This window comes from Magnolia sinica, chromosome 18, assembly GCF_029962835.1.
Source record: "Magnolia sinica isolate HGM2019 chromosome 18, MsV1, whole genome shotgun sequence".
Lineage (NCBI taxonomy): Eukaryota > Viridiplantae > Streptophyta > Magnoliopsida > Magnoliales > Magnoliaceae > Magnolia > Magnolia sinica.
In genome coordinates, this window is record NC_080590.1 from 9399673 (window position 1) to 9471761 (window position 72089).

Consider the following 72089-nt stretch of genomic DNA (forward strand, 5'->3'; position numbering starts at 1 on the left):
ACTTGGACAAACTCATTCGATCCTGAGACAAGTCAGAACACACCTAAGTTGGGGCTAAAGTGGCCCGACTCACCCATATCGCAGTGACTTATGGACCACAAGAGGTTCTGTTGGTGTCTGACCTTTCCTCATACAGGCCCATTCATATTGTTAAATGGGTGGTCTCGGGCCTGACGTAAAGGGCTAAACATTCTGGGCTTGGGTCTGACTTTCAAAGAAAAATCAACCAATGATCCACTTGCAACTTACAAGCATGCCCCAAAGATGAGGGTGCGGGTAGGGCTGAAAGTCGGGCAGGTTGAGTCGGGTTGGTGCTCCCTAGCCCAACCCAAGATGCCTATACCTCAACCCTAACCCAACCCTACCCAACCTCAGGTTAGGAATTCTCAACCCAAGCGGGATCAGTCAGGTTGGTCAGGTAGATATATGCTAATATTTTCGTTATTACAAATAAACTATTATACTTCAATACACGTCTAACTTTTTGTACCTATGATTTTATTAATTATATATGTAGTTATTTATTATAAATAACTTCATTTTTTCTAAACAAACAAACTAAGATATAGGACAACTACTCCTTTAAAAGTCATGTTGCGCAGCACGTAATCTATTTGAGAGAGAGAAGTTTGGCGTATCTTGTTAGCTTGAATCATCGAAAATGACTTGGACCAATGAAACCTAACGGCACTGGAATTTCATGTGCCTTCAACAAAGACGATCCGCACTCAATTATAATTTATAAGTAACTTATATATCGATCGGGTTCGGGTTCGGGTTGGGTTGGGCAACCCGAGCCCGACCCAAGTTTTATTAGGTTCGTATTTGTATAGCCCAAGCTGAGACCAAACCCGATACATCCTACCCTAGCCCAACCCAATGTTGGGTCAGTCACAGGTCGGTCAAATTGAACCTGCCCGACTTTCAACCCTAGGTGCGGGTGCCAGCCTGTTTTGTAGCCAAAGGTAGAAATCCTTTGGACCCAATGATTAGTAGACTAATAGCTCACTTAGGCACATCACAAAACCCAAACTTGGGACAATGGAGGAGATCCAATGTAGTGGAGAAAATCTATACCTTGCATTTCAAGTTGAAAACCATAACTAAAAGAGTCCTACTAATAGATGTATTCCCCACCTGAGATACCCTAAGTTCATAGATAGCAAAACCCTACAATATAGCACTGTGTATTGGGTGGGAGACTAGTGAATTTCAGAAAATCCTATTTACATTGGATTTTCAACATAATCTTTTAAATTGATTTTTCAAAAACCAACATCTGCTTTCTTGTCTTGAATCTTATAAGATCTTCGATTATTAGTGATTTTTAAAACTTAGTTTCCTTTCCATATTGCAAAGCACAAGGTCCACTTGAGTCATATCAATTGCGACAATTGCCTTTGTCATATGATTGATGTGTGAACTGTTTTTAGTGATCTCATTGTTTGTGTCAAATGCATGTTTTACTAAAATTTGAAATTTTCATGCTTCATCTTAATTTTCAACTTTTACATAATAAGTATACCCTTTGTTTTCTTAATCTTTGAATACTTTTATGTTGTCACCTTTACCTTTGGATTTCGGATATAGAATTTTTATAATTCCATCACAAAGTAATATTTTAAGGTATGGTGTTTTATCAAAATAGTGGCACAAAAGATAATTTATTGCTTCCTCTATATATGTAAAGCTTTCTAAGTTGATATGGTCAAAATTTAAGAAATTTGAATATACAAATTTAAACTTAGTAAAATACACTTTTGAAATTTCAAGATTGTGTAACCACTTATATCGTCAAAACTTTCTTCAATCAACTTCTTTAATCCTTCACTATTCTCCATTTTTCCATTGTTAGAAAAGAAAATGAGAATTTTCAACAAGATCATACTTTTTCATGGTCTCAAAATCTCTAGGTATATTTCTTTCTTTCTCCATTTCTATGACACTAGAAGTAACACGGGATCCTTCACTTTAATCTCATTTAGTTCATTGAAATTCATCCAATTCAAAATGACCAATCCATATATAGCCATTTGTGGAACACCACTTTTCAAAGAAAATTCTTTAAGTTTATTCTAAATCTAAGATGGACAAAGTAAATTCTCTCTACATGAGTCCAAACTTATTGAGACATGATTGTTAAAAAAAAAACTAATTTTGCTTTCTCATGTTTCCTTTTTTAAATCATCCTTATTGGTTAATTATCCATTGGCAGCTTGATATTGTTTCCACCGATTACTTTTCAATGGCTATAACCTTAGTGATAGGTGCTTACTTTGGCTCTCAAGTCATGCAGCTTACTAGTCTTAGCTCCTCTAACTCTATGGTGAGAACATCTTTAACATTATTAGATGTAACAACCTTTAGTATCTGTTTAATTTATAACATCAATTGTTATTAAATTTGAACTTTCAAGTTCTTGTTTTACTGATCTATAAGTCTAAAAGCCTAACCACAACAAAACCAAGAGAGTTGTGCACACATGCCAAATTCTCACAAAACACTTTCTTTCACAACACTTCTTTTAACCTTTGTCTCTTTCACATTGATAACCTTCCTCACCATGATTGTGATACTAAAGGTCCTATGGACTCGACGAATGCATGGAATGCTTAATGGCATGCTTTGTAAGTTATAAAACACAAGATGAAAACTACTATATAAAATCAAAACTTAGAACTATGGGAAAGATCCACATAGAGTAAAAATCTATACCTTAGAATTCATGTTAAAACCTTGTGTGTGTGCGTATACATACATACATACGACCTCATGGGAAGTGAAGCCTGTTGAACATCAACACACGAGGCCGTGTGTGTGTGTGTGTAGAGAGAGAGCCGGTCTCCTGCACACACTACCGTAGAGAAGTTATACGTGAGCCTTCATATAAGCCGTGAGATGACGAGAACGGTTGGGATTCAGCCTCGTAGAGAGAGAGAGAGAGAGAGAGAGAGAGAGTCTTCAAAAAAATGACTTGCCAAGTTGAGTAGCGAGACTTGAAGTAAAGTCACCAAGTTCTGTGGGCACACCTTGATTTATTTGTTATATCCACACCATCCATCCATTTTTAGAGATCATTTTAGGACATGAGAAAAAGAATGAGCAAATCAAAAGCTGGAGTGGACCCCACCATAGAAAACAATTGGGAGAGAGACGCCTACCGTTGAAACTTTTCTAAGGTACACTGTGATATTTATTTAAGATCCAACCAGTTCATAAGTTAACATAGACATTAAAGAAGGGAAAACACTAATATCAACTTGATCAAAAACTTTTGTGGCCCTTAAAAGTTTTTAATGGTGAGCCTCACTCTCTCCACTGTTTTCTGTGGTGGGGTCCACTCAAGCTTTGGATCTGATTCATTCTTTGGCTCATGCCATAAAATGATCTCTAAAAATGGATGGACGGTGTGGATACAACACATACATCATGGTGAGGCCCACATAATTAGGTGACGTCACTTTAGTAACAAGTCTCGCTACTCAACATGTCAGTAGCTAATCTACATCCCATGCTGAGGCTCCTATCTTTGCATGCTAGATTTGGACACGATTGCATCCTATCCCCTAGACGGGCAGGGCTCTGTGGGGCCCGCAGTGATGTAAGTGTCTTATCCACGCCGTTCATAGTTTTTCTCATATCATTTTAAAGTATAAGAAAAACACTGAGGTGGGTACGAGGCTTAAGTGGACCACAAAGTGGGTATTGAACGTCCACCATTAAAAACTTCTTGGGAGCTGGAGAAGTTTCAAATCAAGCTGATATTTGTATTTTCACTTCATCCACGTCTACATGACCTTATGAATAGTTTGGATGGTTTTAAAAAAAAAAAAAACATCACGGTGGCCCTTAGAAAGGTTTCAACTGTGGGTGTCATTATCACTGTAGCTTCCTTTGGTGTGGTCCACTGGAGCTATGTACCTGCTTCACTTTTCTGATCATACCTTTAAATGATCTGAGAAAAGCGATGAACGACGTGGATAAAACACTTACATCACAGTGAGCCCCACAGAGCCTTGTTCGTCACCGTCCGGCCGAGGGTAGGACGCAATCTGCATCCGCTGGAATTGCACGTTGTCCGCATTCTAACTGGTGTATGTATGCCGATCATACCTCTCTCTCTGTCTCTCTCTCCATCTTTCGACCGCATCACAGAGGAAGAGATCAATAGGGGTAGCGACATCAGGGGCCCTTCCACCAGCCGCAGTGATTGAGGGAGTGGTGAATTACCTTCGACTGGAAGGTATTCTTACATTCATCTGCCCATCATCTTCTTCTTCTTCTTCTTCTTCACATTCTAACAAGGGATTTGAAATTAACAATCCCTAATTGAAAATTTTTGAAATTAAAAATGACTAATTAAGGATTTGTAAATTTTCAAAATTTTCCAATTAGGGATTATCAATTTCAATCCCTAATTTAGATTTCTAAAATTGCAATCCTAATTGGTGTGACTGATTTTCACGTGAGTAGTTAATTATGTTCATTTTTAAATAACACCAACATCAAAGTAAATATCAATTCAAAATTCCTTTAGAATTTTAAACCCAATCACACCAATCATTCTTACATATTATGAAAGCATTCGTGAGCTCCTCACTCTGTCATGAATTTTCGCAAAATTGATTATGAATGTTAAAAAGTATTAATATCATGATTTTATTTACCTTCCTAATTATGATGGTTAGTTGACCCATTGTGATTGATAATACCCAAAAATCATTGTTATACCAATTACAATTACACTCATGACCCATTTAGGAGCTTGTATTTTGAATGAAACGGATTCCAACTAACTAATTAAGGTGTCCAAATCATCAGTTATGTTTGGTAATTAAAGCTCAAAACTAAAGTACTGTTTCAAACGTAATTGTCCAGTATGGAAAAAATTGTAAGTGTTTAATTTATTCTATTCATTTATATTTAATTGGTTCTTTAATTTGTTTGTTAAATTATTATATCATTATTTTCTTTATTCTTTAAATTAATTTACTTGCAAAATAAGATCTTCCACATACCAAGAACCATCAATGAATGTAGTTAATATGCGTGAAGAACCATCAAATGATAAGGTTGATATGCATAAAGAACTATCAGATTATGATGTTGATATCCATGAAGAACCATTAGATGATGAGGTGGAGATGTTAGGTCATGATACACCACAATCTTAGTACTGACAAGTCCTTTATGCTGACCTATACTACCTTCACCCACTAGTGCAGGATGTCCTATTTTTAATTGATGTAGTTACGAGTCCTTCATGTGATTTATTAGAAATGTAATAAAATCGCTTGTTGACAAAACAAATAAAATCATCCCTTATTTTCACGAGGGCTTGTTTAATTCTGGACCTGATGATGATGTGCATGGTGTCCTTTTGCTCCAGTTTGTACAGATAAAATAGTTAGCTCTCTCAGTAAATTCAATCATCTCTTCATCTTTACCTTTCAGTTTTATATGTTTTTTATTCCGATTGTTGTTCTAGGGCCGTCTATACCATCAGATTAAAGAAGTTTATGGGCTGCAAAAGATCATAGAGGAACATCTGTCACAATTACATTGGACTGCAATAGAAATTCTTCCGTTTCCAATATCGAAATTTATCTTGAACAGAGTAATTCAGGCCTTCACCAGGACAAGCATGGCTTATACCTCAAACTTAGGTATGTTTCTCTTAGTTCCTCCTTCAAATGCAAGTACAAGTAGAAAGGCTAACATCGGTCCTTTTATGTCAACTAGAAAGTTCTACACAAGAAAAACGAAGTTTCATATCATAATGTGGTTTACGTGTACAGTCACTCATCACAGATGATGCTAACACAGTAAAAAGAAAAAACAAATGCAAACAATCCATGTCCCGTGAAGGGTTTTGTTGTACCTACAATTCTGTCATGTGTGCAGGATATCCAAGCAGTGGATCAAGTAGGCCCCATTATATGGCCTGATCCAAAATCAGGTCAGTCAACTTATTAGGTCCAGTGGGCCACACATTTATGAATGTGAGCTGTTGGCAAATTTTTAAAATCATCCATTGTTTTTGTATATGTGTGGTCTGATGGGGTTTTTCTCCTTAGTTCAGAGGAGAGGTTGTGCAGCGTGGATGTCCTAAATCTTACTGGACCGTGCTGCTCGACCGATCAAAGGGGCCTGCTCGACCGGTCGAGGGTCGCTCGACTCAAAGTCCAGCAAGCCATGATTTTTTACCTTGACCAATCGAGGGCCTAGCTCAACTAGTCGAGGCCCTGGCTCAACTAGACGAGGGTTATGCAAATTCAGTCCAGATTTGGTGCGGACTGCGTAAATTTGAGGCGATTTTCACAGAGGTGCGAAAAAGAGTTTCATAAACTATAAATAAGGGTCCTTAGGGATATTCTAGGGCATGCTAAGGCTTCGTAAAGTAATTCTAGAGAAAAAGAAAAAAAGAAGAAGAAAAAAAGAGAGGAAGCTTGTGGAAGGGAAGATTCTGCTCATAGAGTTGATCCTACGCAGTCGACGACTCAGCACTTCTACGTCCTCGTGATCAGTGAGATCTCTCCATTTTCTTTATTCTCTTATTGTTCATCCACCCCTGCGTGAGTGAAGAAGGTTTGATCTAAGCGGTGTATGCTTATGATCGGTTGTAACGTTCTACTTCATAGTGAATTGTTGCTCTGGACGAGGTCGCGTGATTTTTACCTCTTTGAGAGTTTTTTACGTAAAATCTCGTGTCGTGTGGTTTGTGCTTTAATTTATTTCATTACTTTATTATATCCCATAATTCCGATATTTCTAGGAGGCAAGATCCTAAAGTTTTTGTGCAATGCTCCCAACAAAGTGGTATCAGAGCGTTCAGGTTGGTTGAACGGAGTGAGATTAGTCCTGAATTATGGAAGGTGGCTCATCAAGGATTATCAGTCCCAATGGTTCTAACTGAACCATATGGAAGGCTAAGATGAAGGACTTGCTTTATTGCAAGAACTTGTATGCTCCAATTCTAGGCATATTAGCAAAGACAAAGGATATGTCAGATGATGATTGGAATAAGTTAGACCGGAAGGCAGTAGGGTTTATTAGACAATGGTTAGACGATTTTATATTCTACCATGTGTCTATGGAAACCTCAGCCGCTAGCCTATGACTGAAATTGCAAGATTTGTATGAGAGGAAGACAGCTGGCAATAAGATTTTTCTAATAAGACGACTTGTGAATTTCAAGTTCAAATATGGTAGTTTTATGACTGAGCACATAAATGAGGTCAACAACATATTGAACTAGCTCTCCGCTATGAAGATGGTCCTGGACGATGAATTACAGGTTTTGCTATTGTTTAGCTCATTGCCTGACAATTGTGAGACATTGGTGGTGTCTCTGAGTAACTCCACGTCAGACGGAAAGGGGTCCATGGAACAGGTAACTAGTTGTCTCTTCAATGAGAAAACAAGGAGGAAGTCTCAGGGGTCTACTCAACAAGAGTCCCTTGTAACACAAGAACAGAGGAGAGGAAAGAACAAAAAGGGCGAGAAGGCCCGAGATAAATTAAGAGGCAAGTCGAGTGTTAGGAAAGATGTTGAATGCTGAAATTGTGACAAGAATGACCATTATAAGCATAAATGTCGTAAGAAGAAGAATGATAAGAAAGGAAAAGGAAAAGAGAAGGAAGATAAATCAAACTCCACTGCGGTCGCTTCAGATGGCAATGTCATATTATTCTTTCAGCAGATCACTACGTTTGTCTCACTGCTACGAGTCAGGACATCGACTGGGTAATAGACTCAGGAACCTCGTTTCATGCGACTCCATGCAGGAATTTCTTTACAAGTAATAAGTCAGGTGACTTTGGGACCGTGAAGATGGAAAATTCTGGTGTATCGAAGATCGTAGAGGTCGGTGATATTTGTGTGAAGACCGATGTGGGTTGCACATTGGTTCTCAGAGATGTAAGGCACATTCCAGACCTTCATCTCAACTTGATGTTGACGAGAAGGTTGGATGATGATGGCTATGAAAGTCGATTTGTTGGTGGGCGCTGGAAGCTCATCAAGAGTTCGTTGATCGTAGCTAAAAGGAAGAAGTATTGCATCCTTTACAAGGCAAGTATTAATGTGTGTAATGGTGGGTTGAACGCAGCGGATGATTCAGCTACTCACATGTGGCACAGGCGTCTATGCCACGTGAGTGAAAAGAGGCTTTAGTTACTAGCAAAGAAGCGGCTCCTTCCAAACGTGACATGTATACCTCTCAAAACCTGTATTGACTGTTTATCAGGGAAATAACATAGAGTTTCATTTGTTAAATCTACTTCTCATGTTAATAAATTGTATGCATTAAATTTAGTTTATTCTGATGTTTATGGTCCTATGAAGACAAAAACCTTGGGTGAGGCATTGTATCTTGTCACTTTTATAGATGATGCATCTAGGAAGGTTTGAGTTGATGCTTTAAAATCCAAGGATGAGGTCTTTTGTGTGTTTAAAATGTTTATGCTATGGTCGAGAGAGAGACAAGTAGATCATTAAAGTGCATCCACCCTGACAATGGTGGTGAATACATTGGTGACTTCCATGAGTAATGTAAGTTCCTGGGTATATGGCATGAACAGATGGTTCCCAAGACCCCCCAGCATAATACTGTGGCTGAGAGAATGAATCGCACAATTGTAAAGAGAATCAGATGCATGTTATCTCATGCAAAGTTTTCCAAGATGTTCTGGAGAGAAGTGATGCACACGGCAGTGTATTTGATAAACAGGTCTCCATCAGCCCCGTTGAATGAAGAAGTACCTGAGAAGGTATGGACTGGACAAGACTCATCATACAATCATCTCAGGGTGTTTGGATGCAGGGCATCCGTTCACATACCAAAGGACGAGTGGTCCAAGCTCGATACGAAGATCAGGCAATATGTGTTCTGGGGGTATGGTGATGAAAAGTTCAGTTACAGATTGTGGGATCCGACCGAGAAGAAGCTCGTCAGGAGTAGATATGTGGTTTTCTTTGAAGAACAATGTATATAAGACATTTGTAAGCCAGAGAAGACCCAGCCTAGTTCATGTGAGCTAGAGGACATGGATCCGGTTATTCCTCTTGTGGTGCCTGATGATGGGGGAGTACAGTAAGGACAGAGGACGAGAGAGATCCTACAAAAGATGGACTGGGGGAGCAATCCCCACTTGATCCACCTGTTGAGTCACAGGTGAGGATGTCATCTAGAGACAAACATCCGTTCAAGAAGTACTCGCCGCATGAGTATATTATGTTTATTGATGGGGGAGAGCCAGAAGATTAAATTTTGATGTCCTAGCTGACGAGCATATGGGGAAGTGGTTAAAAGCTATGCAAGAGGAGATAGAATCCTTGTATAAGAATTACATTTATGATATGGTGAAATTGCCTAAAGGCAAGAAAGCTTTGAAAAACAAGTAGGTGTTTAGAAAGAAGGTTGAGCAGAAAAATTCACAAACGAAGTTCAAGGCCAGACTTGTAGTGAAAGGGTTTGGTTAGAGGAAAGGTATAGACTTGGAGGAGAAATTCTCACTAGTGGTGAAGATGACATCCATACGGGTGTTGCTTGAGTTGGCGGTTAGCATGGATCTAGAGATAGAGCAGTTACATGTTAAAACTGTCTTTCTCCATAGTAACCTAGAAGAAGAGATCTACATGCACCAAGCAGAGGGGTTCAAAGTCAAGGGCAAAGAACATATGGTGTGTAGGCTGAGGAAGAGTTTGTATGGGCTAAAACAAGCTTCAAGGTAATGATACAAGAAGTTCGACTCGTTCATGTTAAAGCATGGATATGACAGAACAGAGTCGGACCACTGTGTGTTCACGTATAAGTTCTCAGATGGTGATTTCTTAGTTCTGCTATTATACGTTGATGACATGCTCATCATAGGTAAAGACATCAAGAAGATTGATAGGCTAAAACAAGAGTTAGGCAAGTCGTTTGCGATGAAAGACTTGGTCCCAGCTAAACAGATCTTAGGAATGAAAATAATCCATGACAGAAGCAGCAGAAAGTTTTAGTTGTCACAAGAGCGGTATATTGAGAAAGTCTTAAAGCGGTTCAATATGAATGCAGCGAAGCCGGTTAGTACTCCACTGGATGGTCACTTCAAATTGAGCGACAAACAATGTCCAAAGACGAAGGCAAAGGTGGATGAGATGAGGAAGATACCCTATGCATTAGTGGGAGGAAATTTGATGTATGTTATGCTATGTATGTGCCCAGATATAGCATATGCGGTTAGTGCTGTCAGCCGGTATCTTGTCAATCCTATCAAATAACATTGGGCAGCGATGAAGTGGATAACGCAGTATCTAAGAGGCTCATCCAGATTGAGCCTATTCTATGGTGACGAAACACCTACGTTAGAAGGCTACACAGATGCAGATATGACAGGTGACATAGGCTCCAGGAAGTCTACATCGGGGTTCATGTTCACATTTGCATGATGAAAGGTCTCTTGGCAAAGCAAGCTACAGAAGGTCGTAGCATTGTCGACGACAGAGGCCGAGTACATTGCAGTCACATAAGCATGTAAAGAGATGCTTTAGATGAAGAAGTTTCTACATGAACTTAGCCTGAAGTAGGAGAAACCCGTGGTCTATTGCGATAGTCAAAGTGCTATACACTTGAGCAAGAATCCAAGTCAGCACTCTAATTCAAAACACATGGAGATTCGGTATCACTAGATCAGGGATACTTTGGAACATAAGGTGTTACAGCTCTAGAAGGTCCACACGGACGAAAAGCTCGACTAGTCGAGGGCTACGCAGATTCAATTCAGATTTGGTGCGGAGTGCGTAAATTTGAGGCGGTTTTCATAGAGGTGCGGAAAGAAGTTTCCTAAACTATAAATAGGGGTCCCTAGGGCTATTCTAGGGCATGCTAAGGCTTCCTAAAGTGATTCTAAAGGAAGAGAGAGAGAGAGAGAGAGAGAGAAAGCTTGTGGAAGGAAAGATTCTGCTCGTAGAAGTGATCTACTGCGTAGTCGACATCTCAGCATTTCTACGTCCTCGTAATCGGTGAGATCTCTCTGTTTTCTTTATTCTCTTATTGTTCATCCACTCCTGCATGAGCGAAGAAGGTTTGATCCAAGCAATGTGTGCTTGTGATCGGTTGTAAAGTTCTATTTCATAGTGAATTGTTGCCCTGGACGAGGTCCTGTGGTTTTTACCTCTTTGAGGGTTTTCCACGTAAAATCTCTTGTGTTGTGTGGTTTGTGTTTTAATTTATTTCATTGTTTTATTATATCTCATAATTATGGTGTCTTTGGGAGGCGAGATCCTAAGGTTTTTGTGCAACGCTCCCAACATGGCCCACCTTATGAGTTGAACAATTTGATTTAGGGCCCAAGTCATCTACATGGTAGGCCAATCTGATGAGTTTATCCTTTTATTTTTAATAATTTCTTTGTTGTAATTGGAGGTTGTGCATGCTTGCTCATGCAGGATTGGGGGAGGGGGGCAATAAGAAATGGATATGGATAAACAATGCTCCCAGCACATATGTCATGAGAAGTGCAAGTTATGTTTTTCTTTGAAGAAATGACAATTATTTTTTTATGATTTTTTATTTTATTTTTATTTTTATGGTTGACTAAAACAAAAGAAACTTCATATCTGAGTTGCAATCCAATTGAATAGTGCATCCAAACACAACCTAAAGGTTTCAACGATAGGCATCTCTCTCTATTGTTTTCTGTGGTGGGGTCCACTCCAGCTTTCGATATGCTCATTCTTTTTCTCATGTCCTAAAATGATCTCTAAAAATCAATGGACGGTATGGATACAACAAATACATCAAGTTGGGCCCACAGAACTTGGTGACATCACTTCAAGTCTAGCTACTCAACTTGGCAGTAACTACTCCACATCCTTCAGCACGAGTGTAGGAGAGAGTAATTTTTTTTAAGACTCTCCCTCTCAATGCGGCTGAATCCCAGTCATTTTGGTCATCTCATGGCTTATATGAAGGCTCGCATATAAACTCCTTACGGTACTGTGCGCAGGAGACCGGCTCTCTCTCTCTCTCTCTCTCTCTCTCTCTCTCTCTCTCTCTCTCTCTCTCTCTCTATATATATATATATATATATATATATATATATATATATATATATGGGAAACGGTTCTATGCGGTCAACCTCATGGGAACTCCCATGAGGTCGAGTTGCCACCATGATGTGGGTCGAACATCTACAACGTGCATCTGATGGGTCCCCTTTAAATTATGGGATATCCCAAAAATCAGTCGTATACGGAACTCAAGTGGGCCATACCATCTAAAATCACGTGAAGACATGAATAAAACATATAAAATCACTTAGTGGGGCCCACTTGAAATTTGGATGCGTGTGAAACTTGGTCTGACCCCTCATCCAAGTAGGACACACATAATGGATGTGCTGGATTTGTGAACCACATATTGTTGGCCCAACAAAATAATTATGAATATTGTAATGGGAGCGTAACCCCTCTCAACTTTTGTATGTGGTGTGGCCCACACAAGTCATGGATTGACTTGATATTTAAGCCCGAGGCCCACCATGGAATGGTGCATCTGACTGATGGGATAGATGTTCGACACGTATCATGGTGGGGCCCACACAGCTCAACCTTATGGGAAGTTCCCATGAGGTCGACCGCATAGTAGGGGTGTACACGAATCGAGCTAGCTCGGTTAGCTCGTTCGACTCGAAAAAGCTCGATTCAACTTGGTTTGAAGCTGAGTTCAAGCCGAGTCGAATTGATTTTTTGAGCTCGAAAATGAGTTCAAACCGAGTTCAAGCTGCCCCGGCTTGACTCGACTCAGATAGAACCCAACTCGAATCAAACTCGGATCAAACTAGTTCAGTGACTCAGTTACTTTGATATTGATGTTTCTCACCAGGTGTTTGATGAAATGACTCAACGAAGTGTGGTTGGTGGCAAGGAAGGTATGTATATAAAACAAATACCCTTTTTTATTGATTTTTATGTTGCTTAGAAGGTTTTTGATAAAATACCTATAAAACCACTGCTGCTGTTTTACATACAATGAGATTTTGAAGGTGTGGTCCATGTGTTTGTGAAAATGCTAGACTTTTTTTTTAGCTCAAGGTCCAACTTGGAACGGTGCATCTGACTGGTGGGGTAGATGTTCGACACGCATTATGGTGGGCCCACACAGCTCAAGGTCGACCGCATAAAACCATTTCCATATATATATATATATATATATATATATATATATATATATATATATATATATATATATATATATGGAAATGGTTCTATGCAGTCGACCTCATGGGAACTTCCCATGAGGTCGAGTTATGTGGGCCCCACCATGATGTGTGTTGAACATCAACACTGTGCATTTGATTGGTCCCCCTTAGGTTATGGGATATCCCAAAAATCAGCCATATATGGAATTTAGGTGGGGCATACTATCGAAAACCATGTGAAGACATGCCTAAAACATATAAAAAAAACTTAGTAGGACCCACTTGAGTTTTGGATGAAACTGAAACTTAGTTTGACCTCTCATCCAAGTGGGACACACACATTGGATGAGCTGGATTTGTGAACCATATCTTAATGGGCTCAATAGATAATTATGAATGTTTTAATGAGAAAGTAACTCCTCTCAACTATTGTATGTGGTGTGGCCCACCCAAGTCGTGGATTGACTTTACTTTTAAGCCCATGGCCTACAATGGAATGGTGCATTTGGTTGATGGGGTAGATGTTCAACACACATCATGGTGGGGCCCACACAACTCAACCTCATGTGAAGTTCACATGAGGTTGACCTCATAGTACCATTTCATATATATATGGGAAAAGGTACTATGCGCTCGACCGCACGATAAGCTCCCGTGAGGTCGAGCTGTGTGGGCCCCACTATGATGCATGTCGACCATCAACACCGTGCATTTGATGGGTCCCCTCTAAATTATGGGATATCCCAAAAATCAGCTGTATACGGAACTCAGGTGGGCCATACCATCTAAAATCATGTGAAGACATGCCAAAAACATATAAAAGCACTTGGTGGGGCCCGCCTGAGTTTTGAATGCTATTGAAACTTGGTCTGAACCCTCATCCAAGTGGGACACACATAATGGTGCATCTGACTGATGGGGTAGATGTTCGAAACGCATCACGTGGGGCCCACACAACTCGACCTCATGGGACGGTCTTGTGAGGTCGAGCGCATAGTACCTTTTCCCTATATATATATAGACACGCCCGTATATATAGGGTTTAGGGTTTATGGTGGACACTCAAAGCTCCTGCTTGTTCCGAGCTAGAGACGGGTGGGGTATGATGTAATCCTCGTTTTATGATGTATGAGTTTGCGTACGAACTGGGTTCAAGCAGGGGCTCTATGGACCTTGAATTTTATTTGCCCTATCTATTCATTTTTTCCATATTATTTTAGGGTATGAAGTCAAAGATATTTACCTATAAGACTCAAGTGGATCACACTAGAAGAAGCGGCGGTGATAACGACACCCATTGTTGAAACCTTCTTATAAAAGAAATAGTGAAAATAAATGCATACCATTGAAACCTTACGATGGATCTTATAATATTTTATTTGCCATCCAACCTATTCACAAGGTCACATTGATGTGGACAGCTTTATCAAAACTTCTATTGCTCCCAATAAAAATTTAATGGTTAGCATTAAATTCCCTCTGAATTTCACTTGTGTCGTGAATTTGCCTTCATATCCTAAATTTACATGGAAAAATGGATGAATGGTTTAGATAAAACTCTACTTCCCGGTGGGCCCTATAAATCCTTTGCTTGGACTTAATTCATTCAGGACATAGATTGGCTCGCGATCCAAAGCTCTGTGGCCTCACCATAATGTATGTGTCCTATCCAAGCCATCCATGCATTTTGCAGCTCATTTCATGGGACAAGCTCACAAATGAGAAAGATTTAAAGCTCAAGCAAACCATATGATAGGAAACAATAGGGATTGAATGCTTACCATTTGACTACAAAAGTTTGGAATCAAGCATTTTTTACCTGCATTCAAGTCCATGTGACGTTATGAACAGAAGTGATGACAAATAAGTATTACTATGGGCCCTAGGAAAGTGCAGACATTATCATGGTGTTTCCGTGGTGTGGTCCACCCGAGCTTTAGATGTGTCTCGTTCTTGAACTCATGCCTCAGAATGAGCTGGAAAAATTGGTTGAACGGCGTGGATAAAACATACGGGGCACAGACCTCTACACCAGCTATGTGGCTGGTGCCGAAACGGATTGGCTACTCCCCCTGCCACCAGCCAATGGCTGGTGTTTGGTGCTCTGTGGGCCCCACCATGATGTTTGTGTTTCATCCATGCCGTCCATCTAATTTTCTAGATTATTTTATGGTATTAGAATAAAAATGAGTTACATCCCAATCTCAAGTGGACCACATTACAGGAAACAGTGTTGAATGAATTTCAACCATTAAAGTTTTTTTGGGCCATAAAAGTTTTGGATCAAGCTGATATTTGTTTTTACCCTTCATCTGGGTCTGTATGACCTAATCAACAGATTGGACGTCAAATAAAAAGTACAGTGAACCTTAGGAGGATTTTAATGGTGGATATCCAATCAATATTGTTTTCCTATGTGGTGTGGTACACCTGAGATTTATATTCCTCTCATTTTTGTGATCAATCCTTAAAATGATCTTTAAAAATGGATGAACAGAATGGAGAAAACACATACATAATGGTGGGGCCCACAGAGCAACGACCACCAGCCACGGGGATGGTGGCAGGGGGAGTAGCCAATCCGTTCCCGGCTGGTGAGGATTGCGTCCTACCCGTCCTATCCCTCCCCGTCTCTAGCCATGAACTGGCAGTTCTGTGGGTGGGCCTATCGTGATGTATCCGTATATCTACATCGTTAATCTATTTTCTCGTATCATTTTAAGATATTTGCACAAATATAAGGCAGATCCAACGCTCAAGTGGACCACACCAAAGATAACTGTTGCATTTACTACTTTATGTATTTAATGCAACCAAGCTTATTATTTAGTGTGGTCCACTTGAGCGTTGGATCTGCCCACCTGAAACTTTAGATCTACCTGGTATTTAGCCAAATGCCCTAAGTGAACTCCTAAGAACGAATGGATGGTGTGGATCAGGCAAAACAATTCCTATGGACCCCACCTAGCCACTCATGTGTACACTAGCATGTGCACATGATGAGCACTGATCTGATGAACTCGGTCAGCTAGCGCTGACCCGAAATTCCTCAAAACAGAGAGATTTCTCTCTATTTTTGCCTTTCAACAGTGGACGGGAAGACATCCAAAAATGTTTGATCACGGCCCACCATGTGGTCCCATCTTCAAGATCTGAACCATCCATCGGATTCATACGATGGGCTCGACCAAAACTGATCCTAGCCCTCTAAAGCTAGGTTTTTGCTACAAAGAGAGAGAGAGAGAGAGAGAGAGAGAGAGAGAGAGAGAGAGAGAACAACTGTGGGAGGAACCGTTGGTGCGCTGGCTCGATCTCAAACATCCATTAGCATCCAAAGACCCCTCCAAACAAATCCAAACCATCCACCCCAGCACTCTTGAGTGCAGAAAATCCTAAAAGGCAGGTAAAGAAATACTGCATTGTTGTTTCCTCGCGACTATGGGAGAAAACCCACCGCCAGCTTCTCCTTCTGAACCCACCACCAAAACCCCATAGAAGCTTCATTTTCCTTCTTCCTTAAGCTTCATGACATCATTCTGAGTCGTCACATGCTCTCATTTCAAAGAAACGGATGCAGATTAAAAATCTGTCATTATCTTCCTCATTGACGAGGAGCTACATCACATCGAGTTGAGGTGAGTTTGAACAGGTTGGGCGAGCTCGTTGAGTCTAGTGGAGTTGCTGGCCTTCAAGGAGAGTCGAGAGTTAGAGAGGAAGAAAGTTTGAGAGAGAAGAAAATCCGATAGAAGGAAGAAGGTGCACTATTGCACCGGCCTGAACCGAGTCGAGCTCGACTCGCTGTCCTGTCGCAAACTTGAGTCAGACTGGGTTCTTCTGAGTCCATTGTTGAACATCCTCCTACAAGAAGAAGGGAAGAGAAAGAGAGGGTGAAGAAGGAGGGGGAGATCAGGTTGGTGGCTGAGTTGACTCGGCTGGAACCGAGTCCAGCCAATTTGAGTTGGGTTAGTTTGTCCAGGCTCATTGCTGGACATTCCAGCTAGGTAGAAAGAAGAGAGAAAGAAAAGGATGAGAAGAGGAAAAGAAAGAGAGAGGGAGAGGTGTTGGTGGATGTGTTGAGCCGAGCCAACTCGGGTGCCGAACTGAGTTGATTCAACTCAAACCAACTAGCTTATGGGCCAAACCGAGTCAACTAATGAAAGTTAACTTCCCTCCTCAAAGTAGATTATTTTGGTTTCTTATCATTTGTATTACCATGAGAATTGTGACTACTAAGCATGATTAACCGTAAGCTAATGACTTAAATCAGCCTTAGACATTAGTATTTTATTTGATATCCTTGAATAATTATCATTGATAGTAGACTGTACTAATTATCACCATCATAATGATTATGATCACCGTATTAGCTAATATTAATTGTATCATCAATGTTAACAATTACCTTATAACTATTAAATCAACATTCTAATTAATTGTACACCAACTAGAGTCCAAACCCTAAGGTCTAAACCTAGACCTAGACTCTAGGGTGAAACCCTAGAATTAGGTAATTCAAACCCTGGGTTAGGACTTTAACCATAAACAGTGTACTAAGCAGGATTAACCATTAACTGATTCTTCACATTAGCATTAAACATTATAAACAAAACTAAGATCATTAGGCGCTTACATTGCATTTACTTTCCTTAAGTATTATCATGAAAAGGACTCAGCATTGATAGTTACTATTAGTACTAATAGAAAATGTTATCACTTTCATTATGGGGTTAGTATAATTATTATTATTAGTCATCATCACATTATTGTTAGTAAATATTCTATCTCTAGCACATCTATTAGCTAATAGATTATTACTATAAGAACATCAGCATGTTTGGTATATTTAAGTACCCACCTGTGAACCATCATTATTAACATTGATGGATTAACACTCCTATTATGAACATTAATGGATCCATTGTACAATAATAATAATGCTAATAATAATAATAACTTCGGAATCAAATCCTAAAATCTAAGCACCGAATTAAACTTTAAGATAAGACCCTAAAACCTAGATAATCCAAGCCCTAGGTTATTTTAATCTTGACCATGAACACTTTGTAGGACATTGATCTCACGCACAACTTCACAATTCATGATAGGATCCGATTCTAAGGGTGCACGCGCTTCCTAGCAGCCTTAGTTGGCATTGGCAATTCGACTAGTCAAGTGATGATTTCTTCCTCTTGAGCTTTCCATTTCCCATTAGCTTAAGTGATAGTTTTTATTTACATTTCAGTTAATAATTGATCTTTATCTTATAGTCACATGTGCTAAGTGTTGGAATTGAACTACTAGATTATATGCCTGATATTTATCTTGCATATTATCTCATGCTTGTGGATTATTTGTGGATTGCTTATAGAACTTAAACTGGTACATCAGTGGGAAACCCCCACCTATAAATGTACACCCATACTTGGGATGTAACCTGACTGGTTGTGATTATAATGGACCTTCGGCTTAGTGGTTATTAAGCGGTAATTTAAATTGATCAATGATGTGGGCCTCTATCCAGGGTTGTTGTGTCTAAGTGGTTTTTAAGGATGGTCTTTTATCGCATGGTTTTAATACTCGCTCTATGTGGCTTATTTTGCTATTTGCCCTATGTGGCTTGTTTTGATATTGGCCCTACGTGGCTTTATTTTGGTATTTTTCTATATGGGTCCGATATTTTATACTGTGAAACCATGCGATGGTAAGCCTCATATATTGTAATATGATTGGCCACTAGTCGATGAGGTTCCATTAAACATCCTAACATGGTAGTCTCATGAGTCGGGGATGGTAGCACGGGACTTACGCCCAAGCTATCGGCCTACGCTGATGATGAGTTCCCGTAGTGACCTTTGAGCTTATTTAAATTGGCTGGTTGTGATTGGACTAATAACAGGTTAGCTAATCATGCATAAATGGCACAGACCAGCATCTATTGCTATCGTACGTGATATACATATTTATCCAACTGGATGTTTTTTCCGGGACAATGATTGTATGGGTGACGAGCCCAATGTCCGACTGGATTTTTTTCTGGGACAATGATTGCCTGGGTGATGAGCCCAATGTCTGTACGGATGAGTATCCCCAGGGCGATGATTGCATTCATGCATCCATGCATATAATAAAACTGCATTTACTCTTTTTTGGTTGCCTAGATGTTTTATATTATTTCTTACCTAATGCGGCAGTGTGTAATCTTGAGGGAAATTCACACTGAGTTGGCCACTCATCCATCAAATATATAACCGTACAGGTAGCACAGGTGGCTTAATTGAGTTTCAGGTTTAGATTGATGAGGAGTAGAGTACCACTGTTAAAGATGCATGATTGTATGGTCAAGAGTTGCTACATGGTTTACAGTTCCAGATTTGTTATATTTTTCTTTGGTTACATGTAATATCATTTCACTTGTAATTGTAAGTTTGGGACATTTGTTTGTATAAGTCATTATGGGCAATCTCTTGTATATTCTAAATGAAATATAAATTTTCCTTTATGCTGACTTGTCCATTCTATGCTTATCTATTAACTCTGATGAAAAAAAAAGATTATATATGGGATTTGGCTCTTTATAAGTTAACACTTGGGTTTTTGGGAAACGGGTCACATACTCGGGTCCTGAAAAGTCGGGGTGCTACAACGACAGCTTTCTTGTCCACATTACTAAATGTCAAATCTGCCTAGCACCAAAGGGGTGCCAAGGTGATAAATAGAGATTTCAACCACGCCACACTTATTTCCCTTGCGATAAAGCAAAGAGATGTAATGTCGATGTCACGCCCCAAACCCGGGGACGGACAGCTTCTGTGATGCCCTGAATTCGGCACTCGACTTCCATACACCAAGTCCCAAGTTCGGCGCACCACAAGGAAGATTTTTAACTGATTTTTTTTTGGTATATATATATAATAATACCTGAACATGAAGATCCATAATTAAGGTACCAAGCAACACTCTCCATTATAAATCCTGATGGTTACAAGTACAATGCTTCCAAAAGGTACACAACGTCAACATTGCCAAATCGAAAAATAGATGCAATGCATCGAGAAAGCAAAGTCTTCCAAGCTACTCTAGCCCTGAAAAAAATGGAAAATAGAATGCTTAGGCAAAAGCCTAGTGAGTACACACGTGTGTGCAATGTGTCCTACATGCAAGCAAGATAAATATGCTGCAAGGAAATCATACCACAGCCATAACCATATTACATGCATCCGTAATCACATCATCATCATCATATTGTTATGCCATAATTATACAATATCGAAAATACTGACAAGTCCATGAGTCATACAATATCAGAGTACGCAATATAAATCAGCTATGCAAATGAGGAGTTATAAAGAGCTAAATATCAGATGTCGAGGATGCAATGCAATATAAGTTCCAAATGAGTTCACGAATACCGTCAGCCGTATGTAAATACTGAAACATAGTAACCTGAAATGTTAAATGTTACTAATGCAATGCAATATGTGGTGCGAATGAAATGACTATGCTAGAGTGAAGTTGGGATGATAGTACGTAGTATCGCAGACTATGGGCTCTATTACAAAGGACTTCTATCCAAACTAGTCACATACCTAATTTGGATAGTCAGACTCAATGTGGTAAACTCCTAATCTCAGGTTAGTCACGCACCCCATCAGAAATCCTGGCCATTGCAAAGGTACACGTAACAAGATATGAATGCTATCAGCTATAACACTGCCATGCGATGCGAGATGCAACTCAAGCATGTCAATCCTCATCATATATCAGTACTGTTCATTCTGGATCATCATCGGGGTTTAGTACACTTCAAATGGCACTGCCCCTCTCCTAGCAGTACAGTCCAAGTGAGTGTAAGAAATCTCACTATCCACCTAGCCAATAGTTTACCAATACCTATCCGACACGTCGGTAGCGGACCCATTTATGAGCTGGTTAAACTCAGCCTAGCTATGCCCCCTACCCTCAGACGGGTAAGGCCACACCCCCTCCCAACCGACCTCGGCACAGTGGCAGACGCGGCCTCCTGGTGTTCGGCACTCGGGCGCTCATGTATCTACTCGGTCTCGAAGTTGGGGCATCTCCTAGCCTCAGAGGCTTAGGAATTTTCACCCAGGGACATCTATGGCGCCTGTATGCTAAAACCAAACATTTTTGGTGTCTCATCTGGCCATCCACAATATGTCTGTGGAGGCTACGACCCTGATGTCGCTAGGGCACACAATGTAAGATGCATGAGTCATACAATACAATCAGCATCAATCCTGCGCAAACTGTGCACTCATGTGAGATAACCTCCGCCCATCAGGGAGTCTCATAACAATCTGCCCAACGACATATGCAATGGTCAACCGCATCTCATAACAAACATGCAGATGATGCGTATGGGCATGTATAATGATGCTATGCTATCACATACTCATAATCAGTATCAATAACAGGCCTCAAGAATTGGCTTCGACAATGTGGACATTTAACCAACATTGCCCCCAAGGAATGACCCACATAAACATCAATACATACATCATGGTGAAATCACACATCACATCGGTCCTCAGATACATCGCTTTGGGTCTCACATAAGGGCCGCACATTCATCGCATTGGGCCTCACTCATGGGCCGCATATGCATCACATTGGGTCGTATCATATGGGCCTTACACATCGCAATGGGCCTCGTCACATGGGCCATGAATACACCACATCAGGCTTCACGACCCATGGGCTTTAACTACACAATAAGTGGGTCCTACACATGCACCTCAAATATATCACAATGAGCCACAACCCATGGGCCTAAAGTACATCTCAATGAGCCACAACCATGGGTTTTAAATACATCACATTGGGCCTCGAATACATTGTAAGTGGCCTCAAATCTATTTCACAGGTAGGCCACATACGTGGGCCTAATACACATCACTATGGACCACATCACATGGGCTGAAAATATATCTCAATGGGCCTTGCCCATAGGCCACGAATACAGGACTAAACCAATTATGATAAGTCTTATATCACACGTCACATGGTTAATGGCTCATATTTGGTGTTGCATGGTTAAGGACCAAGAGTCACATTTCATTGTACTAATTACGGTTTAAAGATCACAGCGTATAGAATCCAGGACCTTGATAGCATTAGCTTGAGTAACATAACCCTACATTACATTCGGTTAAGTGTACAACTTGGTTATATGTGATTCAAGTGGCGGTATCTATATCGATAAGCACAAACCTACATTGTTGAATGGCCATCAATACCACTTGATTTCATACGGTTAGGTGGCCTTGTACATATTTCACATTTATACAATTAGATGACTACATATACTACATATACCCCACTATTGCCTATGATGAGGTGGTTATATATACATCAAATACCTACATGATTAATGGACCAAATAGGTATATCACACCCTCACACCACTGGAGTGTACATATTTGTTAAAATTAAACATGATTTAGGGTTTAAACACAAGTTACATGATCTTATTACTTAGGGCCGCACTCTAACCAAAGTGCCAAGTGATCAAGGGTTGTTCACAATCAGCCCATTTAAGGGATTAATCATCATAACTTCAAGAATTATAATACCAGTTCGTCATATGTTTAACACATAGAGATTACAAACTCTTGTCGAAGAGGCCTAATGGTTGGCCCAAGGCTACCACTGATGGGCCCACCTGACATTCACTTAAAATGGGCCTTAACATTCTTGGACCCATAAATAAATGGAATTTACAATGAGTTCTATATGGTGGAGCTCATGGGGCTTTCCCATGAGGTTAAGTCGTATGTGACTCACTTAAGACTTAGGTCTACTTTGATTTTAGTACAAATCCTAAAATGATATGAGGAAGTGGATGGTCCGCATGGATTAAATAGATACCCCATGGGGGCCTTAGGTTGAATTCTATAGTTAAGTCCTTATTCTCACAACCTTGTATTATATGGTCCAATTCAGGTTGGATTGACTGATCTTTGGGACAATGCTCTAAAGGGGACCCTGTACATGGGCTAGATAGGTTGAATATGTAATACATCATCAGAATGACCCATAATAAATTTTTAGTGATGAGAGTTCACTTTATATTATTTCATAATGTACGGCTATCTAATTATTGGATGGGCCTGCTTCATGGTAACATACCGTCAAAAGGGTTAATAAAATAGATAAACGGTAAGGATCTTAAATATATATCGTGTCATAGCTATGGTAGATTATGTGGCATAACACCTGCATCAAAGTGGGCCATACCACACACAAGTTGAGAGGTTTACCCTCCATTAAATATTCATAATCGGGTCTACAGAGATGTGGTTCATAAATTCGGCCCATCCATTATGTGTGTCCCACTTGGTTGAGGGGTCAGACCAAGTTTTAGATACATCCATATTTCAGGTGGACCTAACAAGTGATTTTACATGCTCGAGCTTCAAGTTGTACGAATGGTTCAAGGAGATCAAAGTTACATGGGTCCTAAAGTGATGTATTTATTATACCTACACCTTTCATTTATTTGTAGAGATTATTTTAGAAAATTATCTAAAAAAATGAATCATAACCAAAGATTATCTGGACCTCACCTCAATTAGCAGTGAGGATAATGATTTCACCGTTAAACCATTCATAGGGCCCTCCATAATGTTTATTTTCAATTCGATATGTTCATAAGGTCACAAAGACCTGAATTAAGGGGAAATACAAATTTCATATTGGTCCAAAACTTCTTACCCAAAAGGGTTCCAATGGTAGATATTTAATCCTTGCTGCTTTTGTAGTGTGGCCCACTTAATAGTTATATCTATCTTATTTTTCTTCTCAAACCTTAAGACAAGCTCATCAAATGGATGGATGGTTTAGATATAACATATACTACATGATCAGACCCATGAAAATTGCTGATTTATTTAGCTTCATAAATTTATTTTTATTTTCATTTTTTTGATGGTGTGGGCCACATGAGTTCCGTGTACGGCTGAATTTTGAGGGTGACCCATTTTTAAAGGGGACCCATCAAATGCATAGTGCTAATGTTTGACATACATCAAGGTAGGGCCTGTGGTAGGGCCCACTTTCTTCCAGCGTGAACAGCAGACGCTGCTTGCTGCAACGTCAGACGCTGACAGCAACAGCGTTAGGGCTGTTTTGCATTTTTTTTTGTTTTTCATATTTGGGGCCCACAATAGGACGATCTACTTCGTCTACTGAGTTCTTAGGCTCGTAACAGGTCTAAAGAGACCAATATTGATATATTTAGGTGGATAGAAACACCACAGTAGGCTCCAATCATTTATTACTATTAAAAAAAAGGTCTTTTTGATGGTGTGGCCTACCAAAGATCTGGATTGTCTTCATTTTTCAGCTCCATGGCTAAAATGAGCTGGGAAATTAAATGGAGAGCGTGGATTGAATACATACATCATGGGTGGGGCCCGTTGGGGCCCACACTTTTTTCATTCTTTTTATTTCAAGCGGCAGGGGCGTCTGGACGCTGCTTGCTGCAACGTCCAACCTTCCTCTCTCTTTTTTTTTGTTTTTATTTATTTTTTTATTTATTTGGTGTGTGTGCACGTGTGTGCACATGTGTGTTTGGCCAGCACAATGGCCTCACTTTGGGATGGTTTGGATGGCCTACAAAATTCTAGTGGGGCCAACAATCAATGGGTCCCACATAAAGTCTATAAAAACATTGTTGTTATTATTATTATTATTATTATTTTGTATTCTCCCATGAATCCACACCATTAAACACATCATTATCACATCATTATGATCAACATCATCTCCACCATACAAAAACACAGCAAAAACAAAATAAGAATGAATAGGTGGGTGTACTCACCTTGATGAATTAGATGGATGGTTGAGATGGATGGAAGGGATGGAATTGATGGTTGAGATGGATGGAAGGTATGGGATTGATGGAGTTGATGGCCCACCAAGATCACTCCTCTCTCTCTCTCTCTCTCTCTCTCTCTCTCTCTCTCTTTCTTATGGAAAAATGGTGAAATGCCAAGGGATGGAGGGGTATTTATAAAGAAATTGATAAAATTTTGGTTAAGCTAATGTGATTAATATTAGCTTAAGCTAAGATTATGGTACTTAATTCATGCTTTGTAATTAATGGTGGATTAAAGGAGCATGAGATGGCATAGTGTGGTGATGTCATGTATAGTGTATGGCATGGAGAAAGGTTGACTTTTCATGCACATGAGAGAGAAAAGATATGGGTGTGTGACATCACACACATGGGTAGAGATTCTCTCACCCATGTGTGGCATGTGCATGTGTGTATGACATGTGTTGTGCACATGTGTGGAGTGAAGTACATGGCTCCATGCACACATGATACACTAATTATTCTTCACAGCGTATCTCACTAACGGAGTATCATACCGACGCACGGGTGGTACCTCCACGATCGTGGCAATGGGACGGTCGATATGAGATAGGTTTCGAGGTCTTGGGGTTCTGGTTAGTTGGGTGTGTACTATGAATGGCTAATCTAGGTCTAGCTAAGGGTGTCGATCATCGTGCATATATGCATAGAAACTGGTACGGAATGGACTGGGTATTACAGTCGATATTGATACAGTATACTCTACTCGTAGAGATATTCACCTTTAGCACAAACAACTTAAAATAAAATGAAACAAAACATAAGAAGGTTATCCTTGAGCATCCATGCATCGTCAATCGACCAGTCACCGAACAACATTGTGTCATCATATTTCACATGTGTAGCACTCACCACACTGCCCCCTACCCACAATCCTCTGATGTGATTGACATTCACCGCATTCCGAAGTAATTTCAATAAGAATTCACCAATAATGGAAATGAGGGGGGAATGAAGGATCACCCTGCTTGATGCTACAATTTCTTTTGAAAAACCTTCAGGGGTCCCATTGATGAGAATAGAAAAGCAAGAAGTCAATGTGCATGGCTTAATCCAATGCTATCACTTATTACCAAAACCAATGCGACCCAAGATAAATAACAAAGTTCCAATTGATGTAGTCATATGGCTTTCCCATTTCAAACTTAAATAGAAAACCCTTCAGCCCTTTCTTGGTTTATTCATCAACAAGTTCGTTCACAATAAAAGACCCATCAAGCACTGTTTAGCACAGTGCAAAAGTACTTTAATACTGCAAGTTAACACAACTTGCCACCTTCTCAACTCCCTAACCAAAACTTAGCCATGATTTTATAAACACTACTGATTAAGCTATTAGGTCTATAGCCCAATACAATTTCAACAATATCCTTCTTTGGGATGAGGGGTGTTGGGGGAAAAATTGACAAGTCTATAAGTCGGCTTATGCAATGGACCAACTCTACTTAACCAGCATCGGCCTAGTAAAACCCAAACTTGATAAGGTGTCTACGTCCGGAAACAAGCCGACCTTCAAGGAGGTCGATGCAACTGTAAGGACACTCTAAGAACATGGCTACGAGTCCATTTGGAGAAGCCATGTTCCGACCTAATAGGTCGATTACAAATCGACCATAGAACTGTCATAGGTCGGATAAAGCTTGACCATAGATCAACCCCAGATCGCTTATTACTCGGTTATAGATCAGTCATAGCTCAGCCATTGGACGGCCGAAGATCGGCCAAAGTCTGGTTACAGGTCAACAACGTCCCATGACAAGGTCAAAGACCATTAGCGCCCGACTAAAAGGAACACAATCCTACGACCCAACCATTGGTCAAAGATGGTGAATGCTGATCTGTTGGGAAGATCGTAGTCACTTATTCTCAAGCCGACACCTGCTTATGGGAGCCGACCAAAATATGAGCTAGAGATTCGATGGAACTCCTATCATCCTGAAGATCTCTCCCTAGATCTTCGGGGGATAAAATCAAATCCCAATAATATCGAGAATCGGTAATCTTATAAAGATCCCAGATCCGAACGGATCTTCAAGATATCAAGACGAATCCTCATACAATTGGACTCTCTCTCTCTCTCTCTCTCTTTATATATATATAGGTATCCTCAACCTTCAGAGGTACGCACATTCTAACCCTAGCACTCGACTGGTGTCTCTTTTTTGAATACCCTACCCTGTAAAAAAAAGACCCCGTTCCTGACTTAGGCATCAGAGAGTCCCCTGCACTGGCCAGGGTCTTCTTTATTTCTCTTTTACACCTGTGCAGGTACAAGAGGGTTAACTTCGGAGGGTCTACTGAAAAATTGTATCAACAGTTTAGCGCCATCTATGGGAAACGACGTTCTAAGCCATTCTTAGATCTACCAGCAACATCTAGAATGGCTAGGGGAAAGAAGAAAGCGCAATCCCCTCCGGTGGCGATTCCAATCGCAACCTTACCTATGACTAGTTGCGCCCCGGAACCGCTAGAGCAACCCAGGAAGCCTAAGCCACAGGCGAGCCATCAAGGTTCCTCCTCTGGATCAGGCAGACACGATCCACGGACTAGTGTGAGGAATGGTCGAATGAACAATCTCTAAAGAGAGGTCGGGGATATAAGATCAGATTTGGGCCGCATGATGCGATTATTGGAACAAATCCAACCTCAACCTACACTGAGGGCTAACGGTCCTCCCCGGCCTTCTTGCATGCATACCGAAAGCAGTAGGATCATTGTCCCTCCCAGCCTACTAGTGTGCAAGTTGCCCCTCAGCCGAGCCAGCACTATACTCCGGCTCAACCTGTCCCATCTCATGTGTCTAAAATCGTGCCTTTACTTGCCTCTGAGCTATGTCATGAGATAGATCAGAGAAGGAGCAGTAGGGCCCCAGTCAAGGCCACTGCTGAGAGTGGGTAACCGTGGAAAATCGAGCTAAAGAGCCTAAGGGATCAAATTGGCAACATGTAGCAAACATACCGAGTTAATGCAGCGATGATCACAATGGAGGAAACTGAATCCCCGTTCACTCCCGAGATTCTGCAAGCACAACTACTGGACAAGTTTCGACTACCTCAGATCACGCCCTTCACAAGGAACACCGACCCATCAGAGCACATGGAGTCCTTCCGAATCTACTTGGAACTCCACGACGCTTCTGATGCAGTCATGTGCCGAGCATTCTCTTTGACTCTAGCCGACACTACTCAACTATGGTTTAAATAATTAAAATTGAGGTCCATTAGCTCATTCTCAGAGCTCAGCCAAGATTTTATCACGAACTTCATCGGAGGAAAGAAGAGACTTAAAGCACCTGCTCATCTTCTTGAAATAATCCAGAAAGAAGGCGAACTCTTAAAGGACTACATCAAGTGCTTCAACCTAGAAGCACTACAAGTTTGAAAACATTCAGATGAAACCGCCCTGAACACTATCATGAGCAGGCTAAGAAATAAGCCTTTCCTCTTCTCTCTGGATAAGAACCCTCCTGCCACTCTACCCAAATTTCTGAACAGATCACAGAAGTATGTTAACGCTGAGGAATCCTAGATATTACAGGATGCTGCCCAAAGCAAAAATCCTCCAGCTAAAGAGCAGACAAAGGCAGAGCCCAGTACAACCGATAAGAAAAGAAAGGATGATCGATCTCGGGATGACAGAAAATTGAACAAATGACCTGACCATAAGTTCAAGATTTACACTCGTCTAATCAAGATGACGGAACAAGTCCTGATGCAGATCAAGGACAAGCATCCTCTCCATTGGCCGAATAAGATGAAATCTAACCCCGACAAAAGAAGTAAAAATAGATACTGCCTCTTCCACCGAGATCACGGGCATAACACAAGCGATTGCTTTGACCTCAAGCAAGAAATCAAGGCACTCATTCACAATGGTCATCTCGAGGACTACTTCGACAATAGAGAAGATCAGATCAAGGCCACCGAGGAACAGCCGATCAACAATCAGCCAACTGGAAAATCCGCACTATCTTTGCAGGCGACGAAGGAGGAGGTGACTCAAATAATGCTCAGAAGGCGCACGTTAGAAGCATTAGGCGTCCTGAGGAAGAAGTTCTGCTCCTCAGACGAACTTCAAAAGAGCAAAAGATGGAGAAATACAACATAGTCTTCACTGAAGAGGACGCCCGAGGTATCCACCTCCCCCATGACAATGCACTGGTAATCACTTTAACCATCGCCAACTGAAAAGTTTTTCAGATTCTTGTCGACATAGGATCGTCAGCAGATGTGCCCTTTATTCAAGCCTTCGACAAAATGGGAGTTGGTCGGTCTCTACTCCGACCTGTCAAAACTCCATTAGTCATTTTTTCGGGCAAACAGGTCATGCCTGAAGGAGCCATCTAGCTCCCTCTCTCGGTCGGGGAGGGACAGAATCAAACCGCCATGATGGTCGATTTCCTCATGGTCGACCAACCATCTATATACAACGCCATCCTCAAACGACCATCGTTGTACCTCCTGTGAGCTATGGTATCAACTTACCACTTGGCAATGAAATTCCTAACCAAGCAAGGAGTTGGGATCATTAAAGGCGATCAACATGATGCTCGATAATGCTAAACGATGCCACTGAAAGCCCCACGTGAAGCAATGACCATTGTGAGAGAGGCCGACCCATGGAAGACCTCATTCTGATCCCGTTGGACAAGTCTGATCCATCTAAGACTGTCCAAATAGGGTCATCCTTGACAACGCCACTGCGTGATAAGATGGTCTCCCTCCTCTGACACTACATCGGCATTTTCACTTGGTCCCATGAAGATATGCCTGGAATTGATCATGTCGTCATCACGCATCGTCTAAACACTGATCTGTCCTCCTGACCAATTCGATAGAAGCGACGTGTCCTTAGTCCTGAAATGTATAACGTGATTGAAGAAGAGGTAGGCCAACTCATCAGAGCCAGTTTCATCGAAGAAGTCTACTACCCGGACTGGGTGGCCAACATTGTACTAGTCAAGAAAGCTAACGAGAAGTAGCAGGTCTGTATAGACTACACAGATCTGAACAAAGCCTAACCTAAGGATAGCTTCCCCCTTCATAGAATCGATTAGTTAGTCGACAGTATAGCGGGTCATGAATTACTTAGTTTTATAGATGCATATTTAGGATACAATCAAATTGTAATGCATTCTAACGATAAATCTAAGACTACCTTTGTCACTGACAAAGGTCTTTATTGTTACCATGTGATGCCCTTCGGTTTATAAAATGCAGAAGTGACCTATGAGCGGCTGGTCAACAAGATGTTCACCCGCCAAATAAGGCGAACTATGGAAGTCTATATCGATGACATGCTTGTTAAAAGCTTCGTAGCTACTGACCATGTAGCGACTTAGGGGAAATGTTACTCATCCTTTGAAAATACCGAATGAAATTAAATCCGAGCAAGAATGCTTTTAGCATTAGCTAGGGAAAATTCCTCTATTTTTGGTCAACCAGCGAGGAATCGAGGCAAATCTAGAGAAAATTAAGGCCCTACTCGACATGCAGTCACTAAAGACGATCAATGACATATAGAGGCTCACTGGAAGAGTGGCGGCCCTCAACCTCTTCGTGTCCCGAGCTACGGACAAGTGTCTCCTCTTCTTCAAATAGTTGAAGGGGAGACAGATGGTAGACTACACCGAAGAAGGCGAGGCAGCCTTCCAGCAGCTCAAGTAATACCTAGGATCGTCACCCTTGCTCTCTAAACCCGAGCTAGGAGAGTCTCTATTACTATACTTAGCCATATCTGATGCAGCAGTTAGCTCGGCATTGATTAAAGAACATGAGGGGAAACAGTTCCGAGTATACTACATGAGCAAAGCCTTGATCCCTGCAGAGACAAGATACCCCACATTGGAAAAGCTAGCTTTAGCATTGGTGATCTCATCCCGATGCTTGCGGCCGTACTTCCAAGCTCACACAATCATCGTTCTAACCGACCAACTACTATGTCAAGTCCTCCATAAACCTGAAGCCTCGAGTTGGCTGACTAAGTGGGAGATTGAATTAAGCGAGTTCGACATAAAATACCAGCCATAGGCCACAATCAAGGGTCAGGCAGTGGCCAACTTCATTGTCGAGTTAACTTGTTCTCCCGAGCAAGATCTGATCACTGACCACGCTACAACTAACCTACCTAGGCCGGGACTCGCCCCATGTAAGACTCGTATCCTAGCCTGTACTGTTCTATCGACTCTCGCGATCCTTCCCGTCGAATTCCAGTGACCCGCGATTTGTTATCGACATTTGTGCACGATCCTGAGTTGTGTCCCGTATATTAGATTTGGCTCGGCCCGAGACTTGTACCATTGCGACTGCACCGTCACCGCGGTTCCAATACCATGACTAGCGCACCGACCGATACCCGGGTCAAAAGATATGGGCCCGCGTTTATTTCGAGGAAAACACCACGCGTTTGTAATCCCAAGAGAATCTCTACAACATGTCCCATCAATCAATCAAAGCTTTCTTTCTCCTCAAATCAAGCAACCCCAAAGTCAACTTTTTCTCACCATCTCTCTTACAAACCCATACATGTCAAGTACACCATCACCTCACATCCATCACTCCATCACCCATCACTTCTCTTACAACTACCCTCTCCCTCTCTCTTTCTCTTCACATTTTCCAAGCCCACCTTCCTATCTCCCATCTTCACCATCCAAGCCTCATCTCAACCGTTGGAATTATTTCCTTGGAGCTCTAGAACCTATAAGCGGAAGAAGGAAGAAGAGATCAAAGGTGGGTGAATCTTCATTGTTTGTGGGTGCTTCTATAACCTACATTTCATGTTTTTATGATGGGCCAAGTGAGGCCTACCGATTGATGGTATGGATCTCACTTTGGACCATAGATGTGGCCGATGGCCCACCTTGATTAGCATGATCACTCCATGTGGGGCCATTCTCCATGGACCCCATCATGATGTTTATTTTTCCTTACATGGATAGGGTCATCTAGACCTTGCATTTCAGTGGAGAAAGGATCTCCACCGTTGATTTTGATCGGTGGGCCCACATGTATTAGGACCCACTTGATGTATGTTGTGAGGTATGGAAGGGAGGGCCCATAGTGTCGGGGTCCCTCCATCACACGTGTCTCCTTCTTTCTTCCTCTCCCTATCTCTTTCATTTTTATTATTGTTGTGTGTGAAGATGTAGTTGTGTGGCCCACCCCGATGGACCCCACCATGAAGCATGTATTCGATCCAAGCCATTTGTAGGTGGGGCCCACTTTATATTTATGTTGTGTCCATAACATCCGTGCATTTTGTGGCCCACCTGAGCAAGGCCCACCTTAAATGCATGTTATATGGCCAAGCCGTCCAGCGTCTAGAGATACTGGACGTGAAATGAAAATCTAAAGATATTGGCTTGGTTCAAGCCTTGGAATGTGTAGCTCATGTAGGCCCCACCTCGATGTATAAGTTTAATCCACGCCGTCCATTCCATTCCCAATATCATTTTAGGCATTGAGCCGAAAAATGAAGTCAATCCGACTATCTGATGGGCCATAGCTTAGAAAATAGTGGTTTTCACCGTTAAAATGTACTCTGATCTTTCTACATCCCCAAAACATATTGAATATTGGGCTTGTTTGGTCGATCTTGAGTCATGGAATCCAACGGTTGGGTCGGATTCTCCGTATGCGGGCTCCACATATGAAAAACCGTGGAATTATTGTTTTTTTTAAATAAAAATAAGAGAGAGAGCAGCAGCGCCTGCTGCTACTGCTGACTTGTCAGGGCGTTGGGACGGTCCCTAGCCGATGGTGGGCCACCAAACGTGGGCCCCACCATGATGTGTGTAGAGCATCTACACCGTGCATTTTGTCAAGGCCCCTTATGGCAGTGGGCCCTCCGAAAATCACCCATATATGGCTCTCAGGTGGCCCACATCACAAGAAATAGTGGGATTGAACGGCTGCCTTTGAAACCCTTTTTGGGTTCCAGTGCCTTAAAATGATGTGAGAAAAGGGATAGACGGTGTAGATATACGATACATGACGGTTGGCCCGCCCACAAAACTGCCCATTCGTGGCTATAGACAGGCGGGGTAGGACGCAATCCGCGTCCCGACAAATCTACATATCTGCCCCATCTCTAACGTGCGCCTATATAAAACGAGCTTCCCAAAATAGGGAAATTTGAGGGATGTGCTTTCCCCACTCCGACACGCGTAACTCCCTCTTATCCTCTGGGCGGACAGAATGCGAATAATCCTCGTGCGATTTTCAAACCTCCAGCTAGGGCAAAGGTATGGACTTCTCTCGCTCTCTCACCCGTCCAATCTCTTTTTATTCAATACCCACTGCTTTCAGATCCGTTCATTTTGCTCGACGATTTCGCAACTCGATCCGATTCGTTGGAAATTTCTGATTTTTATTCTTTTCTTTTTTCTCTTTTTCCCCCATTTACTTCATTGCTGCTCTGGTTCGTTTCAGTTTTCCCTTTTTTAGGGTTTTGCTTGAGAAAATTCATGCGTGATGGGAAAATATGCAATTGCATGGACTGTAAGGCAATGCTCACGTTTCTCACCATGTAGGGCTGTTAATGGGCCGGGCTGGATCGTCGGGTTTCGCGGGCCCTTCACGTTGTATCCTGGCCTCGCGCCTAATTTCAAAGTGGCTTGTCCTGATTCCGGGGCCCACCTCCCTGGCCTAGAAGCCATTTTCTGCTGCGATCCGGCTCGAGGTTGAATGTATGCCGTATATTGATGCCATGATCTGGGGCTGGCCTAAGTTCAGGCCCACGAACTGGCCCTGCTCCAAATGTCTGGCCCAGAAAATAAATGGACTGTTGATCTGTCCCACAGGCATATGTAGCCGGGCATCAAAGACATTTCCGAGTTTGTGGTCGGTTGTCAGCAAGGATAGAAAATCAGTTTCAGTGTACTGTATTTTTCACTGCCAAACCAGGTTGTTTCGACCTGTATCGGGCTGAAACAATGGCTGAAACTGGTTCATATCGAGCGAAACATACTGGTTCAGAACAATAATTTAAACCTGGGTTCTTGCTATGTGTGCATGTAATGTTTGATGACTGAGTCGGGTCCAACGCATTATTGAGAAATGGCTAGAATGGAGACAGATAATGGGTAAACTCTGTTTTGATGCAAACACACATGTTGGAGGATTAACTGAACTGAGTATCTGATTATAGGATAATCTTGAGCGAAATTGTTTGAGTGTGTACTTGTGATAATTACTATAATGGAAAGGATAGGGCTGGGGGCTGTGATCACAGGTTTCTGTGTCCGAATCGGAAAACTATGGCATATATGGGCAGGATCTGGCCCTTTCATTTTGTTCAACTTACCATGAAGGGTTGATGCAACCAAATGGCTACACGAGCTAGTTGATCTAAGATCTGACCAATCCTACCATTCAGATTGTCTTAATTGATGATCTAGACCAAATCAATGGTCTGATAATCAATTGAATGGGATGAACGGTCAACTTAATTTGTGGGGCCTATGCGATCAATCATATGGTCATTAGTTTCATTGGTTTTATTTATTTAATTAGTCCTTAGGGTGGGATTGAATCATGATTTAGTTAATAAATTCTCTTTTGTACTTTTGTCACTTTCTTAGGAGGTGGCTTTTGGGGCATTGAACAGTATTCGAATGACATGAAATTAGTCTCGTTTGATAGCTTATTGATTAAGCCTTCAAATGAGCACAAGATCATGCAATTTTAGGGCCATATAGGTGAGATAGCACATTTATATGAGGCTCATATGGCAGTGAGAGGATTTAGGGGTAGTTTGGTCATTTCCTATTATTAAATTTTTTTTTTTTTGAAAGGTCATGCATTCATTAAACTAAAAGAGAGAATAGCAGGAAAAAGAAGAAAACAAAACAAAACAAACCAAACCAAAGAAACAAACGGTCATTTGACTCATTTCCTATTATTAGGGCTTTTCATTTTTTTTAAGAGTCTATATAAGGCTATGTTATGGAGGTGCAATGCATTATTATTATGATTATGGAATAAAAATTCAGTTTTCATGTTTTTATCTTTGGTAGAAGATTTAGAGAGGGTGTTTTTCGTGGTCTCTAGCATTCGGCTAGAGGGTTGTTGGGTTCTTTCCTGCAAACTCTTTCTCCATCTTCTTATTCTTCTTCTTTTTATCTATTTGCCATCCCTTTTGGGGTTTGCATTAAGGGCCCATAGCTAAGAAAATTGCACTTATTGGACAGTGCTTACTGTCCAATCAGAGGCCTACAAATTGGAATCAAAAGACAAAAAACTAGAAGTAAGAAAAGGTCTGCCTTTTATGGGCAAAATCACCATTTGGAGGCTTAGGATTGGCTGATCAAGTGATCTGGGTGATTTTTGAGATTTGGACCATAAACTATTGGGTGCATGCTGCACATCACCATGGATGGTTTGTATCTTGTACGTGTATCCTGTTCTCAATGTCAATGATGGGCGCGCAATGTTTTCTTGCGAAGATACATTATTTTGGAAAAAAAAATTCAGATCATATTTAATTGACTAGTGGATATGTTCATATAGGGAAAGCGAAATTTGAGCAGATAGTTCGTGAGAGATTAGAAAGTACTTCTTCGAATATATTCAAGTGGGTTTCAGGTAAGCTTGTAGATATTGATGTTAAAATTGGGTCATGATTGTCAAAAAGAGAGTATTGAGATAGGAGGTTTCATTCTAACACAGTCTTATGCTTTAGATCTGATGGAACATAAAGCCAAACTAGTTGTGATGGAAAATTTGGAATTAAGTAGTCATTCATTATTTTTCTTCAGCAATAATTAAATTTTGTACCCGTCACGGTTTGGGCGAATGGCTTCGGTCGTGGGTTTGCTCCCCACAGACACAAGTTCGAGTCCCCACCCCGTGGATTGCCCAACACGTGGTTGGATGGCTTCGGTTGTGGGTTTGCTCCCCACAGACACGAGTACGAGTCCCCACCCCGTGGATTACCCGATGCACGTGGTTGGCGGGTGATTGTGTGCATCCGTAGGAAATAGTCCCGCATTAAAGGGGAGGGACACCCTTTTGTCATTTACAAAAAAAAAAAAAACTAAATTTTGTTTTTTTCCCAATGACATCTTTATAGAGAAAATAATAAAATCTTTCCTTAAAAAAAAATAAAAATCAATAACTTGCCATTTATTATTTACTAAATAATTTGAATAAATTGTGCGAATAAATAAATTGATTCATTGAATGCTGATCTCATAATTTAAGTTAGCATGTATCACCTTTATTATATCTTCATTACATAACCAATACATTAATTTCTGATTAGACAGTCATCTTCCAAATCAAATACTTGGGAAATTTTCTTTTCCCTTCTCATCTTTTCTTGCTGTGTCCATGATTAATAATTCATTATAACTGAATTACTATTCACTAACCAATATTTTGATTTTTTAAAAAAAAAAAATTAATGCTGGTAGTGGTCTTATTTTTTCATCTTTCCGTCATCTACAAAAAATAAAATAAAATTGGAAGACATTAGCATCTTGGATTTTCCATTTTAATTTCTAACTCCGTGAATCTGGTCTTCTGCAGCAGGTTTTGAGGAAGAAACCGTAGCACTTGGTTAATATCCACTGATTTGATCTGGAAAGGCTGAAAGAGCTATGAATTTGAATCACCTTGTGGACATTTTACTACCAAAATGCCAGGCTTACCTTTGGTGGCTCGTGAGACCACGTAAGTTTGCCTTCTTCTGAACTCTATTACTGGTTCCCATCTGCTGCATTGATTCAACTATGCAGTTTTTTTCACTAGGCTATACTACGGTGCGGTTATGTGTCATTAACTCTCTCAATCTCCGAAAAGTGTGTTCCATGTCAGCTTTTCTCTCAAAGAGTCAAGTCTCAATTAATAAATGCCAATTCTAGGCTGTGCAGTGATACCATTTAGGCAAAACACCCAGTGCTGTGCTCACATTTATATTTATGATAAATGCATCAACAACTGATCCCAGATAGCTGGGACAAGGCTATGATGGTGACAATGTATGCATCGAGGAATTTCAGGATCTGGATCATCAGCAAATGTACAGTTTGCTGACATGCAGGATTCCCATGTGGGCCCCGTGGTTTGGTGATCCAAGGCATCCATTTGATGGGCCCCCTTCTGGATAGGGATTCACTGGAAATCTCCCAGATTGGCGCCAACCTTTGATCTAGGTGTATGCTTATGAAAATTGAAGAGTAAATGCAAGTATTGAAGAGTAATATGTTGACACCTTAATCCCATACATATTGTAGGAACCTTGGTTGCAACTGCAGCCATTCTCGGACTGTAGAACAAATGTGCCATCAAGACTCTCGGCATTTATCCGTGGATGAGGCAGCTGCAGCTGAAGAAAGTTTGTCAATTTACTGCAAACCTGTTGAATTCTATAATATTCTTCAACGCCGCGCATTGCAAAATGTAAGTTCTTGATCTTTATGTAATGTTCAAGCCTGCAGTTTTTCCTGTGGTAAAAGTAGTGCATAGACTGTAGTTTGTCACTTCCCTTCTGATGGAGGAATATTTTCATTTGCAAGAACATGTTAAATTCTGATTGGGAACATTTTTGTTGCAGCCGTCATTTCTTCAGAGATGTTTACACTACAAAATACAGGCCAATCGCAAAAGGAGGTGTTGTTTTCCCTTTAATTATCTCTATGATCTTAAATGTATTTATAGATACTAAACGCCACCTTGTAAAATTTCTGTATGCTCTGCCAGCTGCTGGATGGTATATCGGAATGGGGTTATTCGTAGATACCAACACTTACGATTCTTTTTTATTAAGGATTTTCGACAGAAAAAGGGTTTTACTCGCTTGTTTTGGTCCCAGATGTTGCTCTAGAAATATATTACTTGATCGTTTCTTTTCATTTTTGTACATGGATAAATACTTGGCATCATAAGTAGTACTTTTATTTCTTCGTGTTGACTTGTTTGGTTTTCCTGTGTGTTCTCTAATCCCAATAAGATTCTGAACACATTAAAATGTTAGAATATTCTGCTTTGCTCTGTGTCATCAATGAGGGAAACCTTTTGCTTTGACCTGATCTAAGCTTTGAGTTTCCATTTTCTTTTATGTAGCCGAACTGATATGTTTGTTATGTAGTATCATCATTGTCTTTAGCCATTCAAACCTGAGGACACTGACTGTATCACCATCATTTGACTTGTAGAATACAAATGACCATATCGCTTGGGACTGGGAGCGATGAAGTGCAAGTGCAAAATGCATTACCCCTGTATGTTCTGTTGGCAAAACCTGTTTCTGATATTACAGTTGCAGAGGTATGCCATATCAAATGTATATGCTTCCATAGGTCATTTAATTTCCTGTGGCATGCTGCCTATCAGTCCCTTTCTGGATAAGCTCTGATGTGGTTGTACAACAGCATTCTGCAGTTTATCAGCTCAGGAGGACATGCATTCTGAAAGCTTACTCTGAGTTTGGGAGTGGAGATAAAAAAGAAGCCACCTTTATTATTCCTGAGCTTAGGAAGTTGTCAGCTGATGGCAAAGCTGGCAATCTCACCGTCTTACTTGTCAGCTATGGTATACTCCAGCTGGCATATACACATGTTTGGATAGGAAATAAGGATTGTAAAAGAATGTGGTCAATTTAGTTTATTTTTTCTTCAGGGGAAGCTGCAATTTCTTCCAGTGAAAGTGATCTACTCAAAGACCAATTTGATCTGGCATCTTTTCCATGTAATTTTTGTTTCTATTTTTCGTTCTTTCTATTTTCTTTCCTTTTTCTCTGATGAACTGACTTGTTATGTTGGTTGGTAGACTTATACTACTTTATGCATGCAATGCAGAGAACTACATTGTTATCATTGTTCATGGGCTTCTTTTCCATGTACCATATTCGTTAGACGCAGAACTAATCTGGAATGTTGTTTGGTTATAATACGTCATATGGGGGATGCAAAGAACCACGTGTTTTACCTGCATTTTACATTGTTTTCATGGTTCATGCTCTGGAGTGATTAGAAAAAAATATCTAAAAAGTTGGCAAAAATCTCGCTACAGTTCAATAACTGTTTTGATACATTGCTACAATTGGATTATCCATATAACATGCTTGTGTGCATATGTGTTGTGGGTGCCTGCTTGTTTGTGTTTCTGGTTGAGTGAGTGCTATAATATGCCTGCTTGCATACCTTTCTGTTTCCAGTGCATTGCATTCTTTTGAATGTTTTAACCAAATAATTAATACAATTCAGCTATGGTGAGGACATACAGGCTGAAATAAGCTAAGCTTCTAAAATGGAATTTAAGAAATATCCAAAAATAAAATATAAAAATCTGTATCCTTGTCCAAATCAAATGCTTCATTATTTGGAATTACTATCTGTGGAGCAGCTTGGATTTGGCGCGCACATATTAGGAAGGGGCACAACATGACTTTTGCTGCTGTGGGACATTATGCTTGTTTCAAATGTCTTATATTTGCTGGTCTCAGGAACTGTAATATATGATGAATGGTGCATTATCTTATCCCCCATTAATAATTATAGTTTGACAACCCAGCACATGGAAAATGGACAATGACATAGTTCTCTATCACGTGAAGTTGATGCTAAATAAATTGTAATATCTCTAATACAAGAAGTTTAGTGATGTATCTCTCAAAAAAAGAAAAGAAAAGTAGTGACGTTTAGTGATGCTCCATGTTTGGATACATGATGATAAGTTACTTTTTTTTTTTTGTAGACAACCCAATTCAACTACTCATGTGACAAAAGTTAGTTTGGTAAACTGCTATTTAAAACTAGTTGAACACCATAAAATGGCTTATGACCTTGAGGAAAGAAGAAGAAGAAGCTTTTTTACTATCACTTTGTTACTAGCTGTGAAAGTGGCTGCCATGGCCACCGTCACTCGCTACAACCACTGCACTGACAACCTTTGCCGCCCCCACTGGGAGCAGCCATATGGACTCGCCAGCAACCTGCTCTTTCCTTCTTCTTCGTCAAGGGAAAAAACTGGCTGCTGGCAACTGCCATAAAGGGGAGGGAGGGAAGGAGGGAGGGATTGCAATTTGTTTGAAGTATGAAATGTGCAAACTTGGAATGATAGGAGTTCATCTTGATGCTATCTTTATGATTTCAATTGTTTTGCCTGATATTCTTCACCTTAACGATGCTGATGTTGTTGGTTAGACATTTTCTTTTCAGAGGTTGCGATATTTGTAGATGGAATAACATTTTATAACTGCTTTTTGGAAACTTATATCTTGACAATTTGACACATTTCTTGGCAGCAAAATTTGAGGGACATTGTCTTTGGGGCAGACTACCAATGGAATCACTCTATTCCTCTTGGGAGAAGTGTGCAAGCTTGAGTATGGGAGCAAGAGCAGAGATTCTATCAACTGTAGAAATGCACTCTGGTTTTCTTGAGGTAGGTAGATGTAAATGCAATTAGTTAACCACTTAACAACATTTTAGCTCTGTGGGACCACTTACTATATGAGCAACTCTCATTCACCTTTTGATTTATCTTGAAGATGTTTGTGCATATTCCTTTTGAGCTTTAAGTTCACTTTTCTGCCTCTGGGACATCACTTTTATTTCTGGGATTGTTTTACTATATTTTCAGTGTCTCATTCCTAAATCTTGTTCTATATCTATGCCCTTTTCCCTAAGGTTTGGATAGCAAATATTATATGTAAAAGATCCCACAGATAAATTTTTAATCACAAAGCTAAAAGCAATTAATATGTGAAGTCTGAAAATAAAAGATAACAACAATTAGATATAATCAGTTAGTCTTTTTTATATGAGCTGTGTCTAGTAGTGCCAGACATGGGAACATAGGCATGTGTCAATACAAGATGACACCACTACATAGATTCTTGGAAAAAAGAAGAAGAAGATTGTTATGTATTTAAAAAATATTATTAGATTAAATGTTCGAGTCTTGGTGCCAACTTCTTCAAAAAAAAATATTATTAGATTGATAAAATGTATTTTGACATTATTATGTCTTGCAGCCAAGTTGTTTGGATGGGGACAACTGTATAACAATCAAGATTCCTCGTAATTCTAGAACCATGGTGAGTTCATGCTTACCTGGTGTATCATGTTTCCACTGCAGATGCAATTTAACTCTTCTTTCTCTTCAAATGATCTTTCGCTATTGCATCAAGATTCAATTATTTTAAAGATTGAAACTCATTTTTCTTCCAGAATTTGTTGAGGCAAGTGCAAGTGAATGTTTTGGCACAAGAGGTTGGAGCAAAAGAGAGATCTCCTTATGATTCTTACACGTATGATGTTCCTACATCGTCATTATCTCATATCATCCGGTAACTGAATCTTTATTTTTCTTCTTTAAATTAGCTATTCAAAGCCTCTTGTCTTTGAGGTTACGAACTTTTAGATACCATTTCATCTCATCCAAATTAAATCCAGACTTGGATCCTCAAGAAACAAATGCTCTATTCCACTTGGAATGCAGGTGGATATGTTCACAAGAAGCAAATAAATTCTACTCCTGAATCAGCAACTAAAATGATTTGCTTGGAACCAGTATTTTGGGAGATTATTTGTTTTGTAATTTTTTCCGTAAATTGATCTTGAGTTCATGATAAGGGTTAAGTCTATATAGCACGTTGGGTTGTTGTAGAAGGGGTGGACTATGATGCCCATGCCCGACGTATTGTGTCGGAGACGCATGATATATCAATACTAGTACTCTGCGGTCTAGGACACTTGCAGTGCTGTAACTGAATCCTACTGTATTAAATTTGTAATTTTGAAATCCTGGAGATTTTCTTACATTCTTTTCATAATAAATGCATGTTTGTACTGTAAAATAAATGCACTTGTGTACTATAAAAGTTTTGAACATTAACAATGATGTTAAAAACATCACGTTAGAAGGAATAAACAATCAATAAAAGAGGAAACACTGAATAACATTGCCTTAATAAAACTAAAATTTAATGGAATATGTCAAACATTTCATCATAAATGTAACTATGATTATCATGTTATAGATGGGATACCTGTATCCTTATCCATATCCTGGATTTATTTAGAATTGATTAGTTGTATCCTTTTCCCATATACTTGCGACTTTCCTTGTCTGGGACCCTGTGTACCATAGGAGGCAGACAGTATGAGGTTGCTGCTTTTAAGGTGCCATCAATTTTATAAGGTGTGTCATTGCAGTTTTTTTCCCTGCTTTTTCAACAGTGTGCTTCTACCCTTGGCTATTTGAGGATTCAGTCTAGTTCTTGTCCAGACTTCTCCTTCTAGTTGTCCTTTAAATTTATAGAGCATCCCTTTACAGGGTCAACAGAAATTTTAACTTACTGTGGCTTTCCTGGAGGGCACAACTAGGTTGACTGTGATTGGCAGTTCTCTGTTTTGATGATGAGGTTGTGCTCGTCCTTTAGGGGCATAATTTGCATTAGACTGTGGAACTTGGACATGGATGTGTGTCAGCATCAAACATAGATATGAAGCATCAAACATGGTGGAGTCTTGAAAGTCAGATTCAGCTATGCATCCTTGCAGTTATTTTGCATTATTTTACATAATAAAAGTTATAGTTTAGTAGTATCTTGCAATTATTTATACATAAAAATCCCAAACAAATGACATCAATACCAGACATTAAAAAGTATTCCACGAGCAAAAGTGAATATATTAAACATAAAAAATTAGATTTAAAAAAAAATAAAATTTATATGATCTGTGTCCAGAGGTGTCAGGTTGGCAGACTTGGACAGGTACTGACATGGGAAATTTTCAAAATGAGAAAAAAGGATTGTCCTTCTTACATGGATCATGGATGTAAACTCTAGAGTGCTTATCTTAGCCAACTGGAATATTGCTTCAGCTGCCTGGTCTTTTATGGAATACCTACCCTCAATCAAGGGATGAATGATGGTGCATTTGCAAACCATTTTGCACATTATGTTCTTTTTGGTTCAAATAAACACATTTTTCAGATGAAATTATTTGCAGAGATTAACTAGGAAAATCTTTATGTGACATTTTCCTTGTGCAAGAAAGTAATGCTCTTGAACACCCATATTTACCTATTTCTTCAAATCTGGGGCAAACAAAAGAAAGATGTATGCTATTGTTGTCTTTAGGATTTGTTAGATACTTTCAACCTACTAATGATCTTGTGTATGATACAGCTTATCCTTTTTCTGTGGAACTTCAGAATCTCCTTTCTAAATATTGCTTTCTGTTCCGTACAGAATGAGAACTGGGAATGTTATCTTCAACTATAGGTACTATAACAACACACTGCAGAAGACTGAAGGTAGCCCTTCTCTTTTGCCATTATTTCACTTTTATGAGATATTTGTTTTCATCTTTCTCAATCTTTTGCTGTTTTTACTTTGAAGTGGTTATTTTCTTTTAGTCTTATCTAGTGAAAATTTTGCTTGATGGATATTTTTGTAGTTGTCATATTGATGTTGTTTTCATGAACAGGTCCAAAATAAAAGTGTGTTTCTCTTTTTTTTTTATTGCTTGCTTTATAGTTTACTTTCATTAATTTTTCGTTTCTCCTTTCTTCCTTCTCTCTAAAAGGTCAAAGCTAAAAACCTTTTCCAATACTGAGGTAAGTTTGATGTTTGAAATTCTAGGGTTTCTTTGTCAGAGGATGTTCTACATGAGGGGTATATTTTGAACATGAGATAGGTGTAGTTTAATCATCTTCTATTATATTGAAAATGTACATAACCTATAGGGCTCTTCAGTGTAATTACAAATTTCAGCACCCTGATTTGTATTCAAGATTGTAACAAGGGTTTTCAGGAATACTATGAGTCCTAGAAAGAGATCTGCAAGCGAGTCATTGGGCATCATTAGGACTAACTCATTTTGTATTGGTCAGTGTGTCACATTTGAAACTAAGTCTCTGGTGCATCATCTTTATCTGGGATTCCTCCTTTTGAATTCATGATTGGTAAAACTGTCTTGCCATAGGCACTTCTTGAAGGGTTCTTAGGTAAAAATAAAATTAGTAAAGTTCTATCCAACTCTTTGATTTGATTCAGGTGATTACAATCATCTATCCAGAATAACACTCCCTTTAGGCCATTGATTTGTATCCTCAGTATCTGTACTGCTGAAGTGCTGAGCACTGATGGATCACCCATGTGTGTATCCAAAGTGGGAAAAGTTGTCTATGATCCCAAAAGATGGTAGATGCCCCTGGTTCGACAGAGAGATTACGTCATGAATTCATAATGCGGTTCTTCATCATGGAAATTGTAGTGTATCAGTTTTCATGCCACAATTGTCCTTGCAGGCCAATCTGATCCAGGATTGAATTGATCAGTCTTTATGGCCATAACTTGAAATGGGGAATTCCTTGGTGTCATTTTTTTTTCCTGTTATGATAAATCATTTTATATTGCTACGAGTGTGAGGTAATTTTTGGTTCTCACTCCAAAAAGCTTCTTTCTTCTGATCTCATGTATTTTTTTGAAGAAACAGTTACCGAAGATTTCTCCTGTCCATTTTGCTTGGTGCAATGTGCAAATTTTAAGGTGAGATCTATATCTATGTCACTTTTTGAGGTTTCATATGGTTGTAGATAGAATGCTAAAAAAATTTATGTAAAGGTTTTTGTTCATGTACATTTTGGAAGCTTAGGTTTTGGTTTACGATGCATCACAATTTCAGTGTGTTCTTTACAGGGTCTGAGATACCACTTAACCACCTCTCATGATTTATTCAACTATGAGTTTTGGGTTGGTAAACTTCAGCACTTCCAAATGACATTTTGATAATTAACTGTTATTGACTCTTTTACTGAAGCAAGTGGCTGCCTATTTTGCAGGTAACTGAAGAGTATCAAGCTGTGAATGTTTCTGTAAAAACTGATATATGGAGATCTGAGGTTTGAGCTCTCTTCACATTTACAAGTATGCTTCTGTAGGATTCTCGGTTGACGCTAAATTGCTTGTTATCTCTTAAAAATATACATGTGGGGAAAAACATGTTCCACTATCAATTTAATAAACATACCTTCGCAGTTATTTCTATTCAGGACAACCAAGTTGATCCTTTATAAGTTTTCTTTCCTTTCAAGAAGCTGTCCTTATGTGGAAAGGATGCTTAAAAGTGCAGCTGCAAGATCTGTGCATTAATGCTTGACTCAAATGGACCTTTTGGGTGCTACCACTATCCGGTTTGTGCCAGTAGTTCCTGAGATTGATTGAGCTGCACTCACCGGTTTAACAGTTATGGTGTGACCTTTGCAGCCACATTCGTGCTTGTAAGACAGAACAAAGTTGTTGTTTCCAATCTTCTAAAGGACCTTGTCCATCTAAGGTGGTTAGGAGGTCTAGATACATATTCACATTGTAGTGCATTAGCTAACTTGTGTGATTATTCTTACCTTAACTCAGTGAAAATTTGTGTCACTTGCTGTTAATTTTTGTTTATAAATGTTCGTGAGTTAGATCAAGGCACACCACGCATTCACATGTTCAAGGCACACCATCATTTAGCCATGCTATTTATTTAAACTGTTTAATTGTTGGTAATATTTATTTATATACAGAGTGTTGCGGATGGAGTTGACCCAAGGCTACAGACATTTTCCTTCTGGTAATTTCTTGATTTAGTTGCAGTTCTGATCACAATTTAGCTATTTAAGGAGGTTTTTCTTTATGTACATTTGTTCTAGTTGGTTGAAGAAGCTTGATTTGTGTGTGCAGCTCGAAGCCATGCAGGCGTAGAACATTGAAAAAGCTAGTTCAAAATGCTAAGCATGTACATCCACATGCCAGGAACAGTGCCTCACCTGAAGTGTCCAGGGAAGCTTCTCATGAGGGTCATTTGGAAAAGGATGCTGGTACGAATTCTTACTGCAAGCCCATTACAACATCTTCAAAAGATGCTGAGCCTTCAAACAGATTATTTCTTCAAAGATTTGAGAAGGGTTAGTTACCAATATTCCCTACGAGCACTATAATATCTTTGAATTATTTCTGCCAAATACCTTCTCGAGATGGCTAATTAATCAACTTCATGGTTCAGATGGTGGTTCTAATAAGGATAAAGAGCATAAAATTTTGAAAGTATTTTTCTTTGAAAATCATTTGGAAAGGCATAAAACTGAATGCTGTGGCCTGGGTTGGGCTGCAGAGGTCACAGAAACCATTGCATCCAGCTCCAATGTTGCAGGTTTTTGCTCTGCTGCAGCACAGGCTTCTGCTAGCAATGAATGTGTGCAGCCCATATCTGCAAACTATCTTGCCCCTTCTTCTATGCTTCAGTTTGCAAAGACAAGGAAGATATCTGCTGACCGAGCTGATCCCAGAAAGTAAGTTGATTCATTTGTTTCTCTTAAGTTATTTCTTCATGCATTCCAAGACCTCTGTACCTTGTATGTCACTGAAGAATGCATGCCTTTATAGTCATGCAATTAGCCTGGTCCATCTTCCTCTAGAATTTTTTAATTTTTAATTTTTAATTTTTTGTCATTGCCATATTCATTAAATGTGTTTGATTAACCATTATTGTTCTCTTTTCTCCAGCCATGCACTTCTTCAGAAGCGCCAGTTCTTCCATTCTCACAGAGCTCAGGTGCTGACTCTTTTACCTCTTTGATGATTCCGTTGCTTCCTTCCTCCTATGTTTAGTTTCTATAAACATGTTTTATCCATTAGTTTGAGGCTGTTGTATGTTTATAGATATATATAGATGCATATGTCAGACACACAAACATGTATGTGCAGTTTCTTTGGAATTTTGTATACAAGCTGTTTCCAGCATGTAATATCTTATTTGCAGTGTTGGGACTTACAAATGCTTCCTTGTCATCATCATTGTCATTGTCATCATTTTAGCCATCTCAGCTGTTTGGATCTTACAAATGCTTAACTTCTATGAAGTTAATTCGCACAATGATACTGGATGGCAAGATCTTGATTTGATTTTTAGGGCTTCAAGTAGATCTCATCACAATTTCAAAGAAACTGTTCCTTCATTCTTTTTTCTATCATTAGAAAATACTACATTCTTTCCATGATATTGCATAACTTTGCTTAAGAAATGGGAATCTTTATTGTTGTTGTAGCCCATGACACTTGATCAAGTATTGTCCGATCGAGATAGTGAGGACGAGGTTGATGATGACATTGCAGACTTTGAAGATCGGAGGGTATGATTTGATTATTAAACTGTTGCCATTGCCTTTCTTTTCTCCTTTTGATAACCACATCACAAGGAAAAACATGAGAAAAACTTTGATGCTCTGGCAGATTGTGACCGGTGATATGCAGGCACTTAGAAATTGCTTGTGTGGCATACAAGTAATTCAATTTAAAGTATCCAAATTATGTTTCTCGGTTTAGATGTATCATGCACCCAAAATTATGCTTATTTGATAATCTGACTATCAGATTGATGGACAGTTATTGGACAGTTAAGAATGAACTATATCTAGTGGTCCTCTTTCAACAAACAAGTGTCCAAGAATCAGAGGTTAGGATCTCAAACAATCTCATTTTGGGAGTGACTAAGCGACAGTGGATTTCACAATTTAGTTGGTTTGAACTAATGTATCTCAAGTATACAATTTATGGGTGCCTGCGTATCAAGCACCATATGCTGCCTGGGTATCATCTAACTCCTACCTTTCAAAAAAGTATCATATAACTCGCAGAAAAATAATAAGCCATGCAATTTGTATTTCTGAAAGCTGGTTTTGGCCTAATTTCAAGAAGCTCCCATACTAGCCCATTTGTTGTCATCGTCATCCAAGCCTTATCCCAATTAATTGGGGTTGGCTACATGAATCCTTTTCCAACATTCCACTATCAGGGTCCATAACTTTTGTTACTCCATAGGTCATCAATTGTTCTTCTATCATGATGTGAAAATTATAATGAATAGTGGTGTGAAATTGTAATACAATACTGCATGCTAAGGTATCATAATATGTTGCAGTTACTTGATGATTTTGTGGATGTGACCAAAGATGAGAAGCAGATCATGCACCTTTGGAATTCATTTGTGAGGAAACAGAGGTACTCTCTCTCCACTTTAGCTTTCACACACAAACATTGTTTGTTTTTGTGTGTGTGTGTGTGTGTGTGTGTGTGTGTGTGTGTGTGTGTGTGTTTTAAATAGCATGTAGCGTAAGCTACATGAGACTTTTAGTTTTTAATTTAAAAATTGGAAAATATGATAAATAGTAAGAATAAATATAAAAAAGCAAAGAATAAAAAATGCTTCATTTTTCAAGTAAAAGCAAGCCAATCCACTTATATTTAAACCATTACGCTACATGAGACTTCTAGTTTTTAATTTAAAAATTGGAAAATATGATAAATAGTAAGAATAAATATAAAAAAGCAAAGAATAAAAAATGCTTCATTTTTCAAGTAAAAGCAAGCCAATCCACTTATATTTAAACCAAATCAAATCACTATCACATCAACAGCTTTCTAAGCCAACTACTTTAATTGATGATGTCTAATTGAAACCACTTGTCAAAACACACAATTATAAACTATATTATAAAATCCCACAAGTTTGTAGAGTATTAAGTACAAATGTCACATTTCTATTAACATATAAGTATTTGACCATAGAGAACAATGAACAGTCACAACTAGAAAACAAGATCACCACCATCATCACGTGGACACCACACTGCATAGGACAACCACTAGAAAACCACTGCTAGAGTGGTGGCCCAAATGATGGACTGGACAGTTGGACTCCATGCCATACAAAAACCACAGTGAGCCCCATGCACATGGGCCACGGCATTGAAAACAATGCACAACCACCCAAACACCTCCATAGAACCATGGTGGCTTATGTGATGGTTGGATGGGTCACATGCAAGCCATTCACACCATAGCAGGCCCCACACATGACAATGTCATAGAACAATCCTATCCTACAACATTGTATAGGAACCAACCTCCTAAAACGAAAAAGAATTGAAAAGATCCCAAAAGAAACTACAAATCTTCATCCGAAATGAAAAGGAACTCATTAAGAGATATCAAGGGGTAAGAACATACCTCTATCAAGCTCGAGAAGAGATTCAGTCAATCGAAAAACTGAATTTTTGAGCTTCATAGCTTTACATATGTGAAGGGGGAAATTTGATCTGGGCTCCAATTCTCTTGAAAATAAAGCAAATCGACCTTCTTGGAGGGTTGATTCATCGGCCAAAATCTTGTCATCAATGGCTTTGTGGATCAAAGTAATCGAAATTTCAAAAAAAAAAAAAAAAAAAGTAATCGAAATTTAGATTTGGGTCCCCAGATGGGAGCTTGTGTCAACTATTAGGGCTTTTGAAAGAAGCTTTCTTTCGATACCTTTCGAGTTAAGACATTTCTTTAAAAGGTGAGTTCCACACCATTTACAATATGGCATAAAGTCCTCAGCCATACATGTGGAGGTCCATTTATAGATGATTAAGATTGTCCATAATGGGTTCATGTACAGATATTCTCCATCTACAATTGGACCCACTATTTGGGCGGTCTGGATAGCTCTACACAATTGCCATGTGGGAGAAGGATGGGTCACCATCATTTTACATAATTCGTTTAACCAACAGCATTGAAAATCTGTTTCCAATATATATATATATATATATAGAAGTACTCTGTAGCATGCGCTACATACGCTACATGCTACAAAGCGTATGCTACAACCTTGTAGCGTATGCTCAGCATATTGTCTGTTATGTGAGGAGGGATCAATCTCCTTCAAGCTTTTATTTGTAAGTACCCTCTGTTTCACTTGTCTCTAATTTGCTCAAGAATCAAGATAACCCCCATGTATAGCAGGTGGTAAGAATTGTATTCTGCAGCCATTTCATCAGTAAATAAAACTGAATTGAAGGAAAGGGGAATAATATCTGATTGTGGGACCCGACATAACCCATCACCTGCTAAAATATAAGGGCAGATGATGAGATGTGAGGCTCACGGTCCAGTCAAGATTGGATGGGTGATGAGATCCTCGTGATACTGGCTTATTGTTGATTCATTATTTTGAAGCAAGCATTGAACTGTTTCCCTTAATAATCAAACTTCTTTTGATCTGTTTAGCTTTGTGTGGGGTGATATGTAGAAATATGTCAACTCATGCTGTATATGCGCATGCCCATGTCAAGTTTTCCACAAACCAAATTTCTACTCTTTAAATTCTTTCATCTGAAAGAAATTTTATGATTAAAAGAAACTCCCAACTTTGCTGAATTTCTGATTTTTGAATTTTACAAGTTACCTTTTTTCTAAGGGTGTGTTTGTCTGCCCCAAATTTCCTGATTAATCAGTCTAATTTGGTGCAACCAAACACACCCAAAACGAAGCAGCTAGAGACAATATGGCTGTTGGATATTGAAAGGCAAGTCCACTGATTGGATTGATTCTGAGGCCCCCTCCTGGGATGCATCACGGCATCATGATTGTATGTTCATGAATGTTTGTTCGTGATTTAAACAACGATTATTCAGCACAAAACTGGTGAACAGAGATATTTTATTTAGACGATCTTACGACATTAATCAACAATCCCTTGAAAATTGCATTCATTCAGTTGTCTCCGTAGCTGAATATGGATAGAGGCATAGAAGTCCAGAAGAGCAGTTATCCATCATGTTGATTGTTGTGATCATATATATATATATATATATATATATATTCTTTTCCTGAAACAACTACCATTTCATGGTTGCAGGGTGTTGGCGGATGGGCATATCCCATGGGCGTGTGAGTCATTCTCAAGGCTACACGGACGGGACCTTGTCCGAGTGCCGGCTCTGATTTGGTAGCAAATCTCTACCTTTTGTAATTTGCATCGTGACATGTACATGTGTACATACAGGCATGAATACATGCATGCACACACCTGTAATTTGCATCGCGACATGTACATGTGTACATACAGACATGAATACATGCATGCATACACCTGTAAATCCATATACACACATGCACATCGCATATCTACTTTTTTTTTTTTTTTGAAAGGTACATATCAACCTTGATGATGACACAGATGTGTAGATGCACATATCCACACTCTCATAGCTCATGTATTCCATATGAATGACTCTTAACCATTATGTATGGAGCCCATAACCCACTTCCGAGCCTGCAACGCCATGGATAAGCCATCTCATCTATGTGCCACCACATGTGCCAATGTCGCACTAGAGGATGAGATTGAAAGTTCCCATCAGGTGGAATCACATCATTTTGATGCTTTGACAATTCAGGCTAAGTCAAATCAATAGATGGGCCACAATTTACAAAAGAAATGGCCAGATGAGAAACATTGGGCGAGTTAATGTGCCACCACATGCCAATGTGGCACTAAAGGATGAGATTGAAAGCACCCATCGGGTGGATCACGCCATTTTGATGCTTTGACACAATTCAGGCCAGCCAAACAATAGGTGGGCCACAATTTACACAAAAGACTTTCTAATTTTCTATTGGAACTTTGTGGTGGACATGACAAGCAGACTGGCCTGATTTCCTGGCCAGGAGAAAAAAGATGTACATGATGGGACCCATGAATGATGGCCTGATTTTAAGCGGGCGCTCTCTCTCTCTCTCTCTCTCTCTCTCTCTCTCATCCTAACATTTTTTGTCCAATTGTGTATATGACCTGAGCAGGTGTTGGAGGTTGTTTATGATAAAACTTTGGAATCACAGCCTTCTGGATGCTCGTTCGATGAACAATTGTAACATAATTCTTGACAGTTTCCGAAATGAGAGCTCAGATGATAAACAAAGCTGACATGCGATTGTTTGGCCAACGAAGACAGAGATGGAGGGAGAGACTGCAGTGGGAATGATGACAAGGGGGGCATCTAATTTATCAATCCCATGGCCCACAACTATTCATAATTTTAAAATTCGTTTTCTGGGAATGGGATTATCATTCTTTTTAGGGCACCAAAAATGAGAATGTTTCCATTTCGTAGATGCAGTACATGTATAAGCCTCATATTGCATTTGTATATTGTAAGGATATTAAGCCTATGCATTAATTGAAATGCAGCGCTGTGACCAGAAATTTGTTTACTGTTTCCTACTTTGTAGAACTATATTGCAAATGATTATCCAGTGCATTTGGAAATGAGTACTGCAATGTTGCCGTCTCACAGTGGGGTGATCCATAGTGTTGAGATGGTGGGGCCCACAGGTGTATGGGGGATATGCTAAACAGTCTCCTAGATTTGGAATGTTTCAGTAGAAGGGTTACAGTGGCTGAAGATGGAACTGCTGGACCATCCTGCCGCTTGTAGGGCCATGCTTCCAACGGACTATGAAGAGATGGTACGCAGAAGTTGAGTATTGGACTCTTTTTAAAAAAAAAAAATTCCTGCTGATGGGCCATTGTCCTCATACGAGTGTTGTCCGCCCAACCGATATTTTGGAGGTGGGCATATTGAAAACGGTAAGCTACCTGATGGAGGATGGCCTGGATGACTGACATGTGTGCAATGGTCGCACGTGCTCTCCAAAATTTGAGATTTCCAATGAGTAGTGCAGAGATATGGGTAGGGGTGTACACGAACCAAGCTAGCCGAGCTAGCTTGCTTGGCTCAACTCGAAAAAGCTTGATTCAACTTGGTTCGAAGATGAGTTTGAGCCGAGTTGAGCTGATTTTTTGAGCTCGAACTCACTCGAAAATGAGTTCGAGCTGAGCTTGAGCAGGCCCCAGCTCGACTTGACTCAGATCGAACCAATTTGACTCAAGTTTGGGCGAGTCGTTTTTCCTGTGGATGATATTCCAAGTAGTTGCTACCTCAACTTGCACCTTTATGCTTGCCAACCTGGATGTGGAGAGGTGCGTAGGGCTAGCAAACCTATAATATGAGGGGATTTGAAGAGTTTTCATCCAATTTATGAAAATGATTGATGAGCTAATCTTTGTTCTTACTAAACATTTCACATACAGAAGAATTTTGAAGGTGCAGTCAAGGTATTTGTGGAAATGCCTCAATGGCCAACTCCGCTCGATCTAGGATCGAACTCGGCCCGAGCTACTAACCGAACCAAGCCAAGCTGGCCAGTCAGGCTCGAGGACCGAGCCGAACCGAGTTCAAGCTGAGGTCAGCCAGTGGCCGAGCCGAGTCGAGTTGAAGCAGGCTCGACTCGGTTTGACTCGATGTACACCCCTAGATATGGGCAAGATTTCCTACAACACATCCGATATACCTTTTCTTTTCTCTTCATTTTTATGACGGGATTGTAGCCATGGATCCGAGGTCATGCTGCAGGGATCCATACTACTTATATGATGAGACTTCTTGGATGCGTGAAACCCGTGATAATCTTTCAATATCGGTAGATCCTATCAATGGCCCACAAAATGATTAAATCAGATGGTTCATATTAAGGGCCCGTCTGGATACTACCAAATAAGTAGCTTTTTTAACTTTTGTAAGTTAATAAGTTACTTTACTTAATTTAATTTGGTTAATCAACTTAAATAAGTAGTTTATTAAATAAAGTGACTAAATAAGTTATTTTTTTTATATTGCTTTTTAACTTATGGAAAGTAACTTAAACTATTGTCACTGTGAGAGCATTCTAATTATGATGAATGAATGTGCTATGATGGGAAATCAACAGGTCATGTTTTTGAGAAATCTACCTGTCTAACTATTTTATTCATCTCATTTAGGGTGAGCCTAAATATGATGTAGATCCAACACTCAAGTGAGCCACACAACTTACAATAGTAGTATTGAATGCCCATTGTTGAATTACATTCATTGTTGTGTAGCCTATTATGATGTTTTTGAGAATCCAACCTATCTAAAAAAAAAGTTTCCATCATGATGTTTTTGAAAAATCTACTGTCTACCATTTTTATCCGCTCATTTTAGGCCACATTGGCATGTGGTGGCACACCATCATACCCACACACACCACATGGGTACCCGAACCAAATATAAGACAGATTCAACACTCAATTAGGCTACACTACTTGATAAGTGGCATTGAACCTGCAATGTTGAAATGGTCAGAAGGCCAATATTGATTTTTTTATTTTTTATTTTTATAAATATCCACCTTTTTTTGTATACACCCCCATACCCACACACACCATATGGGTACCCGAACCTATGACGAGAGTAATCTTTACATGATATATAAACCTTCCTCCAAACTCAATATACTCCTTGGTAGAGATGAAGGAGAGGTTTTCTACTTAGTTTTATCACAATGAACTCGAGGTTTTGATGGGCAAACCTCTCCCCTCTTAAGGCAATTTATGGGAGAAACTGCCTAAAGGTATACAACTTATTTCAAGAAAGTAAGGAATCATTGTTACATGGCATGGAGAATCATTGTTACATGGTACGGAGATCGAACGTGGTAAAAGTTTGAAGGACAGAGTTTCAAAATCTCTTAAAAGTACTCTTGGTGGGTGCCTCCAAATAGGAATGAATTTTCTGTGAAGAGAATCAGAAGAGTATCACAAGGGTCCTATCACAATCCAATCTATGGCTATCTTACTTCGTAAACTTTATTAGTAAAGAGGGATTAGGTGCAGACCCGGCCTCACCCAACACATGCAGTGCCGCTGACCGTACGGCCCACCTTGATGTATGTATTGTATATATCCACTGTCCATCCATTTTTCCAGCACCTTTTAAGGTATGAGCCCGAAAATAAATCAAACGCAAATCTCAGGTGGACCGGACCACAGGAAACAGTGGTGATTGGACGCCCACCATTAAAAACTTCCTATGGTCCACCGTAACGTTTATTTTCCATTCAATCCGTTGAAAAGTTCACAGATCTGGACGAAGGACAAAAAAAAAAAAAAAAAACAAATATCAGCTTCATCCAAAACTTTTGTGACCCACAAGAAGTTTTTAATGGTTAATCATCACTGTTCCTGTGCTGTGGTCCACCTGAGATTTTGATCTGCTTCAGTTCTGGGTTCATGCTCTAAAATGAGCTCTCTAAACGGATGGATGTCATGGATATACATTAAATACAAGGTGGTCCCCACCGTCAGGGCCGCACCTAATCCACTATCAACGGACGTGGATTGGCCAGTGACAATGCCAGTGGCCAGTGGCTACTAGTCGGTGCTCTGTGGGCCCCACCATGATCTCTGTGTTTCATCCACGCGGTTCATCCATTTTTCCAAGATCATTTCATGGTTTGAGCCCCAAAATGAGGTAGAATCGAATCTCAAGTAGACCACATCACCGGAAATAGTGTTGATTAAACGCCCACCATTAAAATCTTCTTGGGGCCCAAAAGTTCTGGATCAAACTGATATTTATTTATTTTCCCTTCATCCGTCAACAGGTTGGATGTCAAATAAGCATTACAGTGGGCCAGGAGGTTTTTAATGGTGGACATTCAATCATTACTGTTTTCCTATGGTGTGGCTCACTTGAGATTTAGATCACCCTCATTTTTGGGACTAAGTCCTAAAATGATCTTAGAAAAATGGATGGACGGCGTGGATAAAACACAAACATCATGGTAGGGCGCATAAAACACCGACCCTACTTGGCCAGCTACAGCGTCACTAGCCACACCGCGTCCTCGACACGGAGGTCCTTGCGTTAATTGATCGGACAAACATGCATCAGATCCGTCCCACCCATCGGGTGGGCTGCCATCTTTTCGCCAGGTATCCCAACAGTCAGTCAGATAAAAGGCTTAGGTGGGCCACACCATAGAGAACGGTGTAAACTCAGGCCTTAAAACAAGGGTTGGAGGGCATGTGCACGACCCCACACACAATTTGGATGATTTTAACGGCAGAACTTCCATCTCAATTGGTTCAGATGGCGTAGCCCACCTGAGACTTGAATCAGTCTGAATTTTGGGCATCACTTCTAAAAAAGGGTGGTCCACCTGATGTGCGGGTTCGATCTCATCAACATGAAGTCGTCCCATCCACGTCAGTCATGTACGAAACATTCACGGCAAGTTTCCTAGAAAAACTAAAACAGTAGAGCCGAGAATCGTGAGCCAACATGCTGTTTATATGAAGTGTACCCCACCTATGATGGTCAGATGTAGTGAGGCTTAGACCGATCCAATTATCAGGTGGCCACATGCACTGAGAGGCTTCTAAAAGTATACATTGTTTCGTATGGTGAGGCTCACCTGATAATTAGATCAAACTAATTTTTGGACCATGAAATCATCATGGAGTGGCCCCACTTTTGGACGGGTTGGATTTTATACAAAAACCACATGGGCCCACAGTAGTCGACTCCAACACTTTTAGATAAGACAGGCAGGGCCGTTGGGCATCTTTCCTACTCGTACTGGGAGGCGGAGTGCCTATTTACGCTGCTGGACGCGGATTGCGTACTACCCCGCCCGTCCCTAGCTCCGAGCGGGCAGTTCTGTGGGCTGGCACACCGTGATGTCTCTGTACATCCAAACCGTCTATCCCTTTTCTCATATTATTTTACGGCATTGAAACAAAAATGAGGCAGATCCAACGATCAAATGGACCACACCATAGTTGACTCTTGCATTTAATGCAACTGACATTTAATGCTTTGCGTATTTTAATGCAACCAAGATTATTATTTGGTGTGGTCCACCTGATCGTTGGATCTGCATCGTTTTTGTTTTGATGCCTTAAAATAATATGAAAAAAGGGATAGACGGTTTGGATTTACAGATACATTAAGGTGGGTCCGCCCACAGAACTGCCCGTTCGGAGCTAGGGACGGGCGGGGCTAGTACGCAATCCGCGTCCCGCTGCCAGTAGCGAGGTGGCTGCTGGTCGTGTTCTGTGGGCCTCACTATGCTGTATATGTTTTATCCATGCCGTCCATCCGTTTTTCCAGATCATAATAGGGCTTGAACCCAAAAATGAGGCAGATCTCAATCTCTGGTGGACCACATCACAGGAAAACAGTGGTGATTGAGCGCCCACCATTAAAACTTCCTAGGTCCCAACGTAACGTTTATTTTCCATCCAACCTGTTGATTTGGTCACACATACCTGGACGAAGGGTAAACACAAATATAAGCTTGATCGAAAACTACTGTCACCTCTAAGAAGTTTTTAACGATGGGAGCTCAATAACCACGGTTTCTTTTGGTGTGGTCCACCTGAGATTTGGGTCTAGCTTATTTTTGGTGTAATGCCACGCAGATTGCGTCCTACCCGCGCCCGGACGGATTACCGTCCGGGCAGGGCTTTGTGGGGCCCACAGTGATGTAAGTGTTTTATCCACGTCGTTCATCGTTTTTCTCGTATCATTTTAAAGTATGATCTAAAAAATGTGGCAGGTTCAAATCTTAAATGTTAATTGAACCACAAAGTGGGGATTGAACTTCCACCATTAAAAAGTTCTTGGGAGCTGGAGAAGTTTCGGATCAAGCTTATATTTGTGTTTTCACTTCATCCACGTCTACATGACCTTATTAATAGGTTGGATGGTAAAAAAACATCACAGTGGCCCTTAGAAAGGTTTCAACGGTGGATGTCATTATCACTGCAGCTTCTTTGGTGTGGTCCAATGAAGATGTGGACGTGCCTCATTTTTTTAATCACATCATAAAATGGTCTGATAAAAGCGATTAACGGCGTGGATGGGTAGGACGCAATCCGCGTCCTGCCATAAAACGATCTTAAAATACGGATGGACGGTGTGGATAAAACACACATCATGGCGAACACTACCGGCTGCGTAAGTAGGCAATCCACGTTCGTTAATGACTCTCTAGTCTCTCCTATAAAATCTTTGTTCCGTTGTGAGGAGAGAGTCAGAGAGCTCTCTTTTGTAAAGAAAGGGTTCTTAATTTCTTAAGAAAGAGAGGATTCTCAGGAGTGACAGCAAAGGTGTAAAACAAGGAAAGAGAGGAGATTTTCAATGAGAAGACAAGCTGAAAGTTCCCTACTTTCATCCCAACCGATCTACATGCCATCAAGATCCGTCTCATCAACTCCATGGATGCATAGAAGAGGCAATGGCTCCCATCATCGTCACACCAACTACAGGAATTCAAATTCTCAAGGAAATTCTGATCCAACTCAATATCCCCAGGTATACATGCCACAACCTCAGCATGGCCATCCTTATATTTACTCAAATACTCAAGCGCCTATTGATCCTATGTACTATGGTACACCACAACCTCAGCTCAGCCCCACTTACATAAGCTGGCCGTATATTCAAGATGCGTATATGCCTTGGTTCTATAACATTCATGCTCAGCCTCTTCCAATGTACATATCACAAACAGATGCAGATATATGTAATGCGTTACTTACCCAAATTGAATATTACTTCAGTGATGAAAACTTGGAGAATGACAGTTACTTAAAAGGGAAGATGGATGACTATGGCTGGGTGTCCGTTTTCCTTATTTCTGGATTTAAGAGGGTAAAACGTTTGACTAGTGATATTCATCAGATTCTTAGAGCTTTACAGCCTTCGTCAGTTGTACAAGTAGGAAGGTATAAGCTACGAAAGCGTGGTACTTGGAAGGCTTGGATTCCAGTACGTAGCTTGCCAAGCTCCGCGCATCCTGCCCAAGATGAGTTGGTAGTAAGCATGGAAAGTCTTCAATTGGGTGGGGAATCTTGAATGTGATCAACGGCAGGCACGTGAGCCCCCTAACACATCTGATGGCCATAGCTTCATGGTGGTGAGATTGATCCTAATTTTATTTTATTTTTCTTATATATATATTTATATAAGAGAGAGAGAGAGAGAGAGGTGTGTGCACCAGGATAAAAAGGATATCCAGATATTCCAAGGGAGAGACGGAGTAGGACCCACCCAATATTGGTTGCCCGTAAGTGGGCCCCATGAGCCTATATCTAACGGTTCTTTTATATAAGAGAAGAAGAGGTGGAAGAGGTAGAGAAATCCGAAACTCTGGTCGAATCGGTGGAGCCAATGACGATCAAGGGAAAGAAGCTGCACCAAAATCATAGAGAATTTGGTTTTTGATGGTTTCTTTCACATGAGTTTTCTTTTTCTTTTTATGTTTGTCTTTATTTCTCCAGGTGCTAGTATTTTATTTCATGCATTGCAAGGACGTATGTTTCTTTGTTTTCTTTCTTCCATACATTAATAAAAAAAAAAGATTTAGAAAAGGAATATCTGTACGTATTTGATCAGAAGCAGGCGTGCGAGCCACCACAAGTTGTGGTAGACCCATATCCAACATAAATGGACATGGATTTTAACGTATATGTCCTTTCAAAAAAGGCCATATAATTACTAACTAAGCTTATGACTAGGGTGCACATGGTTCGGTTTGGTCCGGTTCTAGGGTGAAACTGAACCGAACCATTCCTAATGGTTTGAGAAAAATTGAAACTAGAACTAGACCGTTTGCACCCTAGAATCAAATCAGAACCAGACCGTAAAAATCAGTTCAATTCTATGATTCTGGGTGTTTTATCATCCAGCCCAATTGCATGTTTTTTTTAATAATCCAGCCTATGTCCATTCATGTTGTGATCTATTTGATGAATGGTACAATATTGTGCAAAGTGTGCAAAAAGACATTTACGATAATAATTAAAAGGCACATTGTAAATCATAAATTACGAATCAAATAGACAACTAAAATACATTGCAAACTCATAAAATAGCTTTAAGACAAGTTCAATTAAGCATGATAATCACAATCCAATTCTATAGTCCAGTTCCAAGTTCGGTTCGGTTTGACATGACTCCAGACCGAGAACCGAACCAAACTAACTGGTTCTTTGATTTTTAGAACTGAAACCGGAATTGGCGCACTTCAGAACTGGACCAAACCATTTTGTTTGGTCAATTCTTGTCCAATTTACCGGTTCTGACGGTTCCATGTGCACCTCTACTTATGACCCACCTATGACTGAGGGATGTGTATGACATGTATTCAATTTGTGTCAGATCAACAACTCTTGTGGTAACGGCTTATAGGATGAGTGGCATAAATGGGCTAGGTGAAGGCCTGTCAAGGCCCAAGCCTTGAGGTAGATACAGGATGCAGGCTCGCCCTAGCGCACCGTGTAAGCATTCAGGTCAGCAATTGGCCCAAGCCAGTCAACCTAAGTAACCAGTCCAACGGTGCTAAAATAACAACTTTGATGCAAGACTGTTATGTGGGTGTACACCCGATTTTCACCTACCTTCTTTCCCTTAAAAGTTTAAATTTAGTTAAATTCGTGAGAAAATATATTAAGTTCGTGAGAAAATATAGTACGTTTAAATTCAAGTTAAATCTGAGAAAAGAATGTTGGAAGATAGGAATAGGCCTTATCTATATTACTTGCTCTGTAAAGAGAATGCATGTCTTTGGATGTAGCTCCCATCATATTATCTAAATCGTTAATCTGATCCAATGATCATCCTAACCGTAGGATCTAATCTCATCCAATGATCATCCTAACCGTAGGATCAGGGGAGTGATTATCTCTTTCTGCTTCTGTAATAACTAGGCAATGGATAAGGGCCATCCATTTTTTACTTTATAAAGAACCTATAGATACCATCAAATCTTGTGGATCCACCTATTAGGCCTTTCAAATTAGTATAGAGAAACTTGGATGGATTTGATCAAATGTACGTACAGACACATACTACCAATACAAGAGGGAGACTATTAGCGTTCCTTTACAAACCACGCACACGCTGTTTGCTAGAGTCTCGGATATATGTGGAACGTCCACCCTTAATTTTTATGGGCCCACTGTGATGTGCAGGTGAAATCTACTCGTCAACTATTAAGCCTAAGGCTCAAAAATCAGGTTAACTTCTGAGAAATTCACTCATAAACTATTAGGCCTAAGGCTCAAAAATCAGGTTGACTGGAAATTCAGGTGGGCCATACAATTAGGAAAGATGTGGACGGTTAATTTTTTATAGTGCCCCTACCATGATTATTTGTGAAATCCACACTAAAAATTACATGCAATATTAAAATTTAGGCATGGGATTTAAAAATTAGGCCCATCGGTATTCAAGTCGGTCACACCATGGAAACGGTTTTGAGGGTGAGCGTCGCTCTATAGAGGACTTGGATTGGGTTGTGTGTCCCTCTCCTACGGAAGCGGATTGCCAAACTCGCTACGCTTAGTTTACTGAGTAAACTCTGTGAGGCCCACCATGATTTATGTATTTTATCCACTCCGTCCATCCATTTCCCCATATAATCATAAAGCTTGAATCCAAAAATGAAGCATATTCAATGTTCAAATAGACCACACCAAAGAAAACATTTTACTTGAACTTCTACCGTTGAAAATTTCTTGGGGGCATGGAAGTTTTGGATTAAGCTTATATTTGTGTTTTCCATTCATCCATGTCTGTATGATCTTATGAACAGGTTGGATGACAAATAAACATCACTGTGGGGCCTAGCAAGGTTTCAATGGTGGAAATCATTATCCCCACTGTATCCTGTGGTATGATCGACTTGATCTTTGGATATACTTTAACTTTTGGCTCAACCCCTTAAATTATATGGAAAAACAGATGGGCAGCGTAGATAGACCACATACATTCAAGGTGGGCCCAACTGAGTTTACTCAGTACAATAGGAGCATACTGAGTACCTCATGATCCGATTTCCTCTTCTACGTGAAGGACTCAAATTGCCTGGTGCGGCGCACACCACCCAGGTGCGGTGTTGGAAAAGCTCATGGGCCCACGTGTTTTATCCACGTCATTCATCTCTTTTGCCGGCTCATTTTAAGGCATGACACAAAAAATGAGTTAGATCCAAATCTCGCACCGTAAGTAAACAGTGTTTTATCCATGTCATTCATCTCTTTGGCCAGCCCGGCCCACCATTAAAAACCTTCTAATCCCCACTGTAACGTATATTTGAAAACGCAAAAACGCAAAAATAAGCTTGATTCAAAACTTTAGCCTCATAAGTATTATTTTTATAATGGGCAATCAATCACGTTTCCTGTGGCACGGTGCACCTGACATTTGGATCTACGTTATTTTTAAGTCGTGCCCTAAAATAATATGAAAACCTTATTTTTAAGTCGTGCCCTAGAATAATATGAAAACCTTATTTTTAAGTCGTGCCCTAAAATAATCTGAAAAATGGATGGAAGTCGTGGATAAAATACACAGCACACATTATGGTAGGCTATAAGGCTTTTCGCCACGCACAATCCTCTTCCGGGGGGACGCGAATTGCGTCCTGCTCCTGCCCGTCTCCATCTGGGAACGGGCAGCAGCTTTGAGTGGCTACCGTGATATATGGGTCTTATCCACACCGTCCATCCATTTTTTCCTATCTTTTTAGGAATTAATCCTAAAAATGAGGCAGACCCAAGCTTGAGTGGACCACACCACAGGAAGCAGCGGTGATAATGATTTTCATCATTGAAACTTTTCTAGGGCCACTGTGATTTTTATTTGCCATCTAACCTGGTTTTAAAGTTACTTAGACACGGATGAAGAGAAAACACAAATATCAGCTCCATCCAAAACTTATGTGGCCCCAAGAAGTTTTCAACGGTGAGAGTTTAATCCCTATTGTGTAGTCCACTTGAGCCTCGGATCTGTCCATTTTTGGACAGATCCAAAATTAAATAAAATGGATGGATGGTGTGGATAAGACCCATACATCATTGTGGCCACTCAAACCTGCTGCCTGTTCCGGCCGGATATGTACCGTGTAGGACGCAATCCGCCTCCCTTCCGGTGTGCCGTTGCTGCAATTGCACAATCCTAGTCCTAAATGGCTTCCTATCGGTAGCCGATTATGTGTTGTAATGTGTGTTTCTCTCACTGGGCCCACCTTGATTTATGTGCTGCATGTCCTATGTTGCGCATCAATTTTTCCAGCTCATTTTAAGGCATGGTACAAAAGATGAAGCAAATTCAAATCTCAAAGTAGACCACACCACATGAAACAGTGGTCATTGAACACTCACCATTAATTAAAAACTTCTTAGGGCCCACTGTAACATTTATTTGTCATCCAACGGTCCGTGTCAAAGAGAAAACACAAATCTAAGCTTGATTGAAAACTTTTGTGGCCCAAAAAGTTTTTAACGGTGGACATTCAATTCTTACTATTGATTCACTTTGAGCTTTATACCTGCATCATTCTTGTGACCATCCCTAAAATAATCTGAAAACAATGATGGATGGTGCAGATATATAACACATACATCAATCCCCACCGTAAGGGAAACACCCACTACAGGTAACACCTAATCCCTTGTGTAACATGCCTTCCTCCTATGGATGGAAACACTTGGACCTAAAAGCATCGGGTAGATTGGATCCTTCTTGCTCGGGTGGTAGACTATCGGAAGTTTCAACACCGGTCAAGGGTTCGAATATCCATAGGTGGTGAGAGCCCACAAGGGCGTGAGTGAGTGGGGTGTGTGTGCGTTAAAAAAAAAAAGTGTCTGGTAAATGGGTTATTGGGCTAATTCCCATCATGTATTTCAGAAATCCACTAGATCATCAGATGCATGGCCCACTATTAGAGTTAGTACTAAAAAATCAAATCAATCTATGGTTCAAGTGGACAAAACAATGTACGAAGCGACTTTTTTACTTGTGAGACCCATCCGTGATCCACGGATGGGCTTGAATCTTGGGCTCATACCTAAATTTAGCATGTTATATAATTGTTTGGGTGTATTTCACATAATCATAACAGTGGACCTGATTAAAAATCAAACATGTATATCTCTCCTGGCTTATTCTTTCAGTGGGGCCCACCCAAATCTCAGTTCAGCCTAACTTTTTGACCCTGAGCCTAACATAAGATGACACATGTAATGATGGGAGAGAATTTAATGTCTACATCATAGTGGGCCAGCAAAAATCAAGGGTGGGCATTCCACGCATATCCTTACGCTAGTAAGCATATTCAAGTGCGCGTATATAGATCCCCAGCATACATGCCCAGATATAAGCGGTAGCCTCCACCGGACCGCCACCACCTGCTGCCAAGGCAATGTGGCAGACAGGTCTATCGGCAACGACAACGAAAGGTTGACGCCACCTCCTCTAATCCTCTGAAAGTGAAACATAAAAGTAATATTATTGATGAAAAGTGTCGCTGAGGTTAACGTGCTTATATAAGCAAAAGAAACTCTGCACCTAATTTGACTTTTATATATATATACCCCTTGGTACAAATTTTTACTTTGAACCAAAGCTTTGGTGGGCCATGAAAAATGCAAACAGTTTCTTCCTTTGATTTGAATTTCTCTTTGCTATGGTCCACCAAAATCTTAAATCAGTGTGAAAATTCATCTCCTAAGGTTTCATGGGATTCCGCATCTTAAGGACCGTTCGGATTCGACACCCATAACACGTGTGCAAAGGTGCGCACATGCGTAGGTGCGTAGGTGAGCATGCCTCTATATATATATATATATATCAAAATAGCAAAATTAAAACTCTGCACCCTAATTTGACTTAAATAAAGAAAAATCAAAATAATAAAATTACTAAAAATAATAATAGGAGTATGGTCCTACTAAAACTGATAAATAACCATTTGATAACTTGAACAAAGAATCTTGACTACCAATGGAACTTCTTAAAATCCTAAAAATAGCACAAAATGCAATATACTAATAAAATTTTATTAAATTTTCATAATAAACTTTAAAATAATCTTATTTTGATTTTGAAAAACCATTCAGGGTCGATAGACTTTGGCATTTGCCAACATGTAGAATTTATTAGCAGCTTTCCAAAGATATTATACGCGTGGAGTGGATAACCGGTCACAAAAGTTATAGCTTTAGAAACTATTGTGTGCGTTTAGACTGTTTTTCCCTCGTTTGATTCTTCTGATCTGATTTCTTTCAAATCCAACTGTCAATGAAGTCATCTACCACTTGTACCACATCACTCTCAAATGTAGAAGTTGCCGTTGGAGTTTTAGTAATACAAATCTAATGATTTACTCGAATTATGAAACTTTAGCTATGCATACGTCAACAAAACATACATGTAAAAAATAATAAAAATAAAAATAAATAATAAATTCTAATAGACAGACACTTTAGAAATTACTTTAACAGCCCCTTTGACAACTTAGATTTGACAGTATTTAAGTGTATTCCAAATTCAAAATCTATGTTTTGAGGTTTACAGCAAAATGGTTAAAGAAAATTTGGATTCCAATGCATTCCAAATTCTCAAAAAGCAAGGAATTGAAATCACAACAAAGTCTTATGATTCGAGACCCATTAACAATCTCTCCAACCATTGAAGACCTTCAACAATGAGATGGAGAATTGTATGTGCAAATGAGTTAGCACCACACGTTGGCTCCATCATGATGTTTATGTGCAATTCACTCCAATCATAGGTGTTTCACCCTATGTTAAGCTCAAGGCCCAAAAATCAGCCCCATTTATGATTTATGTGGACCACACTATTGGAAATAATGTACAAGCAAGATGGACCCTCCAAAATATTTCCCTTGGTGTGGTCCACCTTAATCATGGATGTACCTGATTTTTTAGTCTTATGCCTAAATTTTCATGTGACATCATTGGTTAGAATAGATTTCACGTAACTAGCATGGTGGGCCTTGTAAAAATCAAGAGTGGATGTTTTTCTCCTAACTATTTCTTTTAGTGTGACGCACTTAAATCACACCTCAACCTGAATTTTTTGCTCGGGTGTAAAATTGGAAGACCAATCTAATGGTGGAGTGGATTGTATATACACATCACCATGGCACTGAGATGGATTATCTTTAACCCAAAACCTATTGTAATATTGAAAAGTAGACAATTCCATATGTGTAGATCCAACTTTGTGGCCCACCTAAAGCTTGAAATTACCTCAATTTTAATCAAAGTGTATGTTTTGATGGACTTATATGTTGTATATAATTTAGTTAATCAAATACAAGATTTTGCAAATATAATATAGGATTTTAATGCATATTCCAATTACATATTCTAATGTGCATTCTAATTATAGGATGCCAAACACAATTAAGGATTCCAATATCTTTGAGATTTGGAATCCAATACATTCTAAATAAGGATTTTTATCAAAATAGGTCCAAGGTAGTGTTTTCACGTTTTTGGCTTCCCCTTTCTCTCTCATTTTTTTAGCCTTTTGACAACTTTCTATAAATTTAAGGGATGAAAATGCCCATGTTTCGAGTTCAATACTTGTATGGGTGTTGAGTGCGGGAGAAGCTTTGTAGCCTCAATCCCAACACATTATATGGCCATCACGTGGTGATTGAGCCCACTAGAAGGCAAATATAATCTGTTCATTCTCTTTGTCGCCCATCATTTCAATGGAAAAACACTAACTTCAGGCTTATACATACTCACCGTGGCCTATAACAATCGGTAACGATGGTCATTCACTACCCAACTATTTTCTTGTGGTATGGGCTACCTGATCTACGAATGCAACACATTCTTTGGTCCATGACCTTTTTTGAAATTCTGTCTCTAATGGACACAATGGATTCAACATATAATGCACGGTAAGCCCCACGGACGATTTTTGAAGCCCAATAAGAAGGGCAAGTCGGTTGGAGGACTCAATTTCTACCTTTTACAGTTTCTTGTAGAGTTGTTCTTTGGAAGCTTCCTTTGTGGGACCTACCACCACTCTGTGGCATTCAATTCTTTGACTTCCAAGTCTTTAGCACAACATTTTAAATTGTTGTTTATTTTGAAATTCATCTTCTTTGAAGCTTCCTCCATTAGATTCACCACCACGATCATACATATTATTTTTTGATGCACTTTTCTCCAGCTTTCAATTATCCAACGTTCTTTTCTCCGAAGGAACACAGTTGGAGTCATTATTTTATGTTCAACTACTCACTGACCTTCCATCTACATTATCAACATAAAAAGTAAGAGGATAATTAGTAATATTTGTAATTGATTTTATTAGAGTTGTATTTCAATGGGATTGATAATGTATTTGTATAACCTTAAATCTTCTTGCTTCCAGCTTTAAACCAACTACAACCTTTAATACATAACAATTTGAACATTTAACACATAACAACCTAGACCCTTAATTGTAAGCATTATTATACCCCCTTTCTTTTCTTTTCTTTTCGGGTATACCCATATTAGAAGATTATGGCTTTTCGACCCATCCTATACTATTAAGATGGGGAGTGTGTGTATATGAAAAAAATGGTGTTTCCTGTATGAAGGTGAAGACTCCAAATATATCGTTGTGTATAATGAAATTACGTATGAGAAGCTCGTGGCTAAAATGCATAGGATTACAAAGACCACACCAGATGAATAAGATTTGAGAATGAAAGTTGTGTACACTGGGCAAGGTCATGGATCACTCTCCCCACACATTATCAAAGATGCCGAAGATGTCTTGTCATATATTCTCTTCTCTAAACAGAATGTATATTGCAAATACCATTGTATATAGAGAAAGTGGGGTGTACACCCGTTGTCTAAGAGTAGAGCACACACATTCCTAGTCATTCAAACATATTGTGTCTTAATATTCAGTCTGTTGTTCATAGTGCCATTAAATCTATTCTTGCCCATCAACCACGCATTCATAGATTTGAATGTCAGCACCGAATAGTGGATCCTGAATTGGGTGTGGGATTTACCTACAAATTGAGACATTACAAAAGTGGACAGTTGTGAGCAGCCATCCTTTCACTTACTAAATAGAGAAAACTATATAGATATCCTCATGCCATTAACCAATGCATCGAGATATATTTTAACGGTTAACACTTGTGAGCAACCATCTAATTTTCACTTGCTAAATAGAAAAGATTGTATAAATATCCCTAGCCTATCAACTAATGGACTGAGACATTATTCAAAGGTTAACGGATGCAAGTGGCCATCACTTCACTTGTTGGACAGTGAGGATTGTACAAACATCACTTCCACTTCAATCCCCTATAGACATCCATTCTCCTGACAAAAAATAAAAATAAAAATGTATCCATATAGCCTTCCCTTCCACCCACAACCAAACCAGATGCTATCTAAAAAAAAAAAATTTAAATAAAAAATAGAAAAACATAAAAATATCTAATTAAAATATCTTGATATACTAGTGACCTCTATTTGTAAGAATGTGTTCGCCAAAGCAAAAGGAACAATCATTTTTCGTGCTAGAGAAGTTAATGATGGTATTCATGCGCTAGAGAAGTTGAAATCGGAGCTTGTACATAGGAAAATGGATTCAGACGGGGCTAAAGCTGTACATGAGTCAAGCTTGGCACAACTCGGCTTGGCTCGGCTAGCAACCAACCCGAGCTCGAGCTTGACTGGCCAACTTGGCTCAATTCGGTCAGTAGCTCAGGCTCTGGCTCGAGCCAAGTTCAATCATGTACGACATTTTCTCAAACACATAGATTGCATCTTTAATCTCATATATTTTGAATGCAAATCAGTAAGAGTACTTTGCAAGCATTTCGTCAAACACTTGGCGAGTAGCATCAAGATTATGATATGAGGGCAATCGTACAATGTAGACTTTATTGTGGGGATTTATTTCTTCAATCTTCTCTCGAATGCCCATTTCGAGAATACTCTGATATGATGGCAGTCCAAAAAATAACATTTCGTTAAGGCATTTCGTCAAACACCCAACGAGCAACATCAATATCAAAATAATTTGGTCAGGGTTCTAGCTGAGTTGAGTCGAGCTTGGGCAAGCTTGAAGTCGGCTCAAATTTTTTTTGAGCTCTAAAAACCAACTCGACTTGGTTCGAATCTAGTTTTGAGCCGAGGCAAGTCGAGCATTTTCGAGTCGAGTCGAGCGAGCTGATTAAGCTAACTTGACTCATGTATGACTCTAGACGAGGGTGGTGGTGCATCCACGAAGGAAGGTTTGAAAGGAAGAACAAGGGCTCTATAAAATCAAAAGATCTGAAAATGATGTCCTTGAGGCGCTACCTAAAGGGTCTACGGACATTGTTTGTGGAGCTCATAGTGGGGTAGTGTCAAATCCATTGTCCATTGGAGTCAGAATTTCATAAAGGGTCATGTATCGAAGAATGAGTTACATTGATAGGCCAAGTACACCACACCATAAGAAAATAGTTAGGAGTGAACAACCACCGTTTTAATTGTTGTAGGTCATAGAGAGCTCATATCAGGCTAAAGGTAATGTATTCCCACTAAAACATTGATCTATAGAGAATGAATGGATTGGATATGCCTTCCAGTGGACCCAATCACCATGTGATAACCATGTCAAGTATTGTGATTGAAGTTACAAAGCTTCTTAGCACTCAATTACATTAATTACAAGCATTGGAATCAACAAGAAGCGTTTTCATTCATTCATTTTCTTTTTAAAAAAATGTCAAAAGACTAAAAAGCCCTTTGCAAAAGGAGGTTAAACACATGAAAAGTCTCTACCTTACAAGTCATTTCGATAATAATAATAATAATAATAAATCCCTTTCAAATACAAGCAACCAAACCGGCCCAAGAAAATTAGGATTGGTCAAGCAAATCTAATTCTGCAGGTGACTTAAAAGACCGTACCTTCCATATATTAGTCAGTTTAGTTTCGAGTTGATGTATGCAACGTGCACAATTTCTGGGTACCTATGTATCAAGGGTCATATTCCAGAGTATCAAATAGCTCCCGTAAACGTGTTAGATCAAACATTGCTTGATTTTAGGCCAGCGCATGCATGCAAATAGAGTTGTACACAAGTCAAACCGGGTCAAGCTTGGCACAACGCAGCTCAGCCCAGCCAACAGTCAAACCCAACTTGAACTTGGCTTGGCTCAGTCTTCAAGCCTTACTGTCGAGCTCAGCCCGATTTGGTTAGCACCTTAAGCCAATTTAAGCTCGAGCTTTCGAGTCGAGTTTGAGTTTGTGCTTTCGAGCCATGGACAATGTCTGACCAGGCTGCCATGGTCGGCGCAACTGCCTAAATACAATGAAAAATGGGAGAGTTTGATTATTTACCAAACGGATGGGTAGAGCAGTAATGAGTTGAGCTCGGACCAAAGGCTATGATGGTCAGAAGCTAAGATGGTCAGACAGGGTGAGCAGGAAAGTGATGGACGGGCTTGGAAGTCGAACCAGAGGCCGGGACTAGCAAACGAGTGGCTCAGACAGAAAAAGAAATAAAAAAGATGATTTGGGGGCTGTCGGGTTGGAGCGCTCTTTCAGGCTGAGAGAAATGGGATGAAAATAGGTGTTTTTTATTTATTTATTTTAAAGTTGATATTTATAATTATTGAGCGAGCAAATTGAGTTAGACCCATCTAAATCAAGTTGGAGTTATGGACTAATCTGAATCGAGTCAAGCATCGGCCCATTCCAACTCAACTCAAAAAATTTAGTTGGATTTAGTAAGCATCTAGTTTTGAGCCCAGTCAAGTTGAGCCCATCGGATGCTATTCGGGCGAGTTAAACCGAGCGAACTCGATTGGTGTACAGCTCTCGCTACAAACGGTGCATACAAATTGAATTAGATCTTACCCACTTTTTACAGTCCCACGTGTTTTACACAGTTCGCTAGTCATTTCTGATGACCTTACGCCCGCTAAAGAGCTCTTACCCTTGTTTCTGTTTTTTATACTGGATAGTATACTTTTGAACCACTTTCATACGAAAAGTAGAAGAATAGGGCGTATCTATCAAAAGCAAAGGGTGCATATATCACTTCGCAGAAGGGTACGGTTTAGAAGCTGCGGCTAATTAGAGCGGCTTATACACGCGTACAGAAGAATCGCGAATATTTTTTTGTCTTCACGTAAGCAGACCGTTTCAGCTTCCGCCACGTGTCCAACCATGCGTTTGCTATTTTTAGCTCAGTCCGTCGTTTTCAGCATCTCCGTGGAAGCCCGACGCCGTTTTACGCTCGTGTGTAGGAGGTTGGCAAGGCCAACATGCAGATCTACACGTGCCAGATAAGGACCTGGTTACTAAATCTCAGCCGTTATAACCTGGTCCATTGTGAAGATGAACGTAATCTGGAAGGCGTTCGTTGGAAATTGCAGGCGACATGCTTTTTAAACCGTCCATTGTTTTCGGTAACTGGGCCGCCCACCTGATGAGTTTCCAAACCCGATTGCAAAGAACGGTCAGTTGAGCATTGTTACCTAAAGCAAGACACGGATTCGATGCGCGATAAACGTGTCAGGATTGAACGTGTCTGAGCGTGTAGGGATGCGTGGGAGCATTGCAGACTCATTATCTTATCGAGAAAAAGCTTTTATACTCCGGCAGAGTGTGATGTATGATACGCAGGCAGTTTGAAATTATTCGATACTGCTTACGTTCCACTCGCCTAATCAAAATTAAACTGTCCAAATTAGGATCCCAGTTTAATTGTATTATAAATAAAAAAAGGATGGAGATTATTTGATTACCGACTGTGGGATTGGTGTGTATTTATTTAACGGTTAAGATTTAAAGCATCCAATGGTTATTTTTCAAAAAACACCTCCACATATCAGACGCTAGGTTTGTTCAAAAAATCCTATTTTAGGACTGTAACTCAGTGACAGATAGTTCCAGAATTTAATCGTTTTAATTTGAACTAATATATGCTACGTTCAGAATTTCTTAGTGCCTGCGTATCAAGCGTCAAACGATACCAGAGTATCAAATAACACCCGAAGTTTTTTAATGCGATTCGCACGAGCTAGACTGAAGTTGAGATTCACGGGAATTCGTGCCAATATAACATGTGGATCCCACGTATAATATTCAATGGACCGAAAAACTGATCTTTCTGCTCATTAGGAGGACCAAACATTAGATCGAGACCATTAGTCTCTTTTCTAGCCACCAATTCTTCGCATCCGTTCATCCCATCTACTGAGTCAAAATCTGTCTTATTTGATTCTCATGGAATATTAATAAATTTAATAACCTGATGAATGGTTAGGATATGATACATGCTCTCCAAATCAGCACGTGTAACGCGACTAGTCTCTTGAATTTCGATTCGCGCGAATCTCCTTTAAATCTATATTTTTCAAGCAGTATAAACGGCCGTTAGTTTTACGGCTCCAAGACCAAACGAGAGTCCATTCCGTTACTTGAGCAGTCAATGTCGGGTTAGAATTTAACCCAACGTGGTTA

General features: G+C 39.9%; 1 protein-coding gene across 13 annotated transcripts; it reads left to right on the forward strand.

Annotated features, from left to right (window-relative positions):
* The first annotated feature begins 33190 nt into the window (after nt 1-33190).
* Nucleotides 33191-52145, forward strand: LOC131233975 (polycomb group protein EMF2B-like). 13 transcript variants are annotated; one of them, XM_058230890.1, is made up of 23 exons: nt 33284-33334; nt 35601-35675; nt 36624-36764; nt 37328-37493; nt 37648-37703; nt 38249-38360; nt 38465-38624; nt 38712-38780; nt 40339-40478; nt 41071-41133; nt 41267-41385; nt 43297-43361; nt 44540-44598; nt 44749-44802; nt 44892-44951; nt 45618-45664; nt 45775-45998; nt 46097-46382; nt 46597-46645; nt 47139-47222; nt 48011-48090; nt 50771-50860; nt 51715-52145. In XM_058230890.1, exons 3-23 carry the CDS (start codon nt 36730-36732, stop codon nt 51836-51838), a joined length of 2142 nt encoding a protein of 713 aa, XP_058086873.1. In that variant the 5' UTR covers nt 33284-33334; nt 35601-35675; nt 36624-36729; the 3' UTR covers nt 51839-52145. The 13 variants fall into 13 exon arrangements, 12 of the variants coding, with proteins under 12 accessions (XP_058086871.1, XP_058086880.1, XP_058086875.1 ...); XR_009165438.1 differs by lacking the exons at nt 35601-35675; nt 50771-50860; nt 51715-52145 and adding exons at nt 47323-47373; nt 47464-47545 and having other exon boundaries at nt 33191-33334; nt 36621-36764; nt 48011-48096; XM_058230888.1 differs by lacking the exon at nt 35601-35675 and having other exon boundaries at nt 33191-33334; nt 36621-36764.
* The last annotated feature ends 19944 nt before the right edge of the window (nt 52146-72089 follow it).

Bases quoted from the DNA above. Each gene is read 5' to 3' on its own strand.
- LOC131233975 (XM_058230888.1), top strand. From the start codon at position 36,730: ATGCCAGGCTTACCTTTGGTGGCTCGTGAGACCAC. The intron at 45,665-45,774 runs GTAATTTCTTGA...TTGTGTGTGCAG, and splicing joins CTACAGACATTTTCCTTCTG to CTCGAAGCCATGCAGGCGTA. The intron at 50,861-51,714 runs GTAGCAAATCTC...TGACCTGAGCAG, and splicing joins CGAGTGCCGGCTCTGATTTG to GTGTTGGAGGTTGTTTATGA.